Here is a 72,089-nt window from a genome sequence, read left to right on the forward strand (position 1 = left end):
ACAGGTGAGGAAGCTAGTCTAGAGGAAGAAGGAAGTATATATTAGATATAGGAAGCAGGAAGGGGTCATGAGACATATATGGTAGCCAGGAAGGAGCTTAAGAAAGAATTTAGGAGAGCTCAAAGGGGGCATGACAAGGCCTTGGCATGCAGGATTAAGGAGAATCCCAAAGCATTCTATACATACATGAAGAACAGAAGAATGTCGAGAATGAAGGTGGGGTCACTAAAGGATAAAAGAGGCAACACCTGCCTGGAGATGGAAGTAGTTGGGGAGGTCCTAAATGAATACTTTTGCTTCAGTATTCACAAGAGAAAAGGACTTTGATCAGGGTGAGATCAGAACAGGCTGGACAATGTGGAAATTAAGGAAGTGGAAGTATTGGATCTTTTTAAAAACATTAAGATTGAAAAGTCCCCAGGGCTGGATGTGATATATCTCAGGCTGCTGTGGGAAGTGAAGGAAGAGATAGCTGGGACAATAGCTATGATCTTTGAGTCCTCTTTGGCTGCAGCAGAAGAATGGAGAATGTAGTCCCCTTGTTTAATAAAAGTAATAGGGAGAATAGTGGAAGGAAAGTATTCTTCCTGGAGGTCAATGACTAGTAGAGTACCACAAGGATCTATTCTGGGTCCCTTGCTCTTGGTTATTCTTATAAATGACCTGGACACTTCCTCATTGGTGTCTGTGATTCAGCAAATTTATGGAAGGAATTTAGATTGTGCTTAGGCACAGTCATAGATGTCGAGAAAATAGAGCAGTGGGCTAAGCATTCATCCTTGAGGAGTCCCCGAGTTGGTTGTCAGTAAGGAGAAGATGTTGTTACCGATTTCCACTGACTGTGGTCTTCTCGAGGAAGTCCATGATTCAGTGGCAGAGTTGCTGACCAGTACTGAGGGAATGGTGATATTGAAAGCTCAGCTGTAATTGATGAAATGTACCCTGATGTATGTGCTGCTGTCTAGGTGATCCAGAGCTGAGTGGTGAGCCAGTGAGATGGCATCTGCTGTGGAGCAATTGTGGTGGTAGGTGAATTGCAGTGGGTTCTGGTCTTTACTTAGGTATGAGTTAATTCTGGCCATGACCATCCTCTTAAATCATTTCATCACAGTAAATGATCATTCAAGAGAGTTTATTAAACATGATAACATAGAGAAAAAGAAGACTGGGGGACTTTTTCTACAAAATACTTTTTTTTTAAAATTGGAGGTCAAATTCCAAATTGCAAGGTTTAAAGAAGCAAATGTTAACTAGCTTGAAATGGTAAACCAAAATTAAAAGAAAATTTTTTAAAATGGATGGGAATAAGGATGAGGTATGAGAGAGGGAGAGAGTCAAGCTAAAATTATTTACTTTTCTGTTTTAGCAGTTTATTATTGTTAGCACCACTGGCACCACTGGAATCCAGGTTATTGAAATTATCGAAAAGCTTGAAGTAATTAACGAAAAGCACTCAGAAGGTGGACAAAGGTGTTCAATATTAATTTCTGGAATTCCATATTCGACAGTTCGCACATGAACACTCTCAGGATTCTCATGAGATTCAATGCTTTCGTCCCCATCAATCTTGCTGGAGATCAGAGACTATTGGTATGAAGAGATTCGCCAGACTTTCCCTTGGCTAAAGAAAATGCGTGATCATTGCAAAAAGGGACATGAAAAAACTCAGCCCCAAAACTGAGAAGATAAACTGGATTTGTTGAAATTATCATGCCATTTACTTTGACTTAAGGTTATTTATATACACAAACTCTTAATGTGTGTACAAAAAGGAATAACAGTTTCTATATCACCAGAAACATTGAATCTCTGAAAACTAGTTCAAACAATGTTTTCCAAAAAGAAATCAGATTAGAGAATGTGCGATTATTGTGGATACTAAAATTCATAAATTCTCAGAGATATTGCATGCCACAAGAGAAAATGATTCTTTGCATGTTTATTGTACTGTAGTTAACCAAAAAAAATATCTATGCATTGCTCTTCAGCGAACAGATATTTGGTTATTGATTGTGACGTTTGTCATGTTTAAAGCTCAGAATTTTCAGAGTTGCCATGGACACCATGCTCTGCAAGACTTTGCAAGATGTTTGTCATGTCACCAAAATGTAGCCAAACAAACAAACCTTCACACTGAATAAAGTTTACTTCCAACATCTTTAAGTTTAAAACGAAGTTTCAGGAAAAATGTTTGTGAAAGGATAATTCGCACTGATTTTATTTTTGTTGAGTTCGTTAAAAAGCATAAATAGGAATCTATCAATATGACAAATATTACTTTCGTTTTAAAACGCCAATTAATTATAATTCAATTAACTTTGCTTTAATTCTGTCTTCTGCAATTTAGGCGTATTGCAACAATAAACATTGTACAAAAGATAAACAGCATTCAACGAGTTGAAACTATTGATAATACATAATACGCGGCAATGGAAACCATCCCAGTGACAAAGAGCAAGAAACAGGCGCGGATGTGTGTTCTTTTCTCCCGCAGTTTTTCTATCTGTCTTGTCAAGGGAGGCTGTGAAAATACAGGCATTTAATTATTCATGGTAGTGTACATAGGCAGAATATAAATGGCTGAACTGTATAAATAACTTGAAGTGCTTTAAACCGGCGTTATGCTGTAAATCAGATGTAAATTGTGGATTAAATAAGAAACACCGATCGCTTTATAAAAAGAGGCGGGAAATACATACAAAATGTACAATCACTGCGGGTCAAAAATACAAAGATAATAATTTCGAATGATAAACTGTCAAAAGATACACGTGTGCAATAAGGTATTGTTTGATTTGTAAGCAATTCCAAATTTAAAAAAGTGCATAATTGCCGATTAGTCAATTTAAACGTAATAACAAAAATGTACTTCGAAGTAAAGGAAGTGTTGTTGCAATAGCAAACCATTGTAGGTCCCCCTGCCTCTTAGTTCGGAAATTGAACTGTGATTCGAGCACTTGTCATGTGTTGCAGACGAGGAACGGCGCACGTCAAGAGCAGAGTTAGGAGAAACACATCAATCCTTTTCATGCTAAATGCACACATTGCATTTCAATTAAAATTAAAACACAACAGTCTGCTTGAAGTAAGATCTTGCGGACCGCCGCAAAACGGCAAGGCAGAAGTCGACTGAGGGAATATCAGTGCTGATCTGATAGAGACAGCAGCAAATGGATTGAATGCTTTCACCGTTCACACAGGGAGAATAGATGTGGAGGTGGACAGGGTTAGAAAGTTGGGTGTGTATGGTTGTGGAGGTGGAAAGGGAGGGAAGGCTAGCAGTGTGAATATGGAATTGGGCCGAGAGGGAAGGCGAGGTGTGGACAGGTGGGCAAGCTGGGCTGGGCGGAAAGAGACAGAAGGAGTTGGCACCTGGAGCAACAGTCTGCTAGAGGGACTGTGGCGGGGGTGGGGGGCTTAGCAGTATCAACGGGAGGTAAAGAATGATCGATGTCTTAGGCCGGGACCCTTCATCAAGACTTATAGTGCAGAGGCCAGATGTGAACAGATAACGAGGGGTCAATGGGGAAGGGTGAAGATGATCGGAGAGAGGTAGGAAGACTGGGTGTATCAAGGTGTGGAGGAGAGTAGAGTGCGTGCATGTGTGGAGCTGAGCAGAGTCGAAAAAGTTGGTTTGGGGTCCATCTGTGATTGGACTTGATGGCAGCCCATTTCTCTTTCGGGACAAGAGAACAGTTTATTTTTGTAAAGAGGCAGGTTCCTGATGTAAATAGATCTGACAATTGGATGAACAGGGAGCCATTTCCTGTTGCGATGGTTATTTTGAATTGCAAAGAGCTGAAAGGGGGCATTCCTTTTTGTTCCAGTGGACCCGAATTGAGGATGTTTTCCAAGAAGAGTGTTGAAGATTACGGACCTACCTTTTGCAGTGCGTTCACTTTTGGGGCATTGAGGTTGCAAAAGGACGGGTGCGTTTTGCATGGAGGGAAAGGGTTTTTGCTCCGGGCCGGGATTATTTGGCCAGGTTAGGTTGGGGAAGAAGGGGTAGTTCATGTTGCAGTGCGCCAAATTGGCTATTTGGTTGGCACCCGGGCGTCACAGCCGATCCAGCAGCAATCTGACGCAGCCTCCAAGTGTCCGGCCGTCACTCGGGTACCCCGGAGGTTGTGTCAGGGAAGAGGCGCGCGGCCGGGCGCGTTCCCGACCACTCGGCGGGCGCGCGGGCCGCGCTCGCGCACCACTATCGCCCAGCTGCAGCAGGCAGCTTCACTCGGAGCAAAGGCAACTTTGGCGTGTCCGGGCTGGCTGCTGGGTTGGCGCGGATTCCGGGTGCCGGCCACTTCAGCGGGGACGACCCCCTCCCCTCTCCCCCCCTCCCTCTTCCCGGCCCCGTTCTCTCTCTCCCCCACCCCCCGGCCTGCGGGCACCCCCCCCCCCTTCCAGGTAAGAGGTCTGAGCGCCCCACCGTGTTCTCACCGAGCCGGCTGTTCGCTCCTCACACGAACGACCCCGAAAGGGGAGCAAACTCTGAGCTTCTCGCCCGTCGCATGATCGCTCTTGCAACCTGGGCTCACGCTGCAACCCCAACTGCAACGGTCCAGCTCATGTGTGTGTGTGTCTCTATCAATCTTTGTTTCTGAATGCACCCTGTCTTACGATTTGTAAATGAATGATATTGCGACCCCACAAATCGTGGAGTGAAGCTCGCAACAAAATACCCTGAAGTCTGAGGGCTGGTGCTACTGGCCTCTTCACTTTGCTATTGCCCCAAACAGCGTGAGCTACTTGTGGGGGAGAAATCCTCTCCACATGTGGCAAATCTGCTTTGCACACACCTGATTTAAAATGCACACTCTCGAATTATTCTGATGGCAGCGAGGGTTGGGGGGGGATTCCCCCCCCCCCTCCCCCCCTCCCAGCACCCCTGTACTTAGTGGCTCATGAATAATGGTTACATTGGATCCGTCCACGTCAATTACCGTTCGGTGCTGAAGTCAGGGAAAGCGATTCTGACACTTGTAGAGGTTTATACAGCCTTAATGTTTGCCTTGTACTTCAGCTGTGTTGTATTTTAACTTTCTTTTTGTAGAGATCCAGTCATGAAGAGAATCCTGACCATGAACAAATTTCTGCCTTCAGCCCTGATGAGTCTGCTGTTAGTGGTCTCTTGGTTGGCAGGGTGAGTACAGGAGTGATGAATATGAAATGGGATTTACCCATGGTTTTCTGTTGACCTTTTTATAAACTTGGGTCAGGACCAGCTCAGTCGGGGTTGAAGCAATTTTTACCACAAGTCTGTGAAGTTATGTGTGCGGTGGTGCTTTCCTCTGTGAAAATCAGAAATAACTCTTTTAATGCATTCTCCTTCACTGTGTGCTTTGATCTGCCTGTTGAAAACGTTGATGTGATTGTAGGCATAAGGCACAAGCTGGATTTCTCCATTGCATATTTTGCATGTCAAATATAGCTGATGTGCGAAAATAATGATTATCAAATTTTTACACCGGCTTCCAGGAGAACATGGCACTGAATGTATTTTAACGTCGAAATGAGAGCAGAGTGTTTATGTTTCAAATGAAAACATTTTGTACTTGAAGGCAGAAAAGCTACACATAGCTGCCATGTTGAAAATGTTCATTTCAGTAAGGCTGTGATTATAAACATCAGAGCTATTTTAAGGATTTTTTTAAAAATAAGGTAAACTTTATCAATTCGTTGATTAAATAGTTCAGTATCAGGTGATACTCTACTTTGCTCACTTTGAGAAAGGTAGAGTTGCAACAGATTTAAAACCTCTAGATGGAGTCAGCAGACAACTTCAGCCAAAAAACAGTTTCAGTTTTCTGAGTGAGCAAGAAGACATTTGCAGTTTAAGGTTATGAAAAATGAATGGTTAAAGATAAATATTGTGGTTGGTCATACATTTCAAAGGAATATTCAAACCAGTTTCAGAAGATACCTTATTATGCTTTAAGAGTTTATTAGAATTGCCTTTTGCCTTTGAGCTGGTTTCTGTTACATAGGCAGAGCAATACTGAACCAATAAGCAGTGTATTTTTGCGTCTCAGAATGTGTGCTAAAATAGCATTCAATGTAACCATGTGTCACAAGGAAAGGATCTTCAGTAATTTTACTGTTTTACAAAATAATGAAATAAGAATACCTGTTAAAATTGTATATACAGTGGAAATATTTCTGGCAATTACAGGGTTCTTTTAGAAATTTAAGGAAAAGATCAATCTTACTGCAAGGTTCAGGCATATTCTTTTGATATTTTCTTGCAAAACACCATTGTTTCTTTACTTTTAGTAATAAATGGCACAACTGACTTTTTTTGAACAATAGACTATTTCTGGAATATTGCAGCAATGGTTTGTAGGCTTCTAGATAACTGTTAATCATGCCAATATAAATAAATCTGTTTTACTTATGTTGTATAAATGTTACCATTTATTATCCTTAGTTTGTTCTGATATTTAGAAAAAGCTATTTCTGCTGTACTTTAATTGACAGATAACTGTTAAATTAGATAGTATATACTTGAGGCACCTTTAAAGGTTGTCATACTTGAAGGGTGGTAGTGGGGATGAGCTTCCACTGCTACACAAATGCAGGTTTCCTTGGCATGTGACTCAAACAGCCTTTGACGACCACGTACAACTTCTGGCCTTCATGTGTGGCATAGTTCTTATGCCCAGCGGAGGGAAAGGGTGGACCACTGACACCTTGAAACCAGTTGCTATAGATTGATGGGGCACATTAACCATGGATGGTAACTCATCTAGGAGATTTCAAACCTCCGCTGCCTTGGAGTTATACTTGCTCATGGGAAAGGCTTTGGAAGTAAATGCTGAGGATAAATCTGGAGTCGGAATCCAGAAGGTGGCTGACTGTACCCAGCACCGGTACGTCAATTCCTGAGATGCTGCCGGCATCTAACTGTTTCAACTTTTGTCATTCCATTGGACCTGTCATAAGCATAGAGAGGGGGACCCTACTGCATAGGCAACAAACAGATCTCCATATCAACTTTGCCCTGGATTGCACCCTGGAGAGGTCAGTTAAGCTTCGCTTTAGCATCTGACAAACACCGGAAGCAGCAGTTACTAATTAGCTGGTTGGCATGGAGCACAGCACCAGGGGTTGCTTCCGACAGTGGGAGAAACCATCGCGATTCACTGAACAGCTATCACCCACCTTAAGCTGGGTATCCCCCAGCAAATAAGGTGCTGTCCCACCACAGTCTGCCCTCCTCATTGGGTGCATGAGGATAATGGATCATTCCATGAAGAGCTGTCTGTAATTACTGCACCAGACAAAGAGATGAGGCATTTATAAATTTAGGTAAATATGGATTTTTTTAATAAGCATGTTAACCATCAGACAATTTAAAATGCAACAAATGGATACTATGCCAATTGCAGTGTTGATAACATCCAATATTTAATCAAATAAGCTCTATGCAGCAATGATAATATTTACAGTATAACTTCCAACCCATTGATAATATTTATAGTTATTAGACTGTGAAACTCATTCAGTGGTTATATGCATCAAGAATGAAAGTCATCTCTGATCATGACTGTGTTTTCCCTGTAACTTTGTAGATTTAAACATTGAAAATAGAATTGTGAAATAAAAATTAAAACAATGCAGGTTTGTTGGCCTATAAAATTAAAAGGGTAGTTTAATGGTTTGCTTGGGTTATTTTTCAGAACTGCAGAAGTAGAATCATGTCAGATTTTTCATATGTGACCGGTTTTGATATACTTTCATATCAGAAGCCAAAATTACTAGTGTTATTTAAATGTACAAAAGGATTTCGAAGTTCAGATTTATTGACAGAGTTTATACGTGACATCACTTACAACCCTGAGATTCTTTTTACTGTGAGCCAATTTCTACTTATCGGTAGTACAAAAAACTACTCAAGAAAAGATGTGTTTACAAAAGAGAGAAATGTAAATAAACTGTGCAATACAGAAAAAGAAATATTCAATAATAAATAATGTGTGAAGTCAGAGTCCTTAAAGGAGACTCTGACTGAGTTTGTTTAGGAGTCTGATGGTGGAGGGGTAGCAACAGATCCTGAACCTGGTGGCGTGAGTCTTGTTGCACCTATACCCCTTTCCTGATGGCAGCTGTGAGAACTGAGCATGTGCTGGGTGCTGTGGATCTTTAATGATTGCTGCTGCTCGCCGACGGTAGTGTTCCACGTAGATTTCCTTGATGGTGGGGAGAGTTTTGCCTGCGATGTACTGGCCTATAGTAAACATGAAAGGTTAGTCAAACAGTGTACTTTATTTAACAAATATAAAGATATATAACCAATGTTTCAGGCTTAAGCCCTTCATCAAGCTTGAAATATTTGTATATGCATTGCTGGGCTGCGTCCACTACCGTTTACAGGACTTTACGCTCAGAGGTATTGGTGCTCTGATACCAGGCCATGATGCAACTGGTCAGCACGCTGTGCTATGAGTTTTTTTTTTAAATTTGCATTTACTGCTGAAAGAAAAATTTGCATTTGAACCAAGATGTAAAGCTTGGAATAATTCTGGTCTTAGTTCATGATAAACAGACTCAAATTATTTTTACTATAAATTTTTGCAACATTTTATGCAATACATTCAGCGAATAACCAGTTTAAAAATATTAGGAGTACCAGAATGGTACTTATCAAACAAGTGAGGCTTAAGAATGATGAGAATTTTTAAAATGCATAATACTAGAAACTAAACTTGTTATCATATGGAATGGTGTTGCTCTTTGTCATGCTTGGTAAGGCATCCATGCACCAACTCTGTAGATGAAACTAGCTTGTGTCATGCAAATATTTACGTTTCACCAAGCAGCAAACAATATTCATTATCTCTTTAATCTTTTTAATATGCAGCTTGAAAACAAATATTCAACATTACCAATATGATTATCAATATGACAAGAAATACAAATATCCCAATGAACATTATTGTTATTGTTTTATAGATTCATTAAGCTGTCAATATATTGTTATGGTATGCAATTGTGTGCTTTCATAGCACATGAGAAAGTATGACTAACACATACTGTACAATAAGCATCGTGCAAATATCCATTTAAAATTTGTTTTAAACAATAATTTATCTAAAATTTACAGTTGAACTTTATGTGGTCTTTGTTAATTGTATTTTCTCAAAGTCATAAGCTTATGAATTCAACTGAGCAATGAGAAAAGAGTTTTGCCATTACAGAACACACAGGTGCTGGAGAAACTCAGCAGGTCACGCAGACACATCAAACAGTTGGTGTTTTAAGCATGAGCCCTTCTGTGTGGCCTGCTGAGTTTCTCCAGTACTTTTGTCCACGGCACTAGACCCCGTCATCTGAAGATTTTCTGTTTAGTGTTGCCAGTAAGTTTCTTTGATATCTGGTATTCTCAATCTGGTTTTCTAAGGTGATCATTTTCCTGTGATGTAGTGATAAGTAGTTAACCTCAGATATTGAAAGTCCTTGTTTGTTAAGGTGATTTAAATATGTTTTCTTCAATGAATGCAAATAAATTATGTTGATCTATCCTTTCAAAAGTATCAAGTGCCTGTAATTTTTAGTAATATTTGTGTATCAACAATTCCTTGAATTGTATTATCAAGGGTGTGGTATAAATGTTAACAAAACAGTTGGCATTTGTATAGGATTCAAAAAAAGAGGGCTGGAGTTGGATAATATTCTGTCTATGTTATATTAAATATTTCCAATACCTCTGAAAATATTGCATTAAAATCAAAAGAAAGATATTGTTTTTCTGCCATTGAAAGTTGTTAAAGCTGTTTAATGTTATGGGGTGGTCACTTTTATGAAAACATTGGTTAGAATTTATGATATGGGTATAGGTCCTAAAAAGTTCTGCAATGTAAATTGGACCTTTTCATTCAGTTGGGAGAAGTAGTCAAATTATATAAATGGAGAAAACAAGAGAAGCCACAAATGCCATAAAATTAACCCCAAATTTGATTTATTCAGTCACCTGAGGAGAAGGTGGCCTAGCGGTTAGCACAGCGCTGTTACAGAATCAGCGACCGGGACAGGGTTTCAAATCCTGCACTGTCTGTGAGGAGTTTTGTATTTTCTTCCCACATCTATGTGGGATTTCCATGGAGACTCCGGTTTCCGCTCACCATTCAAAACATTTAAAAAAATATATACCAGTGGGTTGTACGTCAATTGGGTGTAATTGGGCAGCATGGGCTCATGATCCAAAAGGCCTGTTACTATGCTGTATGTCCAAATAAATAAAAAAATTAGGGCACCTAATTTAACTTGAGGTAAACACTTGAAGTTCACACTCTCAAGTCAAATAAAATATTTAATTTTTTTGTTTAGATTGTTTTTGCACAATTTACGAATGGGTACTTGGCATTCCTTGCTAAGTTTCTTCAAATTGATGTATCCTGAAATAATACCAGATTTTGCATTTGAAATTGGAACATCTAAATTGCAACAAAAAAATCTAAATCAAAAAAATGCTTTAATCTTTTAAATATCGGTTCAGCAGTTGTAAGAATAAACAAGGAAACAAGGGACATGTGAATAAATAGGTGATATAAAATATTACTGTTATTTTCTATTCCACATTTCTCTTGTCAACACTTCCTGCATTTAGCTGTGAAATAGTGAATTTTTTTTCTGGGCCAGACAAGTAAACAATCAATTAAAGCCAAAGAATGTGGATGATTGTGTTTTCAAGAAAGTATTGTGGCCAAATACAGTAATTTTAAAGTGATGAAAAATAGGATGTCATTTCCAATTGTTGATGTAGCATAAAGTATTTGGGATCTGTTCGATTTGAGGGAGATGGTGTAACACACCAGCCTGTATTTATTGAGACTCTTTGAGAAATGGTATTGTTTTGAGCACAGTTATATTGCTATGTACTGTGTATTTATCATTTGTGTGTAGGGTGTATTGTGTGTATGCACTATGGTCCAGAGATATGCAGTTTCAGTTGGTATATTTACAACCAGATGACAATAAACTTGATCTTGAGGCCTATATGTCTACATGGGTTGATGCCATGATTCAGAGAATATCTTCATTCAGGAGCTATTATTTGACAGGGATGATTCTTTCTGGGTTGGGGAGGCATTTTATTTTTTCCTCTCTCTTAAATTTAAGATATAACTGCAGGAACATTGACTGACTCTTCCTTGGATGGCGTGAGCATGTGATCTGGAATTGCCTTCAGTTATTGACATTTCATTGCTGATATTGTTTTGTAATAACTCCTTCAGGGTTTGATCAAGTATTTAAATTGTGATTAATTTCATTTACAGCACTTTTGCAAGTTGATAAAGCAACTGCATTTTTTTTCTCAACTGTGCATTTTGATCACATACAATATGCCTGCGACTATCCCTGATTGCGATGTTTGGTCCTTTTTTCACTCTCTGTGTTTCCCTGCAGTCTGTGGATACTTAAACAATAAATTCTGATATATTGCAGGTATTTGCTGGAGTTTAGAAGGATTGAAACAATCAGAATATTGAAAAAAGGAAAAAAGAATATTGGAAAGGGGAGAAAGAGGAAATAGGGTTGAAAGGAAAAAAATGCATTAGCCATGATGTGAATGGTGGAGCAGACTCGATGAGCTGAATTACCTAACTCTGCTCCTTGGTTATGGTCTTAAAGTCTTTCGGGAACATTTGGATGTAATCTGGTTGAGTGGAAAATCTGGTGTTAGTGGAAGCAATCTATTTCTTATTCCTTTGAAATCAATTGATAATAAAAGATGGTGGCTTTGGGGACAAATAATAGATGTTACTGGTGGACAGCAGCTATTAATTGCAGTGAATATAAAACAAAACTTACTAGATGGCTGAGAATTTGTGGGGAGAAATAATGGCAAGGATAATAGCACTGACAACAAAAATGGAAGCTCTTTGAAATCAAGTTTCAGAAGATAAAACAAATGTTGAAATCTGAAAGTTGCTATTATTGATTCTTCAGAGGGTGCTCTGCTGCAGTCTTTTCAAACATTTTTTTTCAGTTATAATGAACTGACTAACTTGCTTAATTACAAGCTAGTCTTGTAGAAATTCTGAGATCATTGCACTTTGTTCTATTGAGTTTGTAATGTGGCATCATGCCATCAATATTTTTTGTTGTGGCATGCAGACTGCAGCATTTATTGAAAGAAGGCATGAGCTTCTTTCCACTAAAGTTACTTCCAAATGTTACTCAGTTGGATGTTCTAAGATTTAGATTGGGAAATAACAAAAGAATGGAGAGATGTAACCGAGCCCTGTGCTTGTGTTACTTGTAAAGGAACCGGAAATAATGCCAGTTCTTGTGTGGTACTGAGAGTCAATTCATGAATTGATTTGGAAGAAGCCTTGATAAATAACAGTTCTGCAAGTTGTAAACGTGTAGCAGGCGTGGTTTGTGGATGTGATAGAAGGAATAAATGTGTACATTGATGGGTGAGATGTCACTGAAGAGGGCGGTTTTATTTTGAACTATATTGGGAGTTTTGGAGCTGTGGCCATCAATTGGAGAGCATTCCTCCACACTTCTGACTAGTCCCTTGTAGATGATGAAAAGGTCAGGAAGAGTTATTTGTTGCATGATAACCCAAATTCTTAGATGCTGCTATAACTACAATATTTGTTCAATTACATTTTTGGCCAATTTCAAGCCTCCTCGGTTATTGATTATGTAGGACTTGATGATGGTATTACCCTTGAATACATAGGAACATAGGAAGTAGGAACAGGAGTAGGCCAAAAATGGCCCATCGAGCCTGCTCCGCCATTCAATACGTTCATGGCTGACGATCATAACAAACTTAAGTGTTGTGATTGACCCAAGATGGTGATTGATAAGCACTAAGGTGGTGCAAATATTAATTGTCAATCCAAGTAAACATGTGGTCCAGATCTTGTTGGAAACAAGCATGAGATACTTTACTTTTTGAGGATTTGTGAATGGAATTGAACTTGGTGTCATTGGCAATAACCATTTCCACCTTTTGATGTCATGAGGAAAAGAAGATTATTGCCAAAAAATTATTGAGCCTCGAACATCACCCTGGGATGGCGATGATTGATTATCATCAACTGCAACTATCTACTTTTAGGCACAGACTGCTGCTTGGCCTTCAATACCATTATTCCCTCAGTGCTGATCAAGAAGCTACAAACTCTAGACCTCTGTACCCCACTCTGCAAATGGATCCTTGACTTTCTCATTGGAAGACCACAGTCAGTGTGAATTGTAAACAACATCTCCTCACTGATTATCCACACAGGCCAATACAAGGATGCATGCTTAGCCCACTGCTCTACTTGTTATACACCGATGACTGTGTAGCCAGGCACAATTCCATTGTCATCTATAAGTTTGCAGATGACACCACAGTTGTTGGCAGAATCACAAACAGCAATGAGGAAGTGTACAGGAGGGAGATAGCAACTCGCTGAATACTGTAATGACAACATCCTTGCTCTCAACATCAGCAAAACCGAGGAGATGATTGTGGACTTCAAGAGGAAGCCAGGGGAACATGACCAGTCCTCATTGAGGTTTCAGTAGTCGAGAGGATCAAGAATTCAAATTCCTGGGTGTGAACATCTCTGAGGATCTTTCATAGAGCCTCCATGTTGATGCAGTCACAAAGTATACTTTGTGAGGTGTCTGAGGAGATTTGGTGACTCTCGTAAACTTTTGTAGGGTATCGTGGAGGCACCAGACCACCCCATTGAGGACATCTAAATGAGGTGGTGTCCTAAAAAAGCAGCCTCTATCCTCAAAGACCCCCACCACCCAGGCCATGCCCTCTTCACTCTTCTACCTTTAGGGGAAAATGGTACAGGAGCCTAAAGGCAAGCACTGAATGGCACAAGGACAGCAAGACACTGCCTTACTTTTTGTGCACTTATAATTTTATTTATTTTTTATAGTGATGTCATAAGATGGTTACAATATGAATGTTTCCACGATGATGCTGCGGCAAAACATTGAATTTCATGAGTTGTTCATGACAATAAAATCCTGATTCTGATTCTGAGTGTGACTCTTTCCAATGGAATGCTATATTCTTTATTACCATTAAGAGGATTTTCCGAAAGTTGCTCAGTGCTGCACTGAGTTCGCTGGTGCTTTGATGGCATGTCAATCACTCTCATTTCACTTCTAGATTCAATTCTCTTCTCCCTTTTTAGATTATGGCTGTAATGAAGCCTGGATCCATATGCTCTTGGTGAGACCCAAACTGAGGATAATAGAGAAGTATTTTTGGTGATTAAATGCAGTTTGATGGGACACTTGGTCACACCTCCAATCAGTGTGCTGATGCTTGGGAGCAGAAAAAAACAGATCTTGTTCGGGGTGGAGTTGTCCTGGTCCTTCATGTGACAAGTCAAACTGAGGCCAACTTTAATTTTGTTAAGTAGGCACCTGTGTTAGAACTATGGGAACACCTGGGCTACATATGTGTCTGAGGTGTTTTCCACATCACATCTGTGGTTTTGTCTGCTTGGTCTTTATGCCATCAGACTCGGGCCAGTACTGCATGTTATTCGAAGTGAAGACTGGTTTTGTGGTGGGGAGTTGGGAAGTCAGGCAAAATGGATTATGCCTTTAAAAAAAAACATTTTTATTCAGCTAGATGTCAACATTTTACTTGGAAAAATAAAAAAAAACAGTTAATGTTTTTTTGATCATTTATCCTCTACTTTAATCTCGTGTCTTCTAATTATTATTTTTGACATTTTCCTGAAGAATTGTGCATTTTATGTTTTTGATTCTCTGATCCCAGCTGTTCACTGTTGCTTGATGTTTTAGCTATCCCACAGCCGTCAACTGATACTGGGAGATGGAAGTGTACTCCACAGGGATCACTGCATCTTTGTGCCTAGCTTTCCTTGGTTGTCATGTAGCAGGTCTGCTTCGTTGCTGACTGCTACACTCAAGCCATTGTTTCCTTTGAAAACGTTTCTTACTCAATTTTTATGTTATTTTTTTCCATAATTTCTTTTCATTTGGTTTGGTGATCCATGTTAATTTATTTAAAAAATTTGTCCAGAAATGTGTGAAATACTGACAGCAGTGCGCATTTCCTTCTGGCAATGGCAACACTTACAAATATATTCAACTTGATTGATTAGTTTAGTAACACATTGCATTTCAAGAATACCATGTTCTTTCAAAATACATTTTTAAGCAATGGCATTTTCCCCTGATCTCCTTTTGGTTGGATTGAAGTTTCTGAATTAACATTGGCAGTATTTGTATCAGAAACAGTAGTTGGCGTAAAGTCATACAAATCTTTTAAAAACAGAAAGATCAGTTCACGCTTTTATTCTTCTGTTCTAATCCCATGACAAAGTATCTAAAATACATTAACTTTCATTGATATTGTAATAACTGGTCAGATCAGATAGCAGAAGTTTGAGTACCAGTGTATATTTACAATAGATAATGCTTTTTAAAATTACAAGGCCTGAAATTTATAATTGTTTTGAACTGCATGGAAGTTTTAACCTTTGTAAAACATTTGGTTAAGTGATTGGTTGATATCTTTGAGATGATTGTACAGCATTACTGCATAATATCAGTGTTGGTTCTTCAGTTATAAAGATTTTTTTCCTGAGTGCTTTTAAAATAAATTATTGCACCAAAATTGTAATGTACATCTATGAATCTGGTGCTGTGCTGATGTCGAAAAATATATTTATATATATATATATATATATATATATATATATATATATTTATTCCGCCTCATTTTCAGTTTATTTTATTGTGTGGGACTGACCGTTTAAGAGAACAGGTTTAACAACCTGCAGGATTTGAAGTGTTTGTGAAACTGAGCTGGCAGGCTAAAGACATCCTGTTTTAAAATGGATACATTTGAAGAGCAGCAACACGATGTCTCTAATACCCAGGTGCAGAGACCATGTGACCAATAGATTAAGACTGAATACACAGGAGTTGCTGGAGGCCATTTTTAAAGGAAGCAGCACAGGAGTCAACAGCTCTTCGATCTCCTTTGTGGGTCTGAGAATCCATTGTGTGGTTATAGACAGAATTGTCAGATTTCCTCCTTTTTTTTTTACAGAGGAATGAGAGACCACTTCTACTGACCCACGAAAGGGGTTTTAAAGTTTGCAGAAGAAAAACTGCACTCTACTTCTAGACCCATGAAAAGGTTTCTAATTGCTGAAGAAGGCACTCGTCTAAAAAGGACATTTCTCTACAGCACCTCAACCAGGGTGTCATGAGTAATCAACCTTCTGCCACCTCTGGTCTCTTTCATCCACTTCTAGAACTTCTAACTTCATCTAAGGGCTGTGCGCTTCAACCATTAAAAGCCTGCGCATCTCACCATTCATCTAACGCTTGCGTGTCTCACTATTAATCTAAGGACTGCGTGTCATCACTGAATTTCTGAACATTGAGCTTGAAACTGCCTTCCCAGAATTGAGCCTTGAGCTGTTGTGACTTGGGGTATTCCAAACACAACAATATATTCACGCATAGTTAAAATTGAAGTTAAATAATTGTATATAAATGTAGTTAAGTTTAAATAAGTTAATTAGATTCGAGTAGGTGTAATAAAATTGTTAATTAATAATTAAAAATATTATTTTAAATATAACACTGTCTGGGCTGATCTTTATCACTGCTGTTGTGTTCGTAACATACAGATATCATGACCAAATAAACTGATATTTCTGCAAATAATATTTTAGAAATTTAACAGTAAGGTTAAAGAAAGCTGGAAAACATAGTAGATTTTATAATGATCTGGAGCTTTGAAGTGGTTGAGTGTGTATAAACTATGGGCCTGTTATTCATAATTGGAAGAGAAGTGTATTGTGTTTTTTTTCATATTTATTGTAGAATACTTATTCCAAGTGGTGTTTTAATATCTAATAAATCAGATTTAAACATGGGATGATTCCAGCATATTTTGCTGAAGTTTATTTGTCTGTTTTGAATGATCTGGAATGAACATTGGCTGCCTGGTGGATCAGACTGCTTGCAAGAGATACTGAATCTTAATACACTGATTAGTATTCTGGCCATTGTAACACTGCTCAGTTATTATGTTCAAATTATATAAACATTACTTTTTAAAATCCATTTTTGTCTTTTCTTTCTCAGTAACTTCTACACCACTTGGAGCCAGATGTTTGTTGTCAAAGGTCTTGTCTGGTTTTTTGATTATGCATGCAATATTGGTGGGAAGTGCATCTTTATTAATAGTGATTTCTTTCGAGGAGTAGCAGTGTTCTGTTGAACTGATGATATATCAAACATTTTGAGTGGATCAGCTTCTGTTCTAATATCCAACTGCTGACTTTCCCTTAAATGACACACATCCAGGAAAGAGGACTGCTTAGAACAACACAAAGAAAGAGAATTAATATATTTAGTTATTATTTCAAAAATAGGTTCATTTTTCAGAGGTGATGGGTTGTACATGATCTTACTGTCTGTGCTCGTTGAATCATCCTGATTCAAAGCATCTCTCGCATAGGAATAAATACAATTCTTTTGTCTGTCTGTCATGTCTCAGTCACGACCAGTAATTGCCTTCTATTTATGTAAAATGGGTCACGACCATGCAGTTAGATCAGATGTATTTATGCGCCATGTAGGGAAGAATGAAATGCAAATGTCATTAGTCACTTGGATGTATATAACCGACTTCTTGAAGTGTCTTCTTCTACAATGTGAAGAATACATGTTCAATCATTTCTTCTTGACTAATGTATATAGGAAATAAACCAACATGGATTATGAATTTTATTTTAACTTTTTAATTTTGCTGTGCATTTGGGAATTGAGGTATTAGTAATTTTGGTTGTGTCTTCAGTGCTTGGAAGATCTAAACTGTTGACGCGATTAGCATGACGCTCAGGGATTCTGAAATAATTTGCAGCAACATAAATGAGGGGCTGGATCTTGTTGGGAAGCTCCTTCAGTTCCCCGCCAATCTGTCAATATTTCATCTTTCATTGGCAGAATCTAGTTGGAGACTCTTGCGTGAATGTGAAGGTAGAGCATGAGTTGAATATGCTTTCACTGGGGAATCTGCATCAAGTTGAATCTGATGCAGGACTGGAGCCTGTGCCCAGTTATATCTTGCACAATACATTTGTTTCATTGAAGAGGAGAAGCGATGAGGGACAAGGATTATATAATTCTCATACTTGTGTTTCTCTTTGAAGGAGCTCATTGTCTGTGCTGGATCTTGGATCAATCTCATCAATCCTATCACTACACTTGTATCCCTCCAATCTATTTCACTCTGGTTGCTTGAGTATCCCATTACCTACCTGCATTTATAATAATTTACAGTAGTCGACTAACGTGCCAGTTCGTAGAACATTGAACATCTAAAACAGGAATAGGCTTCAACCATTACATCTACTCCAAATATTTTGGAGGAAACCTAAAGATCTGGAGAAACCCATATGATCTCTATATATTTCACACTGCTTCAGACAGATGGATTTGTATTTTTTGAATTACTTTAGCCATAGACTTATGGAGTTGTACAGGACAGGAACAGGATCTTTCGAGCACCGTGTGCACAGTGACCATTCCACTTATCTATCTAGTCTCATTTGGTCACATTGGGTCCATAGCCTTCTATACATTGTTATTAAAGTTATCATCTATGTTTCTTAAATGTTGAGAGTATTTGCTTCCAGGTAATGTGTTCTAGATTCCAATCCCTCTTTGATCTCTACCAATTTCTTACCTCGTTCTAGTTTTTGAATTTTTAAAATGTTCTACCATAGTTATCTCCCTCATAATTTTGTATTCTTATATCAGGTCACTCCTCAGCCTTCTCCGCTCCAGGGAAATAATTAAGATGGAGATGCAAGAGACACAGATGCTGAAATTTGTAATAAAAAAAATTGTCATCAATAATATGGGGGTGGTGGGGGTGTGGCGGGAGGACTGAAGAGGAGGAGAGATGGAATTGGGAGATGGGTAAACTGGTGGAGTTGTCTCCCAACTCTTCACCCCTCCCCTCCACCTGGAATCATCTGCCCATCATCCTTTATTGACTTCTGTCCACTATCACCTGCTGGGCCTTTTCCTACCCATCTCTTCACCCTTCTTGACTCAAAACATCAACAATTCCTTACCCACCCCTGTGTGTTTGGAAAGAGAAATACATAGAGGTAACAGAAGCAGTCACTTCTGCACTGGGAAAGTGAGAAAGCAAGTTACTCTTTATTTTGGCGTATAAGTTGACTGACAGATAAGCTGACCCTCCTTTTTTTCAGCCTCATTTTAAGGGTTTTATATATCAGGTATATAGGTCTATCCCCAAAAATCACAATGCCTGAGATGTTGGTCGTGTGTCGGCATATAAGTCGACCCCCAAAAATCGTGATGATTAATCTGTTGGGTGTTGGCTGGAGGTGATTGTTATCATGGAGGCTCCATCTAAACGATGAAAGTCTGAAGTGAGTTTTAAAGTAAAAGTGATAGAAATGGCCAAGAAAACCAACAACTGTGGCGCTGCAAGAAAATCGGATGTATAGGAGATTGAAGGAAGAAAGAAGAGAATTTAAGAAAAATGCATGAAAAGGCAATATTGGATGAGAAGAAGAATCACTTGTTGGCCAGAGTTGGGAATTATGTTGCAGAATAGGTACATGAAATGATGCAAGATTGCTACATAGTCAGGTGAAATTAAATAAGAACATTTGCAGTGAAGTAAGCAAAGTCGCACCCAGACTTCAGTGATGATTTTGAGGCTACAGTAGGCTGGTGCAACTTTCATGAACAGGAAAACTCTGGTATTATGAGAAAAAACAAAATTGCTCAGAAACTACCAAAAGATCCTGATCCTAAATGTGTAAGTTTTCTCCAGTTTATTATACGGAACCAGCAGAAATACTAGTTTCCATTGGCAAATATTGGAAACATGGACAAAACCCCCATGAATTTTCATATAATAGGCAATAAAAGTATTAAAACTGTGCAAACCAGAAAGAAGTTCAGGCAATTAATGGATTACGTTTACCACTGTGTTATTGTGTATGGCCGACTGGATGAAGTTAAGACCCTTGGTAATCTTCAAGCACAAACTTCAACCTAAAATAAAATTCCCAGCAGGTATTTTTGTACATTTTTATGAAAGAGAATGAATGGATGTAGTGTAGAAATATGGATAGACAAAGTGTGGAAGCTGCAGCCATGAACCTGGCCTGGGATATGTTTCATAGGCACTAACTGAGAACACTAAAAATAGATTAGCACAAAAAAAACACATGGCAGTTATCCCCATTTGATGTCTCTATTGCAGCCTCTATTTTAAAAAAAACTTTATTTAATATTTTCAAAACAAAAACTTTTACATAATCCATAGTATAAAAATGAAAACTACAACTATCCTACCCCTCCCCCACCCTTAACAAACCCCACAAGGGAAGCATTGAAAAAATAGAAAAAAAATACACACAACAGTTTAAGCTATTATTAAATTCATTCATTTCAAATAAGGTGACCACATCTTAACAAAAAAAATCATAATTATCATGCAAATTATATGTTATTTTCTCCATATAAATACAGGACCTCAACTCATTATGCCAACGATTTACTTTTATCTCAACTTCATCTTTCCAGGAAATCGCAACACATTTACGTGATACTGCCAATGCTAAATGTAAAAATGTTGTCTGAAACTTCTCTAACCCCAAGTCCATAAATGAAACAATATAACCAAACAAAAAAAAATTAGGATCTAATAAGAATTGAATTTTAAACAAATTTTGAAGAAATTCCCTAATTTTATACCAGAACTTTATCACAAAACCAAATGGAATGTAAAAATGTTCCAACACATGATCCACACATCTCTGAATTACTAAATCCATATTTTCTCAATTTCTCAGGGGTTAAATATAACTGATGCAAAAAATTATAATTAATCATACTATATCTTACATTAAACAATTTATTCACACTATCAAAACACATCATCTCCCAGTCAGCCTGATTAATATCACAAATTAAATAATTTTCCCATTTAATCCTGGATTTATCTAAATTTATTTTATCCATAGTATCTTGTAACAATGCATACATCTCTGAAATAAAACCCTTATCTGAAAAATGAGAAATCATAAACTCAAATTTCGTTAACTTAGGAATTTTCATTTCTCTTCCAAAATTATCTTTCACTAACACTCTAATTTGATAATAAACAAAAAAATTACTGAAATCCCAAATTTCTCTCTAAATTGATTAAATGATAAAAAAAATTACCCTCTCCAAAACAATCCTGTAATAACTTTATTCCTTTAATCTGCTAATTTCCTAAAAATCTATTATTCAATGAAAAAGAATCAATTTATTTTGATATATTGGGGCCTGAACCGATATTTTACCTTTTGAGCCTATTAATCAATTCCTTTTGGTCCAAATCTCTAACAAATGTTTCAAAGTCGGTACATTATATCTCTGTAATAAAACAGAATTCAATTTAAATACAAATTGATGTGGACAGGGTTCCAATATACCAGACAGTTCTACCCTAGCCCAACTAGGGGTGCACAAAATATCTAACATATGATTAATAAATCTTAATTGAGCTGCTTTATAATAATTTTGAAAATGGGGTCATTGCAAACCTCCCAAAGCATATTTCCAAGTCAATTTATGCATCGCTACTCTAGCTAATTTACCTTCCATAGAAATTCTCGAACTACTTTATTTAAGTCTTGAAAAAAGATTTTGAAAGAGAACAAGGAATTGATTGAAAAAGATACTGAATTCAAGGAAAGATATTCATCTTAATACAGTTTACTCGACCTATTAATGACAGAGGTAAATCTTTCTATTTAATCAAAACAGCTTTAATCTTTCTCATTAATGGTACATAATTTAAATTATACAATGATTGAATATTTACGTCAATCATTATCCATAAATACTTAATTTTATCAGTCCAATGGAATTTAGTAATTTGTGTACACAAATAGTTCGTAGTTTCCTTCAGAAATTGGTAATATTTCGCTTTTATCCCAGTTCACTTTATATCCTGATAATTTACCATACTGTTCTAAACATTCTTGGAAGTAAATTAAAGATCATTCCGGATTAGTTAAATATATCAAAACGTCATCAGCAAATTGATTAATCTAATATTCATTATCTACTATCGTTATACCTCTAATATTCTCATTCTGCCTAATAGCTTGAGCTAACAGTTCGATGACCAACGCAAATAGAGCTGGCGACAAAGGACAACCTTGATGAGTTGAACGTGATAATTTAAAGAAAGAAGAGGTTTGACCATTTGTTGCCACCCTAGCAACAGAATTATTATATAATGCCTTCACCCAACCAATAAAAAGGGTCCAAACTTATATTTCTTCATGACTTTAAATTAAAAAATTCCTTTCGACCCTATCAAAAACTTTTTCAGCATCTAATGCAACTACCATTGGTAGGTTAGGTTGCTGATGTGAAGCATTGATCAGTGAAATCACTCTAAGAATATTATCAGAAGCAAATTTATTTTTAATAAAACTAGCCTGATCAGCATGTACCAATTGGCCAATAATTTTGCTATTATTTTATAATCCACATTTAATAAAGAAATTGGCCGATATGAAGCTACTTTCAAAGGGTCTCTATATATATTTTTGGTATAACTGTTATTATTGCACTTCAACACGAAGCTGGTAGAGCTTGTTCCTGGGTGACCCCATCATCTCCTGGAGACTTGCCATTAGACATTTGTTGAATGACATCCTTTATTTCTAAATCTGTAGAAGGAGAATCCAGTTTCCATACATCATCTTCCCGTAATATTGGCAAGTTTAATTCTGACAAAAAAGTTTCAATGGAACCATCTTCTCGAACTCCCTCAGAAGCATATAATTTCTGATAAAATAATAAAAATTGTTCATTGATTTCCTGAGGTTTAAAAGTAACTGAGTTATCTTTCCTCACATCATTAATAGTTCTTGATGCTTGTTCTGTTTTCAGTTGCCACGCTAAAACTTTATGGGCTCTGTCCCCATACCTTCAAACCATCCCATACAGTAAAATTACTCTGAACTGTATTCCTATTCAAATCTAAAAAGGAAACAATTTGATCCTTAATGAATTATACAAATTCAGTTTTTTTCAGTAACATTGCATTAAACCTCCACCGAAAGGTAGATTGAATAATTTCCGGCCCAACAGAAGAAATTAATAACAATGAATGATCAGAAATTGTTCTACTCTTATATTCAGCTTGAATAAAACAAGATTGCAAATGTGCTGATGCCAAAAAAAGTCAATCCTTGTCTATTGCAGCCTCTTGATGTCTGCTTGAACAAGACATTCAAAGACCATGTGTATGAGGAATGGAATACATGGATGTCAACTGCAGAAAAGTCATTATAAAAGATGGGGCAATGCCTACTGGATCACATGATATGATGTGTAATTTCATGCTCAAAGCAAGGGACAAAATGAAAGTAGAGACTGTAATAAAATTGTTTAAAAAGTGTGGTATCTCTTGCACAATTGATGACACAGAAGATGATTATTGATGGACACTGATGACAAAGCTGAAGCCACCTCATCAGATACAGACAGGGACCCGTATGATGACTGTTTAAACGGTGAGAGTATGGATGTGCTTGCTGCCATCTTTGCCTCAGATGATGATAGTGAAGGGTTTCTAAATGTGTTTTGATTCAATAACAAATTTTCATTGAGAATTTGTTGTCTTTCTTTTGGTTTTTCAAGGGTTGACCTATACACCGAATTGGTTTTCAAAGGTTGACTTGTATGCCTTATTGGCATCCAGTGGTTTTTTTTTTAGCTGAATACAAGCATGCCTATCTGGTGTATAAATCGACCCCCATTTCTTTAGAAATTTGTTAGGGTTTCAAGGCTACTCGTATACTGAAATATATGGCAATTTAATTGTTGATAAACCAGAGAACTGCAACAATAATTTAGAGACATATGGCAGCCTGCCACAAGAGCGATCAAACTGGTGCTCTGGGCAGTGAGCGCAACCAAAGGCCAGCAGCCTGGGCAGCGGCACTGGCCCCAATAAGTGAACTGGCAGGTGAACGGCAAAGGCAGTTTAAAGGCCAGCGACCCCAAAATGGTGCTGGCCTTGCTGCACAGCCAACAAACAGGGACAGCGCTCGGAGAAGAAGGGCATTGTTATGCATAAAAATACCCGCGTGTGGGAAACCTGCTTTTGTTATGTATGGGGGGGGGGGGAGGCATGGTGGGAACAGTGAAAGTATAAAAGTCAGACTTGAGCCATAATAAAACTCGGATCTTAAACTGACTACATGAGTAGTGCGCGGCTACAAACAATTCTGTCATTTTCACAGTGATATTTAAATTTGATTCATAATTTAGACTTTTTAAAAGAGATAATAGAACATTACAGCATAGTTCAGTGCCTTCAGCCTATGACGTTGTGCTGGCTCATATATACCAACCAAAAAAATCACCCTCTCCACCTCATAACCCTCCATTTTACTTTCATCCATGTCCCTGTCTAAGATGCCATTTAAATGCCCTTATTCTATGAGCCAGGGAATAAAGATCTAATCTATTTAATCTTTCCTGTATCTCAGTTCCTGAAATCTAGGCAACATCCTAGTAAATCTTCTCAGCATTCTTTCTATCTTATTGATATATTTCCTGTAGTTAGAGGGGACCAAAACTGCACACAATACTCCACAATTTGCCTCTCCTATGTCTTATCCAACTTTACCATGACATCTCAGCTCCTATACTCAATACTTTGATTTATGAAGGCCAATATGCCGAAAGCTTACTTTACAATGCTATCCATCTGTGATGCCACATACAGACATTATGTATCTGTATTCCCAGATCCCTCTGTTCTACCCCACTTCTCAGTGTCCCACCATTTACATTCCAAACTGCAATACCTCACACTTGCCTGCATTAAATTCCATCTGCCATTTTCAATCTATTTTTCCAGATCCCTCTGCAAGCTTTGAAAACCATCTTTGCTGTTCACAATGCCTCCAATCATGGTGTCATCTGCAAACATGTGATCCAATTTACCACATAATCCAGATAATTGATGTAGCTGACAAAAAAAACAATGGTCCTAACACTGATCCCTGAGGCACACCACTAGTCACAAGCCTCTCATCTGAGAAGCAATCATCCACCACTGCTCTCTGGCTACTCCCATCCAGCCATTGTTAAATCCAGTTCACTACTTCACCATGAATACCTAGTGTCTGAACCTTCCTGACTAATCTCCCATGTGAGACTTTGTCAAAGGCCTTACTAAAGTCCATGTAGACAACATCCATGGCCTTTCCTTCATCAACTTTCCTGGTAACGTCTTTGAAAATCTCTTAAGATTGGTTAACATGACCTACCATGCAAAATGCCATGCTGAATATCCCTAATCAGTTCCTGGCTATCCAAAGGATTGTATATCTGATCTCTCAGAACACCTTCCAATAATTTACCTACTACTGATATCCTGCTCACTGGTCTATAATTTCCAGGGTTACTTTTGGATCCATTTTTTAAACAATGGAACAATGTGAGCTACCCTCCAATTTTCCGGCACCACACCTGTGGCTAAGAACATTTTAAATATTTCTGCCACAGCCCCTACAATTTCTCCACTAGCTTCCCTCAAGGTCCAAGGGAATATCGTGTCAGGCCCAGGCGAATTATCCACCCTTATTTGCTTTAAGACAGCAAGCACATCCTCCTCTTTAATCTGTATGGGTTCAATGACCTCACTGCTTGTTTTAATACTCTCCTAAACTTTTCTCCCTTCACTTTGTATAGATGTCCTTTGGTGTTTGTTGTAATGATGGTGATCATGGTTGCAAAGCAACTAGCAATGCCTTACTGTTTGATTATACTTGGCTGCCACCAGGGGCTGACACAGAACAGGACACACAGTTTGCAGATCTGTAATGGAGGTTTGCAGCCTCATGGCATGCCTCATATGCTGTTTTCAACAACTTTAAAGTAAAGAACCGTTTCCTTCATCCATGTGTTGTCTAAGAACTCACACATACGAATACAAGATGAAACATGGTGTCAGAAGTGGGAAGAAGGAAATTAGAAGGAAATACTTTAAAATGTAAAATCTAAATTCAGCAACTGATCAGTGAAGAGAAGCTAACACAGTGAAAAATGGAAGAATTACATCCACCAGCAAAACGTCAACTGACAGGTAATGTGGCTGAAAATTGGAACAGATTTAAACAGCATTTTGGATTGTATTTAGTGGCAGTTGGAGCTGACGAGAAAAGTGATTAAGTGAAAGCATCAGTTTTCTTACATGTCGTGGGTGATGAAGCCCTGGAGGTATATAATAACTTCCCATTTGCTGCTGGAGGAGACAAAATGAAACTGGAAAAAAATAATGGAACAGTTTTAGGCATACTGCATACCTAAATATAATGTGACATTTGAGAGGCACAGATTTTTGACATGTACAGAAAATTGAAGAATGTATTGATCAGTATGTGTCTGAATTGAGAAACAGAAGCAAATGTGTGAATTTGGGGAACTGACTGACTCACTGATAAATTATAGACTTGTGTATTGTATTCCAGAAAACAGTCTATGGAAAAGACTGCTAAGAGAGCAAAGTCTAGACCTGGAAAAAGCCATAGCACTCTATAGAGCTACAGAAACTGTAAAAACGCAGGCAAAGGTGAAACTAGCTGCAACATGGAGGCAGTTGGCAAGAACAGACATAGACTCTTTAACAAAAAGCGCACCAAAGTAGAAAGACAGGCATGGCCAGTGAACAAATATGAAAGGGACAATCAAAAGCCATGTTGTTGATGCGTACACAACACCTATCAAAAAAGTGTCCAGCATATGGTATAACATGCAATATGCGCAACAAAAGGAACCATTATGCCTTTTGCTGTAGGAACCATGTGTAACAAAGCAAGGTTCATGCAGTAGATGAAAGAGAGATGGAGGAATTCTATGCAGATGTTGTGACTGAAAACAAGAAAGAAAACAGAGACTGGATGTTGAGATTAAAAGTGAATGACATTTACATTTCAGTTAAATTGGATACTGGAGACTGATTTTAAGAAGTTTAGACCGAGACTAAAGATGTATGGAACAAAAGTGAAGATGAAAGGATATTCAGGTACCGATATACCAGTGCAAGGAGAATGCATGGTCAAAGTGAAGTACAAGGACAAAGAGCACATTCATCATGGTACCAAAGGATGTGCAGGCCATGCTACAGCTTGTGAGAAACTGAATCAAGTAAAAAGAGTCCTCGTTGTGGAAAGTGAAGGAGAGACAGTCTACGATGAATTCATGAAAGTGTACAATGACCTATTTCAGGGTCTAGGATGCCTTCTAGGAGAACACATGATCAGAGTGGATGAACGTTTGCTACCGATAATACATTCATGCAAAAAAGTTCCATTTGCACTTCAAAAGCAACTAAAGGCAGAGTTGGGCCGGATGGAAAGCCTGAACATGATTCTGAAGATAGATGAGTCAATGGAGTGGGTGAGTCCACTCATTGTTGTGGACAAAAAGAATGGAAAGTTTAGAATTTGCCTGGATCCAATAGATCTAAACAAAGCAATAAATAGATAACACTTTAAGCTTCTGACACATAAACAAAATCATAAACAAATGTAAAGTTTTTCAGCAAGTTAGATGCATCATCAGGATTTTGGCAGTTAGAATTGGATGAAGCAACTTCAAGACTGCACATTCAATAGTCCATTGGCAGATACAAATTCCTAAGGTTACCATTTGGAATTGCCTCAGCTCCTGAAGGGTATCACAAAACTATCCATTTGGTCTATGAGCACCTGGACGGAGTTGATACCTCAGTGGATGAACCACGAGAATATAGCATGATGAGAGACTAAGGAAAGCGCTGGAAGCAACAAGGAGAGCAAACCTGAAGCTGAATAGAAAGAAATGCCAGTTCGGGGTGACAGAACGAACATTTGTAGGAGATTTGTAGGATTTGTAGCAAATCCCAGAAAAGAGTCTGCCATTGGGAATATGCCAAGGCCACAATGCAAAAAAGATGAATAGAGGTTTAATGGAATGGTCAACTATATGGGTAAATTCATATCTAATCTCTCAGAAAAGATGGCTCCATTGAGAAGACTAACAGAAAAGAACATTGAAAGGGAATGGAATCATGAGCATAAAAAGTCATGGAGGGAACTAAAGAAACTGTTCACAGAGGAACCAATTCTGAGGTTTTATGACCCAGTGAGACCCATCAAGATATCATCAGATGCATGACATAGTGGGCTTGATGCAGTGCCTCTGCAAAAATATGATGACTGGCAACCCATTGATATGCATCACGCTCAATGACAGACGTGGAGATGCGATGCCCTCAAATTGAAAAGGAGCTGCTCAGCATCACATACGCCTATGAAAGATTTCATCAGTTTGTGTCAGGACAAGCAATCAGTGTAGAGACTGACCATAAGCTCTTGACTGCATTGTTCCAAAACTCATTAAATAAATGTCCACTGAGAATACAAAGAATGATGATTAGGCTGCAACGGTATACACCGAATGTGGCGTACACTCTGGCTAAGCTAATGTCCACAGTAGACATGTTGTCTAGTGCTGTTGACACGAGAGAGCCCGCAAACACCAAAATATATGAAGACGAGAATGCCTTCGTGGACATGATCACAAGTGCATTGCCCATATCAGATGCAAAAATGGAGCTCATAAAGTCAGAGACAAACAAAGATGAAACACTGAGTCAACTGAGAAAAAAACATCTTGGATGGATGGCCCAACATGAAGCAGGACTGCTCACCTGACGTTTCAGAGAACTGGAACTGCAGGGCTTAACTGTCAGTGGTTGAGAACATTATCTACAAAGGAAGTAAAATCCTTATCCCAAAGAGTCTGAGAAAAGAAATGCTAAAAAGGATCCATGGAGGAAATCACAAAATCAAAAAGTGTAAGAGAAGAATCAACATGAGTGTTAAACTGTACGATATGCCGGAAATATCAAGCAAGCAGTCCTGCAGAACCACTAAAGCCACACCCAGCACCATACAGATTTTAACAGAAGGTAGGCACTGACCTATTCAAATGTCAAGGGAAGGACTATCTTGTAGTCACAGACTATTACTCCCTGTATCCAGAGGTGTGAAACCTCTTTGATACTATTATGCTATCTCTCCAAAACCTTTAACTCTTGCTTTTGAGTATGGAGCCCACAATTAGAAATAATTGTCTTAAGTCTTAAGTCTTAAGCTTCAAGGGGGTGTACTCAGCTGGTATTATGCAATGTTAGTGTGGTGCGCTGTTAGCCAGAATCAGATACACACACAAGGTAAAGACTGCACCACAGGCTTTAATTCACAAAGACTTCCACAGAGCCAGGCTGGCTGCAGCTGCAGCAACTCTGAGTGAGGCCTCGGGAGGCCAGCGCAGGCTTATATCCCAGAGGGTGATTAACACCTGACCGGGTGGGGCTTGATCCATTCAGGCTGACTGATTGACAGCTGGCCAGGTGTTGTCCTGTCCCCTTGCACTCCTGCAGGTACAGAGGTTGTCCCCTGCAGTAGGCCAGTTGTGTCCCACCACATTCACCTATTTCTTTAAAATTGTCCCGGGGAGGTGGGTGGGGGGGCAGTAATAAGGAATCATACCCACTATACAAAATACAATATTTATAGATTGAGACGATCTGGCAGCCGCCGGGGTCTCTGTGTCCGTCCTAGGACTGGCTCCTGGTCACTGGTTGGAGGGGAAGTGGGGGGACTGGCGGCAGAGGTCTGTGTGACTGGTGTGGTGTCGCACGGAGGGGTGGCCAAATAGGCCAGGGTCGACGTGTGAGAGTCGTATTGGATGGGTGAGGGCGGCAGGTTCGTCCCCCAGGGCTGAAGAGGGCCCCTGGTGGTCAGGGAGGTCCTGCGTCCCATAGCTCCCTTGGGATGGGGATGTATGTCCGGTCAGTGTCATCCTGGGCTGAAGGATGCCGTGGAGTGGTGGGTGCTCCTGCTGGTGCCAGGTCTCTGGTTAAGACGGTGTCCTCCCTGCCACTGCTGAACCTAACATAGGTGTAGTTGTGGTTCGCGTGTAGGAGGAAGACCTGCTCGACCAGGGGTTTGGCCTTGTGTGTCCATACGTGCTTACGCAGGAGCACCGGTCCCGGGGACGTGAGCCATGCTGGGAGGGACATTCCAGTCGCCGACTTCCTGGGGAATGTGAACAGATGTTCATGAAGGGTCTCATTGGTAGCTGTATATAGCAGCGACCGAATGGCATGGAGTGCCTCGGGCAGGGCATTGTGCCAGTATTCAATGGCCCACCCTTTTGACTTGAGAGCCAGGAGGATTGTCTTCCAGACCACCCAGTTTTCACATTCCACTTGCCCATTGCATCTCTGGTATATCTTGTCGTGTGGCTTGTCACGATGCCCTCACCATCAGGTACTGGCACAACTCGTTACTCATGAAACTAGGCCCCTGGTCGCTGAGGATGAAAGCGGGGTAGCTAAACATGTTGAAGATCTGCTCCAAGGCCCTGATGACGGTGGCCGTGGAGGTGTCCGGGCAAGTGATAGCGAAAGGGAAGCGTGACTACTCGTCCACTATCGTGAAGAAGTAGACATTTCGGTTCGTGGAAGGCAGGGGCCCTTTGAAGTCCATGCCGAGATGCTCGAAGGGCCAAGTGGCCTTTATGACATGGGCCTGAGGTGGGCAGAAGAAACGGGGTTTACCCTCCGCGCAGACCCGGCAGGCCTCAGTCATGTCCTTGATGTCCCTGATGGTGGACGGCAGGTTCTGGGACTTAATGAAATGGTACAACCTGGTGACGCCCGGATGGCAGAGGGACTCATGCAATGCCTGCAACCTGTCATCGTGCATAGCTGCGCAGGTCCGAGAGAGGGCATCGGGGGAGTCGTTAAACTTCTACGTGTGGTACTGGATGTCGTAGCTGTTTTGGGAACAGTACTGGTTCCTAGCCGGGCAGTTTCAGCGTGATCATCGGTCTGACCCACACCAGGACCCATAGTACTTACAGGGGCGCCGGGTGCGTGCCGCAGCGACATTCTCCTTCCCAGCTTGGTCTGGGGCTGCAGCTGCAGTGTGAGAAGGCCATAAGGGAGCCTGGGAGAACTTTGAATCGAAGGCTTCGATGTGCAGGGCTGCAGCTTCCAGGGTTCGGACCATTTCCACTGTCTTAGTCAGGGTGTAGATACTATCTTCCAGCAGCTTCCTCTGGATGGCCTTTGAGCGTAGCACTCAGACGAAGGCGTCCCGGATCAGCCTCTCAACCTCCTCTGTGCTTACCCCAGATTCAGCCAGACACGGTCGGGCCAACTCTCGCACATGTCCCAGGTAAGACTCAGCTGTCTCCCCGGGTTACTGGGCTCAGGTGTTGTGGAGGTACCTTGCACAGACCGCATTCATGGGGGTCTTGTACAAGTTCTCGAGAGTGTCCATTGTGCTCTTGTACGTGGAGCAGCCTTTGATTGACTGGAAGGCGTGGGGACTTAGCTTTGTCCGGAGTAGGACCAGCCTCTTCCGATCTGAGTCCAGGATGCTGCCTGCGTGCGCTTCGATGATTGCCTCGACCGTGTGCTGCCAGATCTCAAAGCGTGTGTAGAGCTCGTCGAAAGAACCAAAGACTTGTTGATCCAAACCAAGGCTTTTATTAGCAAAAGACCGGAGCTCTTCACAGGTGGCCGACCAGTCCGGAATGATCCGACCTGGCTAGGGACACAACCCTTTAAGGCCCAAACAATAGGTGTGGCTTAGCTCTCAGCCAATCGCTGTAAGCACAGTCTAGATACAGTAACTATATACACTATGTACATTGGTGATAGATCTGTACTATCACATTCACCCCTTCTTGGAGAATTGACCCGGGAAAAAAAAAAAAAAACGAGGGAGAGAATGAAAAGGAAGGGGTAGGTCAAGGACTGTAGCGGTCAGGGGGTCTGACCATCCGGCGTGACCGCCGTGGTGCCGGGATTGGGGTCGCTGGAGTGGTGTCACCAGCGGGCTCATCGGGTGCGACTGCTCCGTCGCTCAATTCCCCAGTCGTTTTGTCGGCAGGGTGGCCCGAGTCATTGGGGTGCTGTTGGTCCTTCTGTTGCGGCACGGGGCCTGGAGCATAAGGAGTTGGGGGGTTTGCTGGGTCTACCGCGTCCTGAGCTAGGTCCCGCACCGAAACAGTGTCCTCCCGCCCGTCTGGGAACTCCACGTATGCGTAATGTGGGTTCGCGTGGAGTAGAGTCACTCGGTCGACCAAGGGGTCATTCTTTGAGTGCCGGACGTGGCGTCGCAAAAGGACGGGGCCAGGGACGGTGAGCCATGCCGGTACAGTGGTTCCCGATTCGGATTTCCTCGGGAAAAGGAACATCCTTTCGTGGGGGGTGGCATTTGTTGCAGTACATAGGAGGGAGCGGATGGAGTGTAAGGCACTAGTGAGAACCTCCTGCCAGTGAGAGGTGGGGAGACCTTTAGACCAGAGAGCCAGTGTAACCGCTCTCCATATGGTGGCATTCTCCCTCTCGACCTGGCCATTACCGCGTGGGTTATAGCTCGTGGTCCTGCTTGAAGCAATGCCACACTCCAGAAGGTACTGTTGCAGCTCTGCACTCATGAATGAGGACCCCCTATCACTGTGGATGGAATTGGGGTACCCGAAGATGGTGAAAATACTGTGAAGGGCCTGTATCACTGAGGTGGCAGTGGTGTCTGGGCAGGCCACAGCGAATGGGAAGCGGGAGTATTCGTCGATGGCCGTAAGGATGTAGGTATTACGGTTGGTCGACGGTAGGGGTCCCTTAAAGTCTACGCTAAGACGCTCGAAGGGGCGGGTGGCTTTGATGACGTGGGAGTTATCCGGACGGAAGAAGTGGGGCTTGCATTCGGCGCACACCGAACAGGCTCGGGTCATGGAGCGGATCTCCTCAACTGTGTAGGGTAAGTTGCGCGCCTTGACAAAGTGAGCAAACCTAGTGACCCCTGGATGACAGAGCGCCTCATGGAGTTTCCGTAGTCTGTCCATCTGTATGCTGGCGCACGTCCCCCTGGAGAGCGCGTCAGGCGGGTCGTTGAGCTTACCAGGCCGGTACAGGATGTCATAGTTAAAGGTGGAGAGTTCGATTCTCCATCTGGCGATTTTGTCGTTTTTTATCTTACCACGCTGGGTGTTGCTGAACATGAAGGAGACCGCGCGTTGATCAGTCAACAGTGTAAAGCGCCTCCCAGCGAGGTAATGTCTCCAACGACGTACCGCTTCAACTATGGCCTGGGCCTCCTTCTCGATCGAGGAGTGTCTACTCTCCGGACCCTGGAGGGTTCTGGAGAAGAAGGCTACAGGCCGACCGGCCTGGTTCAAGGTGGCTGCCAGGGCGAAGTCGGATGCATCGCTCTCGACTTGAAACGGGACAGACTCATCGATCGCGTGCAGCGTCGCAGCAGCGATGTCAGATTTGATTCGATCGAAAGCCGCTGTGGCTTCGGTCGAGAGGGGAAAAGAGGTGGTCTTGATAAGAGGACGTGCCTTGTCGGCGTAGTTTGGAACCCATTGTGCGTAATAAGAGAAAAGGCCCAGGCAGCGTTTGAGAGCTTTCTGGGTATGTGGGGGGGGTAAGTCCATTAAGGGACGCATGCGGTCAGGATCTGGCATGACTATCCCGTTTTCCACCACACAACCTAGAATAGCGAGTCGTGTGGTCCGGAAAACACACTTGTCCAAATTGTAAGTCAGGTTTAGCTGACGGGCAGTTTGAAGAAATTTGTCTAGGTTGGCGTCATGGTCCTGCATGTCGTGGCCGCAGATGGTGATATTGTCCAGATACGGGAAGGTAGCGGTTAGCCCGTTCTGGTCCACCATCCTGTCCATTTCCCGCTGGAAGACCGCGACACCATTTGTGACCCCGAATGGTACCCTGAGAAATTGATATAGCCGCCCATTCGCTTCAAAGGCCGTGAATGGTCGGTCCTCGCAGCGGATCGGGAGCTGGTGGTAGGCCGAACGTAGGTCAATAGTGGAGAAAATGCGGTACTGGGCGATCTGGTTCACCACATCCGTGATGCGTGGCAGGGGGTACGCATCCAGGAGTGTGAAGCGGTTAATGGTCTGGCTGTAGTCGACCACCATCTGTAGTTTTTCCCCATTCTTGACAACCACCACCTGGGCTCTCCAGGGGCTTGAACTGGGTTCGATGATGCCCTCATCCAGCAATCTACGCACCTCACTCCTAATGAATTGCCTGTTTTCGTAACTATATTGCCGACTTTTGGTGGCCACAGGCTTCCAGCCAGGGGTGAGGTTTGCGAAGAGTGCTGGCGGGGCAATCCGGAGTGTGGAAAGGCCGCAGGATTGGCCCCGGGGCACGGGGGCGGGTTGCTCGGGTGCTTCGGGAGTGGGGCAATGGCAGACCGAGAGGGGGGCGTGGGGTCCCCCAAAGTGTAGGGACACCGTTTGGAACTGACACTGGAAGTCTAATCCCAGCAACACTGGGGCGCACAATTGGGGAAGGACGAATAATTTAAAGTGGGTGACCGTCACGCCCTGTACTTCCAGCGTGGCGATGCAATACCCCTTTATCCCAGTCGAGTGCGACCTCGTCGCTAATGAGATCCTCTGGGTAGTGGGGATAATGTCAAGTCCCCAACGGAGGGCCAGATCTGGCTGGATAAAACTGTCAGTTGACCCAGAGTCAAATAAGCAATTGGTGTAGTGTCCATGCACTTTAATCAGTTCCATTGCTCTGGTGAGGGGATGAGAGCATTGCTGGTTTAATGTTATTGAAGCAGTTGACAGGCGAGTTTTGCGCGATGACGTCACGCAACGGGATGACGTCACGCAACGGGATGACGTAGTCAACGCTCGAGGAGCAGGTTGGAGAACCTCCCGGAAGTGCTGTTGTGGCGGGTGAATGGTAAGTAGTGGGGTTTGTAGTTGCTCGTGATCGGTGGTCGGGCCCTGGCGGTCGTCAGCGATGGACGCTAGGGTGAGCACCTGGTTGGTCGCGGGGGTGGCTGCGGCGGCGGTAGCGTCGGCCCCGGGGGTGTCTGTGGCGGCAGCAGCAGCGGCGGTAGCGTCGGCCCCGGGGGTGTCCGTGGCGGCGGCAGCAGCGGCTGTAGCGTCGGCCCCGGGGGTGTCCGTGGCGGCGGCAGCAGCGGCGGTAGCGTCGGCCCCGGGGGTGGCTGTGGCGGCGGCAGCAGCGGCGGTAGTGTCAAGTGTTCCGCACGGGGGCGAGAGGCAGGCCATCACCATGGTTGCGACGGTGGGTTGCCCCTTCCGGGTTCGGCGTCTCCGTGACGTCAGGCGTTGCCGTGCGGGGGAGCCCTCGCTCTCATTGGACGAGAGCTCTGGGGAAGAAGAGTTTGAATGGGATAGTGGCGGTTGAGCTTCACACGAGGCACTGTGTTTGCTGGCGGCCATTTTAGACCTACAGACTGCAGCAAAGTGGCCCTTTTTAAGGCACTTCTGGCACCTGGCTTTTCTTGCTGGGCACTGGGATCTGCTGTGCTTGTCCCTCCCGCAGAAATAACATTTCGGGTTCGCACGGGGCAGGGTAGCAGCAGCCGACAGGCCGTCAGGGGTAGGGTAGAAGGGCACTTTACTCACATCAGAACGAGGGGTCCAGTCCCTAGAGAGCTCGGTGGACTTTAAGGCTGCATCCTCCATTGTGATTGCAATCCGGGCCACGTCCTCTAGTTTTTCTACCCCTTGTTCGAGCAAACGCAGCCTCACTTCGTTCGATCGGAGCCCGGCCACATAGGCATCCCGGACGAGGTCGCTAGTGATCTCGGCAGCAGTTTTGTCCACACAGTTACAGTCCTTGCCCAATGCCTTTAGTACTTGTAAATATGCCCTGCTGGACTCGCCGGGCTGTTGTTTCCTCGACGCAAGCATGAGCCGGGCATGAACTCTGTTCACCGGTTGATCATACAGTTCCTTCAGTACCTTTATGGCTGCGGTGTAAGTGGTCTCATCCTGGATGTTCTCGTAGACTCTCAAGGACACCATAGACAGCAATGCTGTTAGACGCTGGTTATCCTCCTCTACCTGAATGAATCTCAGGAAGTTTTCAAAGTTCAGCAGCCAGAACTTAAAGGCTTTGAAGGCTGTAGCTGACTGTGGGTCGATATCAAGTTTTTCTGGCCGAGTTAAACGCTCCATCCCTTTCAAAAAAAATTCTTTTTGCTAATAAAATTGTAGAGCTCGTCGAAAGAACCAAAGACTTGTTGATCCAAACCAAGGCTTTTATTAGCAAAAGACCGGAGCTCTTCACAGGTGGCCGACCAGTCCGGAATGATCCGACCTGGCTAGGGACACAACCCTTTAAGGCCCAAACAATAGGTGTGGCTTAGCTCTCAGCCAATCGCTGTAAGCACAGTCTAGATACAGTAACTATATACACTATGTACATTGGTGATAGATCTGTACTATCACAGCGTGTCTGGGCTTCTGGGTGGCAAGGGTCAACTTCGAGGTTCCCTGCACTCAGGAGTTTTTCCTTAGCAGCCGTGGGCAAATTTTGTGGATTAAATTGTGGTGTGCTTTCAGCCAGAATCAGACACACACAAGGTAAGATCTGTACAACAGGCTTTAAATCCACAAAGACTTCCACTGAGCCAGGCTGGCTGTAGCTGCAGCAACACTGAGTGAGGCCTCGGGAGGCCAGCGCAGGCTTATATCCCAGAGGGAGTGATCCATTCAGGCCGACTGACTGACAGCGGGACAAGTGTTGTCCTGTACCCTTACACTCCTGCAGGTACAGAGGTTGCCCGCTGCAGTAGGCCGGTGGTGTACCACCACAGTTAATATTCAAAGGAACCCAAATCTTTTACACACATTACCGAAGGCCTGTCTGTAGGTGTAGCAAATATTTTGGAAGGAAAATGATATCCAAAAAGTTTAGTTTATTGTTACATACTGAGATGCAGTGAAAATCTTAGATTCGCCTGCTATCCAGGCACTGCAAAAACGTTACCAATGTCTGGCACCAACTTGAATTTAAAAATAAGCAGAAACATTTAAAAACAAAGTTGTCAAAAAATGTTCAAACTGGTTTTCTAGCATATTCAAACTCGATCGGCCTTTATTATTAGAGGATATGAATATAGCATAATGATGTCTTATTGCATTTAGAATGGGCCTTCGTGAGACTGTGGTTAATGTAGTTTTGGCTTCCTTACCTACAGTGTGATAAACTTGTCACTGAGGATTCATTAGTCTGATTCCAGAGATGGTTTCCTGCATGTGAAGAAATTAAATAGATAATGCCCATATTTTAGAGTTTTGAAAACTGAGAGGAGATGTATTTCAAACTTGCAAAATCTTTACAGGGCTTAACAGGCTAGATGCAGGAAAGATGCCATCCTTTGGGGAGAAGTGTAGAATCAAGGATTATAGTCAGGAAAAAAAAAATGAAGGCCATTTAGGGCCAAAATGAGGAGAAATTTCTTTATGCAGTGGGATGCATCCTTGGACTTCTCTGCCCTTGAGAGCTGTGGCTGTTGAATCATTGAGCTTTCTCAGAAGGGAGATTGATAGATTTTGATATAGGAAGGGGAATGATGCAGGAATATGGTGTTAAGTCATTGCTCTGTTTTATTATAGTCTTATATTAACCAGTAATTTATAAAGTTTTACCATATGTTTTGCTTTTGCACTATAAGCATGTGGTGCATACCTGTAGATGCACTAATGTCCTACCGCATATACTTTCTTGGTCCCATAATTATTCAGTTACTGCAAGCAAGTCCGCAGCAATTTAGAAAAAGCAATTGCTAGCTATAGGAAATTGTGTACTGTATACCCACACTGATCCAACTGCCCCGCTCTCTCCCCACAGCCCAACATCAGTCCCTACTAATTCTATTGCCCTATGCTCTCCCCATTGTTCCCATTGCCCCGCTCTATCTGCACAGCCCCATGAGGGATCTCACACTGATTCCACTGCCCTGCTGTCTCCCCACAGCCCTTGTCAGTCCCCACACTGATCCCACTGCCCTGCTTTCTCCCCACAGCCCTGTCAGTCCCCACACTGATCCCACTGCCCTGCTTTCTCCCCACAGACCTGTCAGTCCCCACATTGATCTCGCTCCCCCGCTCTCTCCCCACAGGGTGTTGGTCCCCATACTGATCCCTACTTACAAATAAAATGTCTACAGGTGCACTACAGTATCCCATGTAGCTTTGCTAAGTATATAATATGGTGTTCGCACAAGATCCATATTGCCTAATGTATCGTAGGCATTAAGTGGCGCATATCTGTATTTATAAGCTTTACTCACAGACTCAGCGTAGTTCTGAATCACTCAAAATATTTTATATATGAACTCTATGACTAGTACTGCTTAAAACTGTATAATTTAATTTTGGACAAACATCAAGAGTAGAACATGTATCCCTTTGATCCTGTTCTTTTACTCTGTTACATTCTTTTGCCATATATCCCTGACTGGTAAACTTAAAAATCATAAATAATCCTGCATTAGTTATTTGCTGTGGAAGAGAGTTTCAAACTTTTACTTTTCTTTGCAGTGAAATATTTTCTAACTTTTCCTCTGAAAGACTCTCCGTGGCTGCCTAGATAACAGGTGTAGTTTCTCTCCATCAGCATTATGGGGTACCCTTTAATATCCTAATCTTGTGTTAACTTTCTAAATTGTCCCTCGTTTTAATGTAATGGCTTCGAAATCTACGTATCCAACTCTTAAACCCATTCCATATGCTCTTTGACCCAATATATCCTTATTGATATATGGTGCCCAGATTAGAATATTCCAAATTGGGAATATCTGTACATCTGCAAAGTAGCTTCATGACCTTCAGAGACAAAACCCAATATTTTATGAGGAATTTAAAAAAAATTCTCTCTGTATCAGTTTATGGCATTTTGATAGTCTAAATATCAAAATCCCTCAAGTCCCTCAAGAACTACTTTAGTTATATTTTCAACGTAGTCAGATTTATCAAACATTACTGATTTTTTTATGGAAGCAAGTCCTTTTATTCCACTTAAAAAAATTTTCTGCAATCTTGCACCTTGGATACTTTAATTTTGTAAAAACTAAATTAAAAAAACTTCTGTATATACTGCAACTTTTACTTACAGCACTCCCAAATCTGAAATCTCAAAGTGTAGACATGAAACAAAAAACACCACTGACCTTTTATAAATCCATGCTAGCTGTCCTTAATCAACTGAATCTGTTCAAGGTGTTCATTTGCTTGATTATAAGATTCCAGTAATATCCCAAGAATAGTTGACAAGCTATCTGTTTTGTAATTCTCTGGGTTTTCTTGCTATTTTTTTTCAATTTCAGAAAGATTATTGTATTTTCCAATTTAAAGAAATGTTTTTCAAATGAAGATAACTATAATTTGCTGAAGTTGGAGATTCTGCAATTTTTCATTAGCTTACTTGGAAATCCTGGAATGGAAATTATACATTCTGGGAGTTGACATCCTTAATGCCTTTTTAATTTCCTTCATTGTTGTTGTTTGGCTTAAGAATTTTTGAGAATCCCAATTTTTGAGTCATTATTTGTTTCCTGAAATCCGATGCAAAACAATTGTTTCATGTATTTGCTGGTTTATTTCCTCTGACAATATCATCATTTGTAAGACCCATATTGCTCCTTAAGAGCCCACTTTTATCACCATAATGTTTTGTGTCCGAACTCTTCCCTTTTATTAAAGTGGGTCTTCTTACGATCTAGGTAATATTTTCATTTACAGATATGTTCTTTCAATTTTAAAATTATCCTTCAGTTTTGCAAGATGATGTGATCTTTACTGGTAAGTCACTGAAGGAATTTAAGAGGGAGGAGTTCTACTCTATGCACTTCATTCAACTTGTCATTAAGAAAGGTTTTAATTTGCATACTTCCACTGTCCAAAATCAAGATGTCAGGCGTGTATCATTTCTCTCATGACTTTTATGAAATCTAGTTCATTGTTATCAGGATTTCATATAATAGGGTTGCTTTTGGAATCATATGCATTTAATTAAGTACAGAAATAGTCATAAATGGTGCATACTTGAGTTATCAACTGCAAAAAAAATCAGAAAGCTCAGTTTAGATACATGTGGGCTTGTCAAAAGGGTAAAAGAATGAAGTAAGTGTTACCCTTGATATTATGCTTAACCATTTGACTCAGCTATTCAGTAAAGGTTAATACCAGATGTCCCAGCTGCTGGCATGACAAAATGCCGAGGACCATTTTCAGGATGACACTTAACAATTATTTCATTCGTAGAGACAGGAAGCAAGACATGTCAGCTTGTTGTCTGAAACTAAAAACACGTGAGAGTTGTTTTGCAACAAATAAGTCACCCTGAAAAAAACCCCAGAAAATGCTGGTGAATCTCAGCGACTTCAAACTGAAACATTTAACTGTGTTTCTCTTTCCACAGATGCTACATGCATAACCTGTTGGGTTTTTCCAACATCTTTGGTTTTGTTTCATAAAGTCAACCTAATAAGGCATGGAAGAAAATGCATAAAATCAAAGTTACATGGGGTCCACTGGCAATAATTATTCTTATTTGAACTTACTGGATTATTTTCAAGAACTTATGAAGGTGAGGATTTTCAGAAAGTCTGTAGCAAGACTGCATCTCATAGAATCTTGCCGAATTAGTAGAAATTTGATGCAATGGATTAAGTATAGGCAACTTCTTAATGACCACATTTGCTTAGAGTCCAGTCACCAGATAAGGTGAAAATTAGGTATAGTTTGTTTGGGGAAAAAAAGGTTTGCACATCTAGATGTGATACAAAATTTGTGGATGATTTTCAGATTGGAGGAGATCTGTATTCCCTTAGGGAATAGGGCAAACTGTTATTTTAGGTAAATGTAGTTTTATGTATTTGGATTTGAGCAACATAATGTTTTTCCACAGATTGTACAGGTCAAAGTTAAAATTGATTATGAAGGAAAAGGACCTTTAGAGCTTCAAAAACTAGAAGTTCATAAAAAAACCATGAAGCCAAATCTATAATTTTTTTTAAAGGATTTGTGTTAATTGGATCATTCACGATAGAATGAAGTACATTATATTGTCTTAAACAAAACCTGGGTGATCACATTATAGCCAGTTTTGGTGTTTCACACAGAAGTTTTGAAAAATGTTCATAGAAAAAGCTGTAAGAACGAATAGCTTAAAATCTTTATTGTGAAATGTAAAAAAGTTTGTAGATGCAAAGATTAAGCGAGGTCTGATTTTTTTTTTAAAAGATACATGGTTAAACAATTTAATTATTCAATTGATGAATTACTTCAATTAGATAGATTGAAATAAAAGACTGTACATATAAGTCACACGAGGGAGAACTGCAGATGCTAGCTGGTACTTTTCCAAGATCAGAGGAAACCTTTGGAATAGCATGCCAGCTCGTACTGATAGCTGACTCTTCAAATTTTCTACTGAGAGTTGGGCTTGAGCAAAGATGACATGTGATGAAATACCTGACAATATGGACATTGGCAATGTGCTAGGCTTAACTAGTTTTTGCATGCTTGAGTGGGTAGAAAGAGAATTTTCCTGCATTCATCCCTCTAATTAGTCTGTTTTGAACTATTTTATAACCTCATTCCAGAGATTTCATGACTGTGGTCTAATTGTTTTATCATTGAATGTATCATTGAAACTGCACCATGACTTTGAGGGATTGAATGTTTTTTTTCTTCCCTTTAATTTCTATATGTCTGAATGAACCCCATGAAGACATTAGAAAAATGAATTTCTAGCTGATATTTCATCCTTTCCCAAATGGTATAAATGAACTTGTGAAGGATTAGATTATAATTGACTCTTTTATAAAGATAAGTGGACAAATAAAACATAAATGCATTGCTGGGTATTAAATTAGCCCATGGTATGATTTAGGACTGTTCATGCTTAAAGCAAAGCTGACTGAATAGAAAGCCAATTGAACAAAAAGATGGCAAATCTTACTTTGAAAGGTCTTTGCTAGCACATGAGCAGGACAGATAAAGATTATATGGAGATTCTTCAGAAAGTTTAAGATGAATGCAGACTACCTGGTATGTAAGCATTAATCATATATTCTGTGTCGTATTCCATTTGTCACATCAGTGTAGGTACATGAATTGTGCCCTGGTGCTTCATATTTCACATCATGAAAATATTCTTGAGTGATCAGTCTTTTTAGTACTAATAATAACTCATCTGCTCTTTTCACAGAGCATGGACAAATCATCGGCAAGCAGGAAGAATTTTCATAAGCTATCAGCACCAGTACACATCAATTAACAGCCATAACACAGAAGTTTCATAAAACTGTGATCTATAGAGGGCAAAGGAGAAATGGACTTGTAAATATGGGCAGTGGAGGTTAAGACAGGTGCTGGCTAATAATCGCACAGCAGGTTCAGACAGCTGAGCAAATGTATGGAATGCTGCTCGTAAATGGCTGAGATGCTTTTCAATGAAGGAAGAGTCAATTCATGGATACTTTTCGGCAGAGAGTTTCTTAATGCTTGCCTCAGTGCAAATGGTGGAGAAATGGATGTTCAAGCTGCATTTTCTAGATAGTTCTTTCAGAGTTTTTGAAGCTCCATCATTTCGAAAATCAAGTGAAATCTGTTTCAGTTTGCTTGGACAATGCTTGTGGGTAAATATAAGGAGGATTCCTATGGAAACCTTTTCCCATTTGTTGTAATAGCCTTTGCCATATTGGTCAATTCGGAATGTGCAGAGACAACCTTGGGAAAGATAAGTGCTGACAATTTTACTCTCAGTTTTAGAAGTCTGCATAACACAACATACAGTGCCCGCCATAATGTTGGAGACAAAGACATTTTCTCCTTCATTTGCTCCTGTGCTCCACAGTTTTAAATTTGTAATCAAACAATTAATGTGATTAAGATGCATATTCCAGATTTTATTTTCTTCTTTTCTTTGGCTTGGCTTCGCGGATGAAGATTTATGGAGAGGTAATGTCCATGTCAGCTGCAGGCTCGTTGGTGGCTGACAAGTCCGATGCGGGACAGGCAGACACGGTTGCAGCGGTTGCAAGGGAAAATTGGTTGGTTGGGGTTGGATGTTGGGTTTTTCCTCCTTTGTCTTTTGACAGTGAGGTGGGCTCTGCGGTCTTCTTCAAAGGAAGTTGCTGCCCGCCGAACTGTGAGGCGCCAAGATGCACGGTTTGAGGCGATATCAGCCCACTGGCGGTGGTCAATGTGGCAGGCACCAAGAGATTTCTTTAGGCAGTTCTTGTACCTCTTCTTTGGTGCACCTCTGACATGATGGCCAGTGGAAAGCTCGTCATATAACACGATCTTGGGAAGGCGATGGTCCTCCATTCTGGAGACGAGACCTACCCAGCGCAGTTTGATCTTCAGCAGCGTGGATTCGATGCTGTCAACCTCTGCCAGCTCGAGTACTTCGATGTTGGAGATGAAGTCGCTCCAATGAATGTTGAGGATGGAGTGGAGACAACGCTGGTGGAAGTGTTCTAGGAGCCGTAGGTGATGCCGGTAGAGGACCCATGATTCGGAGCTGAACAGGAGTGTGGGTATGACAACGGCTCTGTATCCAGTACCGCATGGATGGCAGTCTCTTCAATCTGAGGCGCCTGTAAGCACACACCAAGACACAAGAGCAACTTGTCCGTTAACTACTCTTTGCAGACGATGCCGCTTTAGTTGCCCATTCAGAGCCAACTCTTCAGCGCTTGGCGTCCTGTTTTGCAGAATCTGCCAAAATGTTTGGCCTGGAAGTCAGCCTGAAGAAAACTGAGGTCCTCCATCAGCCAGCTCCCCACCATGACTACTAGCCCCCACACATCTCCATCGGGCACACAAAACTCAAAACGGTCAACCAGTTTACCTATCTCGGCTGCACCATTTCATCGGATGCAAGGATCGACAACGAGATAGACAACAGACTCGCCAAGGCAAATAGCGCCTTTGGAAGACTACACAAAAGAATCTGGAAAAACAACCAACTGAAAAGCCTCACAAAGATTAGTGTATACAGAGCCAGATTTTATTAAAGGTTATTTAAATACATTTTGGCTTTCTAAGAAACCAAAGACTTGTTGATCCAAACCAAGGCTTTTATTAACTAAAACACTGAAGCATATCACAAGTAGGTTGACCAGTCCAGAATGACCTGGTCTGGCTAGGAGCAATTCTTTAAGACCTGCCAGTAGGTGTGGCTACACTCTCAGACATTCAGTCATCCTACACTACCATCTGTACATATGTACATATACACATTGGTGAAATAATCTGTACCATCACAGGCTTGAATATGTCGACATTACAGCACTTTTTAAAACACAGTTACCCCATTTCAGGGCACCATAATATTTTTGAAATGTGTACTGTGTTTTGTTAAATTTTGTATTGTAAATAGATATGTTTTAAAGGAGATAGGTTTTGGGCAGGTTTCAGTGTAAGTCACATACAAACACTTCAAAACAGATCTCATTTAAAATACTGGAGCTCTTCTCAAGCTAGACAGGCCAGCTCCGAGTACCTTTGCAAAAACTTTGGGGAGAGCCTATAGAGATTTCACAAATGGATTGCTGTCTTGGAAAGCAACACATGAAAGAACTCGGAGGATTAGGTTCGGATCTTTAGTCTGTCTGAGTGAAGGTTGCTGTTCTAAGAGGGACATGTGGTTTTACAAGCAAGGAGAGTCAAACAGGCTGTTTCTCAGAGAGAGAGAATTCAGTTTTACATTTTTACAGTTCAGCAGCAACAGCTGGGTCTGGAACAGGACAAGCTGGAAAGCTTGTGGAAAAAGCCCATTTTGAAAATGTGTTGTGAGTTATTAGTTCACCCTGGTCAAAGCCCTTGTGGTCCATAAAAGAGGAGAGGACTGGCTGACTAATATTTGACTTGAAATAAGAGAAACAAAAAGGAACTCTGTGGTGACCTGAAAGAAAGAGGTTATCATCTGGAGAACCTTGATGGGGCAAGTTTCTTCGGCAAAATACTGATGCGGCTGATTAGAAGGAATTAGTTTTTGTCCAGCGACCAACAAATCTCTCTCTGAAAACTGACAAGACCTTCCTGAGCGGTAACTATTTAACTTTCAAGCACCAACGCCTAGTTAACTTCATAAATGTTAAATTCTGTGCACAGTATAAGAACTGCCTGCAACCACGGAACTTGGAGGAGTGAGAAGTGAGATTGGACTGCAATTTAAAGAACTTTTATAAACTTGCTCTCGCATTACATACATGTGTGGTTAGAATTAGAAGGGGGTTGTGAGGTTAAGTAAGTTAATAGTAATAAATTGGAGTTTGATCCTGTTTCCATGTTTAAAGATAATTAAAAGCAACTTTTGTTTGAGTAACCATTTGTTTTGGTGAATTTCTGTTGCTGCTGGATTTGGGGGTTCTCTTGGCTTGTAACAGTACTCAGGTATGTTTAATTGCTTCATTGGTGCAGGAAAGAGAGCTAGACACTTCTAAGCTTTTGATCATCTTTGGAGTCTAGTTGCCTTTTCTCAACATGAGGACCAGAGTGGTGCCTTTGAAGATCAAATAAGCCATTTTGAGGCTGATAAACAAGAATGAAACAGTGAGACTTCACTCAAACCTTAAGATTACCAAAATCAATTCTTTGTAACATCATTAAAAAGAGAATACTGGTGAGCTCATTAATCACAAAGAGACTGGTAGGCCCAGCAAGACCTCCACTGCTGATGTCAGAAGAATTCTCAACATAATGAAGAAAAATCCCCAAACACCTGTCCAACAGATCAGAAACTCTTCAGGAGGCACGTGTGGGTGTGTCAATGTCTACTGTTCGCAGAAGACTTCAGGATCAGAAATACAGAGGTTACACTGCAAGATGCAAACCAATAGTTAGCTACAGATTAGTTTTCCAAGAAATATTTAAAAGAGCCTGAGAATTCTCGACAAACATCTTGTGGACAGATGAGAGGAAGGTTAACCTGTATCTGAGTGATGGCATGATCAAAGTGTGGCTGCGTAAATGAACTGCCCAAAGATCCAAAGCATAGCACCTCATCTGTGATACATGGTAGTGGGCTTCTTATGGCCTCTGCTAGTAAAACTGCCACAGGCATTGGAATTCCTATTTTCATTGATGATATAACTGCTGATGACAATAACAAAATTAATTCTGAGGTGTATAGATACATCTGCTCAAGTTTGAGCAAATACCTTCATTTCATTGGATGGTGCTTCATCGTACAATCCTACAGCAAGACAATGATCCAAACATACAGCTGAAGTAAAAAAAAAAGGAGTTTTTCAAAGCTAAAAACTGGAAAATTCTTGAATGGCCAAGTCAGTCACCTGATCTAAATCCAATTGAGCAGGCCTTCCATATGCTGAAGAAAAAATTTAAGGAGACAATCAAGCAGGAGCTGAAGATGGCTGCAGAAGAGGCCTGGCAGAGCATCACCAGAGAAGATACTCAGCACCTGGTGATATCTATGAATCACAGACTTCAAACAGTCATTGCATGCAAGGGATATGTAACAAAGTATGACTACTTTACTATACACATCATTGCTTTGTCCCAAATATTATGGTGCCCTGAAATGAGGGCTATAAAAAGTGCTATAATTTCTACATTGTCAAATCAAAATATTCACAAATACCCTTTAATAAAAGCTGGAATTTGCAATTTAATTACAAGTGCATTGTTTGATTACATATTTAAAACTGTAGAGCAGAGGGGCAAATAAATGAAAAATGTGTCTTTGTCCCAAACATGGAAAACTCTGTAATTGATATAATTGAAAGTCTGCAGACTTTCGTGTTTTACTGCAATATAATTGATTGTAGTCAAGTGAATTCTGTTGCCGACACTGCAGGGACATTTTTGAGTAGTGATAAGTTGATCTGGTTTCAGGTGGGTGGTCTTCTGAACCCCAGTTAACTTGTTTGTTTGGTCAGTATCCCTCGGGAATGTCGCAAGTGGTGAAGCCGAATTTAGAAATTCATGAGTCTTGAATTTGAAGATGTATATGAGACATGGAAGACTTATGCAGTTAAATAAAACTTTTATTTTTGAATATCTTAAAATGCGCTAGTCCTTTCATTGTGGGGGGAAAAATAGTACTGTTCTTCCACAGTCTTATCATGCAAAGGTTGATACGACTTAATCTGTACTGGGTTAATGAGATTAGTGTGTTGCATGATCATCTGTTCATCAGACATGCAAAATTAGACATCTTCAAATACCTTGATTTCCTGTTGTTCTGTGAGGTGAGAGGTAATGACTTGCACCCACACAGAAAATAAGAAAATTCTGCAGAAAGCTTCTGTTCTAAATTTCCAAAAGGATGTCCTGAGATCTGTGTAATGATTGTGTGAGTAGATTCTGCACTAGTGTCAGGGCGCCCAGTGAAATTTAGATGAGGGGCACAGGTGGAAGTTGGTTTTGGTGACTGACTGGAGTTAAGCCAGCCTTGAACAAGCTGTTGTGATATGTAGCTGATTGTGGGATCTGACAACTGCACAGAATTCCCTAGATGCTAGAAAACTAAAGCAGATATACAAAATGCTGTCAATATTGAACAGTTTTTTTTAAACTTTATTTATTCGTTCAAAAAACAAATAATATGACATATGCAGCAATGAAACATAAACATGAATAGTTTTTTATATATAGAAAAAAAGAAAAAAAAAGAAAAGAACCCCCCCTTCAGCCAACTCTCCTAAGGAGAGCCTTGAAGAAAGAAAAAAGAAAGAATATTAAAGAAAAAGTTAAATATACATATTAAAATCTAATCAATATAAATTGAAATGTAAATATTCTGAGTATAACAACCACTTATTAATAAAAAATTATAATTATCACACGAAACATACATAATTTTTTCCATTATTAAACAATATTTCATCTCTTTATGCCATCTATTAATATCAATCATATTTGTATCTTTCCACGTACTAGCAATTTATTTTTTTGCTACAGATAAAGCTAAATATACAAAAGCAAGCTGAAACTTATCTAATCTCAAACCTTTCAGAGGTTGCAAACTACCCAATAAAAATACTGTTGAATCTAAAATTATTTTAATCTTATACAGGTATTCTAAAAATGATAGAATTTTCTTCCAAAAAGATTGCATATGTATACATAACCAAACAGCATGAAAAAAAGTTCCAACCGTATCACCACATCTAAAACACAAATCTGATTCATGAAAACCATATTTTAAAATTTTTTTCAGGTGTCAAATATAATTGATATAAAAAATTGTAATTAATCATTGCATAATGTGCATTTATCAATCTAGTTACACTATCATAACAGATATCTAACCAATCATATTCAGAAAAAATAAAACCAATATCCGCTTCCCATTTAATTTTAGATCTATCCCAACCCTTTTTATCCATACCATCCTGTAATATTTGATACATAGATGAAATATAACCCTTCTCTGGTACCTTCATAAGAAAAGTCTCAAATTTAGTCATTTTAGGTAAAATCATATCTCTACCAAACATACATTTTACCAAAGATCAAATTTGATAATAAAGAAATAGAGTTCTTATCAATACCAAAACCTTCCCTCATCTGATTAAAAGATAAAAACTTACCCTCTTTAAAACAATCTCACAAATTTTTCACACCTTTAAATCTCCAATACAATAAACTTTGATTATGTATTGATTATTGATTATTGTACAAGAGTCAAAGCCGATAATTTACCCCTAGAGCCTGTCATTTTATTTATCCATAACTTCATTAAATGTTTTAGTATAGGCACATTATATTGTTGTAACATATTTATATTCCATGTAAACAAAAATTGATGTATTTCAAATTCAGAAATATTTGCCATCTCAATTTTAGCCCAACTAAGAGGCCATACCAAATCCATCAATGAACTAATAAATTTAAGTTGGGCTGCTTCATAATAATTTTGAAAATGTGGTAAACGTAATCCCCCTAACTCATATTTCCAAGTTAATGTATTCAAAGCTACTCTCGAAAATTTACCCCTCCATAAAAACTCCCTAACCATTTTATTCAAATCTCGAAAAAAAATTTTATCAAGTAAATATGGAATAGATTTAAACAAATATTGTATATGCGGAAAGATATTCATCTTAATTGTATTTATCCTACCCATTAAATTAATAGGTAAATCTTTGCATTTAATCAAATCAGTTTTAATTTTTTTCATTAACGGAGCATAATTTAAATAAAGATTGATAATTAACATTCAAAATCATACCTAGATATTTAATTCGATCATTCCACTTCAAATTAATAAGATACTTATAAACTGAATAATCTCCTTCTCTTACCAGTAAAATTTCACTTTTTTCCCAATTAACTTTATATCCAGAAAGACATCCATATTGTATTAAACATTCCTTCAAGTGTAAAAGTGACTGAGCTGGGTTTATTAAATACACCAAAACATCATCAGCAAATAAATTAATTTTATACTCCTCACCTAAAACTTTCATATCTTGTATCTGTGTATTTTGTCTTATCAGCTATGCTAAAGGTTCAATCACCTGAACAGTTTTCTAAATCAATATAGAGGTACCAATGAGAGAGGATGCGAAACTTGTTCCCTGATTAGTAAATCAGACAGTTCAGGTGACAGAAGTATGTGCAGGCAACCATTTTGGATCCAATGACCATAATGTCATTAGTTTCAAGTTAATTTTGGATAAAGATAGTTCTGGTCCTCCAGTTGAGATTCCAAATTGGAGTAAGGCCAATTTTGTGGAAATATGGAAGGATCTAGGAAGAGTGGATTGGGAAATTTCTGGCAAGGATGTGTTCAGTAAGTAGAAGGCTTTTGAAGGTGAAATTCTGAAAGTGCAGAATTTTCATGTTCTCGTCAGGATTAAAGGCAAAGTTAACAGGCATAGGGAACCTTTGTTTTCAAGGAATATTGGCGATCTAGTTAAGAAGAAGAGAGAGGTGTACAGCAGGTAAGGGCAACAAGGAACAAATGAGGTACTAGAAGAGTATGGAAATTGTGATAAAATACTTAAGAAGGCAAAAAGAAGACACGAGGTTTCTTTGGCAGGTAATGTGAAGGTAAACCCAAAGGGTATCTACAAGTATATTAAGAGTAAAAGAATAGTAAGGGACAAAATAGTCCCCTAGAAGACCAGAGTGGTCATCTAAGTGTGGAGCCTAACAAAATGGGGGAGATCTTAAAGAGTTTTTTTTTGCATCAGTGTTTACTCAGGAAACTGGCATAGAAGGAAGGGAAACAAGCAGTAGTGGCATGGAAATTAAAGAGGAGGAGGTGCTTGCTGTCTTACAGCAAATAGAGGTAATGGCTCTATAAGGGCATGACACGATATTCCCTTGGACCTTGAGGGAGACTAGTGTAGAAATTGCAGGGGCACTGGCAGAAATATTTAAAATGTCCTTGAGGTGAGGCGCCAAAGGATTAGAGGGTAGCTTATGTTGTTTCATTGTTTTTTTTTTAAATGGTTCAAAAGTACACAAGGAAATTACAGGCCAGTGAGCCTGACATTAATAGGTAAACCATTGGCGGGTGTTCTGAGAGATCAGGTATACAAGTATTTGGGCACCCAAGGGCTGATTAAGGATAGTCAGCATGACTTTGTGCATGGTAGATAATGTTTAACCAACCTTATAGAGTTTTTCCTTTTAAAATTATTTTTATTAAGTTTTATCATACAACCATACATTTTGTCCATATAAATTAAAGATAATATACATTGGGATTGGTATCATATCATAGAAATAAATATATAGACTCGTATTCCAATCTAAACAAATAATGAATAGGAAAAAGGAAAAAAGAAAAAAAATGTTGATTATAAAGATCAAACCCGATCCACCAACCAAGGTTGAAATTTGTGTTCAAGCACACTTGAAATCGAGCAACAGCCTCCAGAGATCTGATGAAATATGTCTATTTACTGCATCCCCGCCCCTTGATCATTCCAATTATGAAAGTAAGCTATAAATGAACCCTAAGTCTTATTGAAAGGGATCTCAATCTTCCTAGCATTATGTCTGATTTTTTTTTCAAACTTAGAAAGGACATAATATCTAGTAACCATTGTCTGTGATTGGGTGGAAAGTCCTCTTTTCATTTTAGCAGTATTCCTCTTCTAGCCAGTAATGTTGAAAATGCTAAACCCTGTTTTGCTTAGATGTGAAATATATGTTTACATCACTGGAGAAGCAAAACATTGCAATCAAAGGACATGGTTCTAGATCAACCCACAAAATGGCCAAAAAGTTCTGATAAAAGCTGTCCAATATTCTGCTAAATTCTCACACAATGAGTTGATATCTTGATAGATTTGAGCAAACTTTAGAAAAATGTACTCTATGAACCACTTTAAATTGAATCAAACTGTGCTTAGCACACAGAGGTGTTTCATGGATAAGGGCCAAATTTGAAATCTAATCTTCTTCTGCAATAGACATATTAAGATCATTTTCCCATTCAGTTTTGATCCTAATTAATTTTTAAATTCAATATTTTATAATACAAGGTAGATATTATTGTTACAAGATCAAACCAGCAACCACAAAGAAGGCATATCACACAGGGGTAAAGATGAACAATTACTTTATTAACAAAAAAATTCACCTTCAAACTTTAATTCAAAATCCCCCCTTTTATAACAATGCCCACTGGTTACTATGCAAATTTCTATAACAGTGTAAAACTAATAAATTCCCCAGCGAGAGAGGCTCTCAAAACTTGCAGAGAGACCTGAAAGAAATGGAAAAATGGGACAGAAAATGGCAGATGGAATTTGATGAGGTATTTGCATTTTGGAAGAACGAAGCAAGGTAGGACATATACACTAAATGGTAGGGCACTGAGGAGTGGGGAGGAACAAAGGGATCTGGGAATACAGATACATCATTCCCTGAAAGTGGCATCACAGGTAGACAGGGTTGTAAAGAGAGCTTTTGGAATCTTGGCCTTTATAAATCAAATTATTGAGTACAAAATTTGGTGAGACCAAATTTAGAATGTTGTGTGTGGTTCTGGTCACCAAACTACAGGGAGGATATCAGTAAGAACTTCTAAAAGGTCAACATTAAAAAAAAAAATCTTCAATCTACAAATTATTTTGCAAATATTAAACTCTAAAATAATACATTGCAATATATGCAAATATAATACTTATCTTTTCAATAATACTGCCAATCTAACATCATGAAAAGCAATGAGCAATGACATTGTTTTAAAGTGTCTTTATAAAGTCTTATAACCAAGTCATATTATTCTTGCAAAATTAAACTCCATTTCAATAATCTCCTCTTTATATTTTTAATTTTATTTAAACGTTATGGTCAGTGCAAACACTGATTAATCCTTTAGTTCTTCTTTCTTTTTTTTCTTTGGCTTGGCTTCGCAGACGAAGATTTATGGGGGGGTATGTCCACGTCTGCTGCAGGCTCGTTGGTGACTGACAAGTCCGATGCGGGACAGGCAGGCACGGTTGCAGCGGTTGCAAGGGAGAATTGGTGGGTTGGGGTTGGGTGTTGGGTTTTTCCTCCTTTGCCTTTTGTCAGTGAGGTGGGCCCTGCAGTCTTCTTCAAAGGAGGTTGCTGCCCGCCGAGCTGTGAGGCACCAAGATGCACGGTTGGAGGCGAGATCAGCCCACTGGTGGTGGTGGCAGGCACCAAGAGATTTCTTTAAGCAGTCCTTGTACCTCTTCTTTTGTGCACCTCTGTCTTGGTGGCCAGTGGAGAGCTCACCATAGAACACGATCTTGGGAAGGCGATGGTCCTCCATTTTGGAGACGTGACCCACCCTGCGCAGTTGGGTCTTCAGCAGCATGGATTCGATGCTTGCGGTCTCTGCCAGCTCGAGTACTTCGATGTTGGTGATGAAGTCATTCCACATGGTTCCTCAACAATCCTTTAGTACTGCAAACATAAACCTCAAAATGTTACAGAGCTAATACTAGGGGTAATATATTTTTTTCCAAGGGTATAATAATTATTTTGGTGTTGATTGAATTTCTTAAATACATAAGCCACTGGATGTTCAATATCAGCACAGTCATCCTATTTTTTTTTTTCAAACTCATGTGATTTAAGTACAGGTTTGTCGAATTCTTCCTGACATATGGCTGTCCAAATAAACCTTTCACTCCTCTTCAAAAGATTAATCAGGTAAAGAGCAACGTCAACAAAGTTTTTACATAATTTCCTACAATATCCAACCATTTCAAAAATTCCCAACACCTTTCTTATCCGTGGGCATAGAAAATTCAGAAATTTTCTGAACTTTAACCTGAAAATTCTCCAGTTTTCCCTGGCCAACAATATAACCAAGCAGTTGAGCATAATAAATTCATTCTTAGCTAAATTAACATTAAGATTGGGGTTCAAAAGCCTATCAAACAATTTCCATTTAAAATGACTCTCACAAGGGTCAGTTTGGATGGTCTCATGATCCTCAACCACCTTAGTTTTGTTCACAATCAAGACCCCTTTTGAAGGTTGTTTCTGGCTATCAAAACTCACAATAAAGCTTTACCTGTTGACACAGCAATTTTGTAGTTTACATCTCGTCTCAGGAGTTTTAATTATATAGTTAGCTTCATTTACCTTAGCTTTTTATCTCATAAGACCCTGAAAATCTTGCTCCAAGAGGATTAGCCATTGTTTGGAACAGAATTTACACTTTACCCCCAGTTTAATACTTTATTCCAGACTTCCATTTTATCTTGAGCCACTTTTAAATTCTCCTTAACTATCTTAAATTTTTCCCAATGAATTTGAAACATAATCTAACAAATTCAAATGCACATCATCATTAATCCACTGGCCTTTTAACAACATTAAAAGTCCTCTAACTTCATGTCCATATTCCTCTTTGCAAACAAAAGTAAATGAACACTTTCATCTCCATCGTTTTCATTCTCTAGACATTAAGTCCTCATCTTAGATTTTAAAATTGAATGGAACCTCTCCAAAGCTCACTGAGATTCTGGGTGATATGCAGGTGATGTAAATTGTTCAGTTCCCAATTTATAAATTAACTGGTTGAAATACACCTGACATAAAATTACTTTCCTGATCTGATTGCATTCCTCTAGGCAAATCAAAGAAAGTGAAATATTTCACGAAATCCCCAGACACAATTTTTGATTGGAATTGCTTTAGGAAATGGCATTAATAATAGTCATCAGATATTAATTTCCAGTTTTTGTTTTGGGCAATGGAACAATACAGTCCAGAATAACTTTAGAAAAAGGTTCTCCAAAAACAGAATAGGTTTCAAAGGTGCCTCTCTATGACCTTGTTTAGGTTCCCCACAACTTGACAAGGGTGACAGGTCTTACAAAATCTAACATCTTTTCTTAAGTTTGGCCAATAAAATTGTTTCATAATTTTCTAGGTAGTTTTCTTTACCCCAAGGTGCCCAACTAAAGACGTGCTATGAGCCTTGTTCAAAATCTCACCTCTGTAGGCTCTAGGAACTACAAGATGAACCACTGCCCATTCTTGTGACCTTCATTTTCTCATCAATAAACCCTCATAAAAATAATATCCAACTTGAACTAAATTTCCTCATCAGAGAGTGCTTTCTCTCTAACTTCAGCAAGATCAGTATCTTCATTTTGTTTATCTGTTAATTTTTCTCTGAATATTGACACATCCCTTTTCAGTTTTGTACACAGTCACAGATTCTAACTCTTTTACATCATTTTGTGCATTACTGTTTTCACTGGCAAACATTTCCTCCATCACCCTAGTAACTGCACATGCTGAGAATATATCTAAATCTGTTTCATCAATTACTGACTTTATTAATTTCACTGCAGGACCAACTTTATCCACTGCCAAGTCATTTTCTAATAACTATTAACTTCCATCCATGGGTAAGCTTGATCCATTCCCTATTTTAACAAGTTCCTTATTTCCAAGTTTAGAATCAGAATTCTGACCTAACAAAGAAACATTTAAATTGGCTGATGAGTCACTTTTTAATCTCACAACCTATTTCTAGTTTTTGAATCTGACAGCCTGTTTGTTTCTGTATCTGCTGCTGTATCCCACAAGCTTTTGTTCTTTCTAAATTACTCTGTCCAGCATTTTTCCACTGGCAAGGTTTTTAAACTTTAAATCAGTTTGCCCAACATTCTCACTAGCAACAGTTTCTTATTTATCCTCAAACTTAATTGGATACTTTACTGCAGAGACAACCTTATCTCCTGACACAAAAATTTGAATTCCTTTCTAATTTTATCAACAATTCCAGACCTTTACTTACTTCCACCTCTTTTAATACAGGCTTCTTTAAACTTGCAACTCTTTCGATGATTTGACTTTCAGAGAGATTTTCTTCACATGACTGTTTTCTTCTCTTGAATGAAGACTTTGGAATCTGTGTTCCAAATGATGAAACTGCCCTCTTTATCTTAAAGGGACAGTCAGAAGTGAGCTTTCTTATTTCAAAGCAACTTATTCTGTGTTCTTCTTTTCCTTGGCTGGAAATATTGCTGTTTGTCAGTTCTGCATCTTATTTAAATAAGATCTCAATTGAAGATAGCAGAAAGAAGATTTATTTAACAAGCCATATGTATTTTTTTAATTGATCAACACTGACCCTGCTCAGAACAGTCCTTGATGCATCTGATCCCTTTCTGAGACCAGGTGTCCAGGATCTGGTTATCCAAAATTGATGGTATTAATCTATTTTGAGTCAAGGTGTTTTTAGTGATAACTCCCATCTTAATTCCAATCTGCTGATTTATTTTATTATACCAAATATTAATTATATGTTTTAATAGGGGGACTTCTCTTATTTCTGAAACCAATTTAGCATCCCATTTATAAATCCTGCCATCCGCTTGCCCATCTTATGCAGCTCAATTTGTGCCAGGATGGTCTATTTCCCCTCTCAAAGAGAGAAGTGATAAACTTTGACTGCCCAATAATATATTAAAATCTGGGAGCCATAATCCTCCCAGGGCATAATCCCATATTAATTTCTCAATGGAGACTCTTGTCACTTTTATGTTCCAAAGGAATTTTCTAATATCTCTGGAGCAGTGTTTGAAAGAGGTAATGAAGTCTCAGAAACACATTCATTTAATACAGTTGACTCTACCAACTAATGTAATCAGCAGAGCCATCCATCTGTTTAAATCCTTTTTGATTTTCCTCAACAGGGGAACATAATTTATATAAATATTGCAATTATTATTTATTTTAATCACTAAATATTTTATCCCAGTGAGCAACCATTTAAATTGACTGTTTCTTTGATAATAACTATAATGCCCTCTCGTAAGTGACATTATTTCATGCTTGACCCAATTTATCATGTATCCTGATACCTTCCCATAATCTTCCAATTTAGAGTGCAGTTTTTCCAATGATCTTGCTGCGTTGTCAAATATATCTGTACATTATCTGCAAAAAGATTGATCTTATGTTCATCCTGGTTTACCCTGTATCCCTTAATGTATGGATCATAGCGAATAGCTTCTACTAATAGTGCAATACCCAAATTTTTTTTAAAAAGCCAGAGATAATGGACAATCCTGTCTACTAGATCTAGTTAGCGGGAATATGGGAGAGATTTGCCCATTAGTCACAACTTCTGCTTTGGGTACATGATATAATAACCAAATAACAATTAGAATATGGAAACAGGCCATCTCAGCCCCTCTAGTCCATACTGATTTAAGTGATATCCTTTAGTCCCCTTGCCTGCACCCTGCTCTTAACCCTCCAATCCCCTCACATCCATGCACCTATCCAATTTATAAAATTGTGTCCTAATCCAAATCTTTCCACCACTTTAAGCAAGAAATCCATTCCAATCTATCAGAAGGTTGTTTTTTCCTGCATTGAAGGCCACAGCCACACTTGGATCCCCTCTTGATTGAACCAGATGGATTATACTAAGTCTACCTACATTATCTGCAGACTGTCTTTTTTTGCACAAAGCCCATTTGATCCTTATTTGTTAATCTTTACAAAAACTTTGACAATCTAATTCCCAAGGCTTTGGCAATTATCTTATTGTCCATTTTCAATAATTATATTGGTCTATAAGATGACAGCTTCAAAGGATCCTAATCCATTTTAGGGATCACTATAATTATTGGTGTCAAAAAATATTCTGGGAGGGGATGAGTTTAATCTGCTAATTCATCACCTCCATAAAAAGAGGTGCCATGATGTCCTTGAATTCCTTATAAAATTCAGATAGAAATCTGTCCTCCCCAGGAAATTTGTTAATCTGAAATGAACTTAGTGCTTCCTTTATTTCCATTTCAGTAAAGAGAGCATTCAGTCCTTCTCATTCTTCAACTCTAAAATTGGAAGCTCTAATTCTGACAGGAAATCTCCTTCAGATTCTGATTTATACAAGTTTGCATAAAATTATTTGAAAGTCTCATTTATATCTTGAGGTTTATATGAAATTCTGCCTATTTCCATTTTGATAGCATTAATTGTTTTTGAGATCTGTTCTGCTTTCAACTGCCAGGAGAGAACCTTGTGGGACCTTACAGTACTTTTTCTTGGTTCTCATTATTACCTTTTCTATTTTATAAGTTTGCAAAGTATTGTACTGGATCTGTGTTAATCTTTAGTTTAATGTTAAACTATATTTCTCATATATAAAAATGTCTTAGTAAATTATAGAGTTAAAATATTGTAATCTGTATTCTTAGTAGTTAGTTGAGAGATGGTACAGGCTTATACATGGGTCACAGCACATTTATAGAAAACCATTGTTTTCTGCGAAGATAGTTCATTTTCGGAGTTGACACATCTTGGAAAGACAGGGCTAATGGATTTAAAGTGGTTCCTTAATTATTCAAGAATAATGGAGTGTTTGCTTTATTAAAAATTGAAATATCTAAGTACACAATAAGTGCCAAGGAATCCATCTGTTTTTAAACAAAGCCACTTAAACCTTTTGAGGATAGGTAATCTTTCAGAGTCTTGTCATCTACAAGACAGAGGTATGAACATCACATGGTTTAGAAGAAACTGGGATTTACAACTATTTAAGATTTCAATAACTGATCACATAATTTTAATGAATTGGAACTGACCTCATTGATGATGTAAATAGTTAGGTAATTTGGAGAAATATATATTGGAATGAGAGACAAAGAGGAGTTCAGTTTGGAGTTGACAGGTGTCAAACCCTGTGACATTCAGGAGTTGAAACCTTGTGAAAGACCTCGTTGAATTACTGTAACCAGAATTAGTGCTATTGTATGTGTTACTCTGGGGAAAGGGGAACATAGAATCAGTGACTTTTGAAAGCCACCATTTAGCTGTCTCTTTGGAAAAGAGGACATAATTCTACTGGGTCTACTTTTGTATGGCCACTTCAGTTAACCCTTGTCTGGTTTGTGACTTCATTGTGGAAAAAGATAACCATATTTGTTTAACTCTTGTCTGGGTTTACAAACTCATTGTGGAAGAAAATAGCCACATTTGTTGTCTTTTTGAGATGAGGGCAAATTCTTCATGTGGAAAGTAGAGTTGTGAGTAAAGAGGCTTGAAGATATAATGTTTAAAAGCACTTAATAATTATTTTTCAATGGAGAATTTAAGACATTAAAACAAATCAAAAATAATGCTGAACTTTTAAAGAGTGACTTTAAGCACACGCGCGCGCGTGCACACACACACACGCACACACACACACACACACACACACACACACACACGCACACACACGCACACACACACACACACACACACACACACAGAGTTATACATAGTGGGGTTAAATTTAGAGTTAAATAAGTTTAGAGGTAAGTAAGAAATTTTATGTTGTTAATCGTTTAATTAAAAACTATTATTTTGAATTTACCATTGTCTGGTGAATTTTTCATTGCTGTTCCTGTGTTAGTGCTAACAAAGTCACTTCAGTCCCAAATGAAATTTAAACGGATTGTTAGTTCGTGACATATGAGCTTATTTCTAGTAAGCACCCTGTATTTTTCCTCAGAGCCTGATTTTTGAAAGTCTTTTTCCAATTGGGTTATTTTCCTGTTCCAATCCCTCTTCCTCCCTCATATGTTCTTTCTTAATCCTTGATGTTTAGGCAATTACTTGTTCTCTTAAATAAGACTTTAAAGAGTCCCCTATGATAAATATGTTGGTAGTAGAATTGCATTTAGTCTCATAGAACTTTGAAATTTCCATTCTAATACAAAACTGGTTTCTTCAACAGCAATGAATTAAGGTGCCATCTGTACGCTGTCTTTTGTTTATCTAGATAATATCCAGGGTGAGTAATCTGACAAAAGTCATGCCATGTATTTGGCCCCCATGATCCTATCCGCCATTGGGCTGATGCCAAGAAAATATCTATTCTAGAATAAGAATCATGTTGCCTTGGATGCAGTTGCCACCAAGTGTCCATCAAAATCAAAGTGTCCTTAGCAACCTTTGTTTTTGTTACTCTTCTTACTGACTTAACCAAAACTGAGTCCAGACAAAAATTAAAATCTCCACCTATTAAAATATATTCCTGCCCATCTTCCAGTTTCAAAAATATATTATGAATAAATTTTCCATCATCCAAATTTGGTGCATAGACATTCATTAAGGTCCAAGGTTCTGAATAAATCTGATAGTGTATCATTATGTACCAAGCAGTCATATCTAATACTACATCCTGCACTCTAAGTGGAATATATTTCCCTCTTAAAATAGCTTCTCCTCTTGCTTTGGAATCAAATGAAGACATTATGATCTGGAAATAATGTTACGGATATTAACCCTAACCCCACTCATCCGTGTTTCTTATCCTCTTCATCAGATCAATGAGTTTCCTGAAGGAAAACCAGATCTACCCCCATCCTTTTAATGTGCACCAAGACTCATTTTCTCTTCACTGCCCCATTTAAATCATTCACAATAAAACTAACAAATTTTATTGTATTACTCGTGGCCCCAGAAAATAAAACAATCCCATTTTCACTCCCCCACCTCTGACCCAATGTCCACCCCCTCACACCCCCCACCCCCACAAGATCCATGGATCATAGCCCTTGGGGACAAGCAATTCAGCGTGCACCTAACAAACCAAAAGAAGATATATAGCATTCAAGAAATGCAAAGTTTAAAAAAAAACCCTTCCCCTCCTGAAACTAATTCTCCCAAAGAAGAAAAAGGCAGTCCCCCACTCCATATAATGGGTTGTGTTCACAACACCCATCCATCTCAGTAACATAATACAATACCTTCATTCCAGACCCTCCTCTTAAAAAAACCTAGTAAACCATTAATATTTACATTATTTACATCTTACATATAGCAATGTTATCAAACAATTATTTACAATAAATCAAAGATTGCTAACTATCCAAATAAATTATTCTTTGATCTCTAATAGTCTGTTGACATAATCTGTCAATTGTTTAATATCAGATGATTTTTTTTCCCACTTGGTAATATTATTTTCAATATTGCTGGGTCTTTGGCTTGGCTTCGCGGATGAAGATTTATGGAGGGGTAAATGTCCACGTCAGCTGCAGGCTTGTTTGTGGCTGACAAGTCCGATGCGGAACAGGCAGACACAGTTGCAGCAGTTGCAGGGGAAAATTGGTTGGTTGGGGTTGGGTGTTGGGTTTTTCCTCCTGTCTTTTGTCAGTGAGGTGGGCTCTGTGGTCTTCTTCAAAGGAGGTTGCTGCCCGCCGAACTGTGAGGCGCCAAGATGCACGGTTTGAGGCGATATCAGCCCACTGGCGGTGGTCAATGTGGCAGGCACCAAGAGATTTCTTTAGGCAGTCCTTGTACCTCTTCTTTGGTGCACCTCTGACACGATGGCCAGTGGAAAGCTCGCCATAAAACACGATCTTGGGGAGGCGATGGTCCTCCATTCTGGAGACGTGACCTACCCAGCGCAGTTGGATCTTCAACAGCGTGGATTCGATGCTGTCGGCCTATGCCATCTCGAGTACTTAGATGTTAGGGATGAAGTCGCTCCAATGAATGTTGAGGATGGAGCGGAGACAACGCTGGTGGAAGCGTTCTAGGAGCCGTAGGTGATGCCGGTAGAGGACCCATGATTCGGAGCCGAACAGGAGTGTGGGTATGACAACGGCTCTGTATATGCTTATCTTTGTGCGGTTTTTCAGTTGGTTGTTTTTCCAGACTCTTTTGTGTAGTCTTCCAAAAGCGCTATATGCCTTGGCGAGTCTGTTGTCTATCTCGTTGTCGATCCTTGCATCCGATGAAATGGTGCAGCCGAGATAGGTAAACTGGTCGACCGTTTTGAGTTTTGTGTGCCCGATGGATAACGCAGGACTAAACTGTATCCCTTGTGCCCGAGGGTCCTTTTTAGTGGATCAAGTTCCTTCCTACATTTGAGCAGAGCAGCACTTATATCAGGGTAAAATAAAGCTTTACCCCTTTCCACTTCAAGTGGGCCTCCCCTGTCTCTGGCACCCAATGCTGAAGTTCTTAGAATTATTTCCCTGTCCTGGTAGCATGGGAGCTTTATCAAGACAGAGTGAGGCCTCTGGTCAAGAGAAGGGTGTGGCACAAAAGATTCATGAGCTCTCTCAATTTCTATATCTTGTCCAATTTTGTCTTGACCCAAGACCCTCAGGATCTCCTTCTGAAAGAAGAGTATAGGGTAATATCCCTCAACACCTTCCTTCAAACTCACAATTTTTAGAAAATTCTCCAGAGAATCCAATTGGTCCCATATTTTTCTTCTTTATTTAGTCCAGACATCCAAAACATTCTCTATTTTGTCCACTCTGTCCACAATGTCTTCTACTTCAGAAATCCTTCCTGACAATTGTCTAAGGACTGTTTGTATTTTTCCCATTCCTGCCATCATGGTGTTGAATTGTTAATTTATCTGCCTACCATTCTCCTCCACTGCTCTCATAATGTCTTTCTTGGTAGACTTTGCAAGTCTTTGACCCTTGCCTTCTTTCTTCCATCTTCTCCCTTGTTTTAACAAAACTCCTTCTTGGTCTGTATACTCTAGGCTTCTTCAGGTGTATTCTCCACTAAGAATGCACCTGAAGTAGAGAAAGTGGCCCTTTGATTTGCCGTTCAGCTGGCAGTGCTAAAAGCGCAGCGCTGGCCATCTGAAGGGACAGCTGCACCAGGATGTGCATCTAAGCGCACTCTGGCTCCTGTCCCTTGAGCTGTCAAGTTAGGATGGCTGGCTGTCAGTTGGGACAGCCAGCCCGGGCTATCATCACGGGGACATCCCCTGTGGAATGTCCCCACACTGACCGCTCTGCCCCCTGGCAGGGGAGAAGGGGGCTGGATCGGCCTGCAGGGGGAGAGGGGGACTGGGGTGGCCGACGGGGTAAAAAGGGGCTGGGGCGGCTGGTGGGGGAGTACAGCGCTCGAGTTGGGTACCGGCATTGTTTCGGCCAGCCCCCGTTCTCTCCCGCTGGCCGTTCCAGCCCCCTTCTCCCCCATCGGCTGCCCCAGTCCCCTTCTCCCCTGCCAGCCGCTCCAGCCCCCATTCTCTCCCAACGGCCGCTCCAGCTTCCGTTCTCCCCCACCAGCCGCTCTAGCCCTGCAGTCCTCACGCTGACAGCTCAGCCCCCTTCTCCCCCGCCGGCAGCTATATCCCCACAGTCCCCGCGCTGACAGACCTGCCAGCTGCCCCTGCTCCACGTCCTGCACCAGGGGAAAGGGCAGCTGGGAGAGGATCTGTCAGGCGCTTGCCAGCTGACTGCATTCAGATGGCTGGGGAGGTCACTGTGCTGCGGCAATTATCCCTCTCGGAGGAGGGTTACAAAATTCGCCTTGCAAGTGCCTCCTGCACATTCATGTGGCCTCCCAAAAGCTGCATATTGCGAAAATATGTGGCTTTACAAGCGGGGCATTGGCCACCTGAAAGTGCCTTCTGTGTTGCTGGTATCTTCCTCTACAATCACTTCAGAGCTTTTAGTTTCAGCTCGTAGTGCAGCCAACCATCATTTCCTTCCAGTAAAGCCACCCCTCTCAATTTTGTTAGGGGCAAAATAGACTTTGTTAGCATTAACAAAGAAACAACCATGGTAAAAATTCACCAGACAATGGTAAATTTGAAATAATAATTTTTATTGAACTATAATTACATGACATTTCTTACTTATCTTTAACTTAAATTCTAAATTTAAACCCCAACTATGCACAAATGTAAATGTGTATATGTTAAAGTCCCAAACACTGATAAGTCCACATTGAAACTTCAGGATCATTTTGGTCTTGCTTGAAGGTCTTAAATTTTCAGTTCAGAAATAATTATAAGGCACTTTTAAACATCATATCTTCAGACCTTTTAAACTCAAATCTTTAGATGGTTTGTCTTTCAGAGAGATTTTCTTCACATGAGTGTTTTTCTTCTCTTAAATGAAGACTTTGGAATCTTAGTTTTTGGAAAAATGTTCTTTTTGGGATCCTTGAACGTCATCTGAAGCAATCCAAATTATGTTATGTTATTATGTATTTTATATTAGACTTTAGTTATTGGGATTGGTTTATGTTGGGGGGGAGGGTTTAGTTGGTTTTAGTAGTTTCCCTTTAGTACACTTTTTTCATTCATTTCTTCTTTTTCTTTTTCTATATGTTATCAACATGTATTTGTAAACATTGTAACAGTGCAATTTGATATTAATTGTTTTAATTATTATATATGTGTTAAATAAAATATTAAAAAAACACTGGAATCTGTGCTCCAAACAATGAAACTCCCCTTTTTATCTTAATGAGACAGTCAGAAATGAGTTTTCTGAATTCAAAGTCACTTATTCTATGTTCTCCCTTTCCAGGAATAGCATAGACAGCACTTGCCCCCTCTGCAGAAAATATTGCGGCTGGTCAGTTCTGCATCTTGACAGTATGACAGGTTTTCTTCAACTGAACTCTTTGTCTCTCATTTCAATAATGTACTTCTGGCAAATCTCTCATGTCACATGGTATGTGACATCATTTCTGTCTTTGAAGTTCATAATGTCTTTTCATGCTGATATGCTAAATGCATCTAAGTCCACTAATGCCTCTGTGATGTCTGCTCACATGAAACCAAAATAGCCATGAATTTATACAGGTGCTTCTTAAATAACATCTCTTGTTTTCACTATCTCAAGAACCATCATAAATCCTTTCATCTCTTGGCTTGAACTGCAATCAGCAGCCATTCCATCTTTCAAACTGTCTTCTGTGGTCAATGGTGTTTAAAATGCTAACTACCAGCTGCCAACTACCAGCTGCAAAGAACCATGTGTGTCTGTTGAAGTTCTTATGACCACACAAAGCTAACATATTAAACCATATCTAGATAAAATATAGTTTTAACATTAAACTTAGAATTAACATTAATACAGATATGTTATAATTATGTTCACAAAATGCAACATTTTCAGGTTCCCTGATGTAACGAAGCTATCAATTTCAGCTCATGTCATGTGTAGATCTCTTAACAAAGCAACTTTAATATTGTAGTTGTGATATATGGAGCCATACCTGAAGGATAAAATGCCTAGAAGAAGCATCTGTTTTCCAGCATGTCTGCTATAATGCCAGGAGAGGGGAAGGAATGGACTTCCAGGGTCTCAAGACTGGTGGACAACATGATTCGTGTTTTCTTTAGGAGCCTGCAGAAAGACATCGTTTGGTGGGAGGAAATGCCTAGTGAGGTGTATGAATGTATTGTTAGGCAGCTTTCTATAATAGCAGTTCCCTTTGCCTAGCTTGGTCAATGGTGTAGGCTAGGGAAAAACAGATGAATCATTCCTAAATACAGATTTTGGGTAAAATTCCACATACACTGAATTATAAACTTAGATCCTAGATACATGTTGCAGATAAGTTTTGGAATGTTTCATGGATTTGTAGGCTGACTGAGCAAATATTGTTTGGAGAATTTGGGGCTTAGGTCAGATATAAAAATTGTTGGCAATTTATCATCATACAATAAAACCTATTTTTACATTTATAAACACAATATATTTCATGAAATATATCAGTTTATACAAGTTTTGTTCTTCAAAATCTGTGGTCAATAAAATGGATGGCAACAAAAGTGGAGGTTGAAGTGCAGGACCTCTGGAGTCATTATTAGGAGCTGCAAAATTATTCAGCTTATATTGTAAATTGGAATATGTTTTCCTAGAGGTTCAATTGCATTGTATGGATCTGCCAATTTGCTTTAGTTTATTAAGCATAAAAGCAAATATATCAGACAAACTAGTTAAAGGTGCAAGGAATACGTCTCCTTCGTGTGTGAGCAGGAAATATGATTTTTAATTGTCATGTCCTAGAGTTGCGTGGCTTGCCTGAATTGTGCTGAGTGGTGTCCTTGATGGTGCATTTTGAGCATTTTCCAATTAGACAAGAGGTACATGTGAGATTGTAGGTGTTGGAATCTGGAGCAAAAAAAAAATCAAACTGCTGGAGGAACTCAGCAAAAGAATGGTCAAAATTTCAGTTTGGAACCCCTCATCGGGACAATGAACTTGATCATTATCCAATCAGACAATGCACACTGCCCATGAAACAGTCCATTGGGGTGAATGGGCCTCGCCTGAAGCTTTTACATTCCATAATTGCATATTCTGTTGGTTTAAATTTCACACTTGTTACATGACTGAATCTAAGGCTCAAAGGTGTGTATAGATAAATGTACACATTTACAGTGAAAGAGTTTGGTTAGTTTGATACTAATGCAAACTATGAATTTTATTCATACATTTTTGTTTGATTTGATATCTGTGATTTTTGTTTTGTACTTTTTGTTTGCATTCTTTAACCTTCAGGTATGTTCATTCCAACAGCCTCAGTTGATATGCTGGACATTCCTCTGGGAACATATGAAAGGAGCAGCATATCAGAGGGCAGCAGCTGCATAGAGTCAACTCTGATCACTCATTGCCCGGCACAAGGATGTGTTTTATGGCGAAATATATTTTGAGCCTTTGAGAAACTCTTTATTTCACCTGCTGTCCACTCTTGTAACTGTTGCTGTGATGGTATAATTCATTGCCTTAATAATGTGCGGGATGCTTTTCCAATGTTATTTATTTACAAATGGTAAATTATATTGCTCCACTGCTCTTTGTGTGTTAAGAGAAAGGAACTGTTTAGTTTTACAGAGGAAATAAACAGCAACTATATTTACTCATCACTCTGGAGATTGCATCTACAAAAGGAGAAGAGATCCTTTTGAGAACACTGCAGCAAAAATGGGTAAATTTGGTAAATGAGCACAATAGATTCAAGAAATTGCCAGCCACACATTTTGTTTTTGGGAAAAATTGCCATGGTTAATGAACTGCCAAGACAATCATTTTCAAATCTTTATTCCTGAGTTCTGTGTAACAGTGAGATGATGTTCTAAGAAAATACTTATTAGAACTTTTGAGAATTTGCATTGGAACTTCACTGCAAACTGCTCATCATTTTCTCTTTGTTATGGCCTCTGAAGAAAATACAGTGAGAATTAGAGAAAATATTTAATTGGAAAAATAGACAAAATGGTGAGAGCATGGATACAAAATTAGTCAAATGATAGGAGGCAGAAAATGATAGCAAAAAAGTGATTTTCTTGCCCAGTTGCATATAATAGGATCCTTAAAAGGTTTGGGTGTTTGGATCAGTTATCTTTGGGGTAAATGACCTGGATTTGTGCGTGATGTTCGATGTCAAACTAAGCAAATCATCCAAAACTACAGGATGGTAGAAAACAGAGAATCTGCAATGGATAGAAGCATCGTAGATTCATCGTAATGCAGCTGAATATACTGTGTACTTTGGAAGAAACAATAGAAATGGACATCATGGTATGAAGAAATGCAGGAATAAGTGGACTGAGATACCAATTCATAAATCAAAGAATGTGACAGGGCCCTTGATGAGATGGTTTTAAGTATGAGCGAGATGAGGTTTTGTACATGGGCCCCTGAATAAGTAAGCATGCTAAACTGCTACAAAGGTAGCTAGATGTTGCAATTTATTTTCTTTGAGATCTGGAGATTATTTATTGCCCATCCCTAATTACCCAAAATATGATGATGGTGACACACTTTGAATTGCTGTACTGCCACAGTAAAGTTGCAGGATTTAGATTCTGATGATAAACGAATGGCAATTCCAGGTGAGAATGGTGTAAGATTTGGAGGGGGATGGTGTTCCCTTATGCCTGAAGACCTTAATTTCTTTGGTACTAAAGCTGAGAGTTTGAAAGAAGTTGGGTGAATTAATGTATACTGCAGTCATGGTTCAAGTAGGTTGTTTTATCCTGTATAGGGCTCAGCTTCTTGAATGTTGTAAGAACTGTACTTGTTTAGATGTATGGAGCATATTCCACCACAGTTCTTGTACCTTGTAGATGGTGGAAGTCTTTGAAGAATCATAGGATGCCCATCTTCTGAGCTGGTCTTAAAGTCAGAGAATCATACAAAATAGAAACAGGCCATTTGGTGCAATTTGCTCACCCCAGCCAAAATGTCCCACCCACACTAGACTCACCTGGCAGTGTTTGGCCCATATCCTTTTTAACCTATTGATGTATCTGACCAATTGTTTCCGTAAACATTGTAAAAGTACCTGCTTCAACCACCTCCTCTGGCAGCCTGTTCCAGATACTTACCACCCTCTGTATGGGTAAAATGTTACCCCTCTGGTTCCTGTTAAATCTCTCTTCCCCCACCCCCTCACCTTCAATATGTCCTTTTGTTATCAATTCTCTACTCTGGGCAAAAGACTCTTTGCATTTACCCAATCTATTCCTCTCCTGATGTTGTATAGCTCTATTAGAGCACCCTTTTTTTTTAAATTTTTTTTATTTTTCACACCATAAATCACATTAACCATGGTACACACTTTTTCCTTTTCACACATATACAGTGCCATTTTCTCCTCACCCCCCCCTCCCTCCTCCCAACCCACCCTCCCCACCACCCCCCCCCGTCCATTTAAGGTATACAATCTAGGATACATTAAACCAGTCAGACAATGTTGTCACTCAACAAAAATACACCAGAAATTCTACTAAGTCCATTCTTTTCATTTCCTTCTCCTTCCATCAACTTAGGTAATGATTGTCCCCGGTAGGTTTTCGCTATTGTATTTAATGTAAGGCTCCCATATTTGTTCGAATATTTCAATATTATTTCTTAAACTATATGTTATTTTTTCTAATGGAATACATTTATTCATTTCTATATACCATTGTTGTATTTTCAAATTATTTTCCGATTTCCAGGTTGACATAATACATTTTTTTGCTACGGCTAGAGCTATCTTAACAAATCTTTTTTGTGCACCATCCAAATCAATTCCAAATTCTTTGTTTTTTATGTTACTTAGGAGGAAGATCTCTGGATTTTTTGGTATATTGTTTTCTGTAATTTTATTTAATATCTGGTTTAGATCTTCCCAAAATTTTTCTACTTTCTCACATGTCCATATTGCATGAATTGTTGTTCCCATTTCTTTTTTACATCGAAAACATCTATCAGATACTGTTGGGTCCCATTTATTTAACTTTTGAGGTGTAATGTATAGCCTGTGTATCCAGTTATATTGTATCATACGTAACCTCGTATTTATTGAATTTCTCATCGTTCCAGAACATAACTTCTCCCATGTTTCCTTTTTTATCTTTATATTTAAATCTTGTTCCCATTTTTGTTTAGTTTTACCATTTGTTTCCTCATTCTCCTTTTCTTGCAGTTTAATATACATATTTGTTATAAATCTTTTGATTATCATTGTATCTGTAATCACATATTCAAGGTTACTTGCCTCTGGCAAACTCAAACTGCTTCCTAATTTATCCTTCAAGTAGGATCTCAATTGGTAATATGCCAGCGCTGTATCTTGAGTTATATTGTACTTATCTTTCATTTGTTCAAAGGATAAGAATCTATTTCCTGAAAAACAATTTTCTATTCTTTTAATCCCTTTTTTTTCCCATTCTCTAAAGGAAAGGTTATCTATTGTAAAAGGGAGTAACTTGTTTTGCGTCAATATTAGTTTTGGTAATTGATAATTTGTTTTATTTCTTTCTACATGAATCTTCTTCCAAATATTGAGGAGATGATGTAATACTGGAGAACTTCTATGTTGTACCAATTTTTCATCCCATTTATATAATATGTGTTCAGGTATCTTTTCCCCTATTTTATCTAATTCTAATCTCGACCAATCTGGCTTTTCCCTTGTTTGATAAAAATCTGATAGGTATCTTAATTGTGCGGCTCTATAATAATTTTTAAAGTTTGGCAGTTGTAAGCCTCCTTGTTTATACCATTCTGTTAATTTATCTAGTGCTATCCTCGGTTTCCCCCCTCTCCATAAAAATTTCCTTATTATTTTCTTTAACTCCTTGAAGAATTTCTCTGTCAGTTGTATTGGCAATGCCTGAAATAAGTATAATATCCTTGGAAAAATGTTCATTTTAATACAGTTTATCCTTCCTATTAGTGTTAGTGGTAAATCTTTCCAATGTATTCGAGCACCCTTCATCCTCCTACACTCCAAGGAATAAAATCCTACCCTGTTCAACCTCTCCCTGTAGCTCAGGATCCAGAGTCCTGGCAACATCCTCATGAATCCTCTCTGTATTGACAAAGCCTCCTACTTCACAATCTGCGCTGACTGTTCCTAATCAGTTTTTGTCCATCCCAGTGCATGGATATATTCCTCCTCAGAATATCAGGCTATTGGCCTATAGGAGTGGTTCCCAACCTTTTACTTTCCACTCACATACCACTTTAAGTATTCCCTAGGCCGTAAGTGTTCTGTGATTAGTAAGTGATTTCTTAAGGTGGTATGTGAGTAGGAAGGGAAGGTTGAGAATCACTGCTCTAGACCCAATTATTACTGAAATATTTTGCTTGAGAAAAATTGTCATTGGCCCATTTCCTTTGGAGTTATGAAACTGTGCACATAACGAATCAATTTGGAATGATTAAAACAGTGGGTTTCAAACTTTTTCTTTCCACCCACATACCATCTTAAGCAATCCCTTATTAATCACAGAACACTTATGGCATAGGTAATACTTAAAGTGGTATGTGAGTGGAAAGTAAAAGGTTGGGAACCACTGGCCTATAGTTTCCAGACATTTCCCTGCAGTCCTTCTTGAATAGTAACATAATATCTATCACCCTCCAGTCTCCGGCTCCTCACCTGTGCTTAATGACAACACCAAAATCTCAGCCAGGGCACCTGCACTTTCCTGTCTAGCTTCCATAATGTCCTTGGATACATCCAATCAAGCCCTAGAGATTTGTTCACCTTTGTATGCATCAAAACCTTGAGCACCTCCTCAACTATAATACTGATTGTTCTCCAGAAACTACCATTGACCGTCCCAGGTTCCCCAGTCCTCCACAATAAAAACACAAGTACTCATTATGGACCATTACAATCTCCTGTAACTCTACACAGAGTTGACTACATTGATTCCTAAGGGGTACCATTTTTTTTCTAGTTACTATTTTCCTCTTTGTTCACCTAGAAAATCTCATGGGATTATCCTTAATGTTATCTGCCACAGCTATATCATGTCTCCCTTTTTTTTCTCCTGTTTTCCTTTTTGCTCCATTTTAGCTTGCTCCTCAGTTCCCAAAACTCCACCAATATATACTTCATTCCAGCTGCTTTTACCTAATGCAGGCGTTCTCCTTGTTCTTAACCAGAGCCTGAATTTCAAATGTCATTCAAGCTTCCCTGCGCTTGTATGTCTGACCATTCACTCCAAAAGAAACATGCATCTCGTGGACGCTTGTCAACATACTTTTAAAACATCATATTTTCCTAATGCTCCTTTTCCTTCAAACAACCTGTTTCAATTAACTTATATCAATTCTGAATTTTAACTCATGGTCCCCCCCTATCTCTCTCCATAACTATCTTAAACCTAATAAAACAATGGTCGTTGGTCTCCAATAGCTCATTCATGAACACTTTCATCTTCTTTCCTTCCTATTTTCCCAAGACTAGATCAAGTGTTGTTTGCTCCCTTGTAAAACATTGTACAAATTTCTGGAAGAAACTTTCCTGAACACGAGATAAATTCCATCATTTCTGAACTTTTCACTCTATGACTTCAGTCAATATTTGGAAAATGAAAAATCCCCAATATGACAACCTTATTTGACCTACAAATTCTTATTATATTTGCTCCTTTAATTCCTGTTGACAATTTGGGCACAACAAGGTGATCATGCCTTTCTTGTTTCTCAGCTGCACCCATATAGTCTCATTAGGTAACCAGTCAGTATGGTAAACCACTGTGTATATATATTTATCTGTCTGGGCACACCCATTGGCTGACTGTACCTGTGGCTCCTCCCACAGATGGCTGAATAAAGGTGACTGTTCCTCAGCCCTCTCCTTAGTTCGGGACAGTCGACCAGCATGGATGTGCCTTCATTCTATTGTGAATAAAATTGATGCACCATCAATGACTCCAAAAGACTGAAGTTGAACAAAACTGATAGGCTTTTATTCGCAATACATGATATACTTCAACTTTTGTCTGCCATAAGGGAAACAAAAAGGTGCCCCTAAAAAAAGAGAAATAAAAGAGGGGCCCCTTCAGAGACGCTACTAAGGGTTCGTGGATGAACCTCTAGTGCTCCTGTAGCCTCTGCAGCCGCACAGACTCCTGTTCAAACCATTGGCAACCATAGCTCCAAGTTCAAACCTCTGATCTGATCAGGAAGCCTCAGCAACCAAGGCCCTTTTGGAGCACTTCTTGCCATCAGCACCCTCTTGTGTCCCGGTTCTGATACCTGGTTCCCATGAGCCAGTCTCCAGCAATCCACGGTCTGTGTGAGTCCTTTTAACATAAATCGCTAGTAGCTCACAGCCTGTGTGAGTACTTCAGCTGCTAAGCCCCTCACTTGCCCACTGTTGTGGTCACCTTCCCTGTTGGGTCATTTTCCAGGCTTCTTTTTTGGGGGGTGTTTTTCCATTTGTGGTACCCTACACCAGTCAACTGCTCTCTGTATTCTGCAACTCCAATGGGGTATGCTGCCCAGCCCAGGCACAACCATCTTGCAACTTCTGTGGTTGCAATATTTTTTTTAAATGTTGGCTCCTTGAACAGGCTGTTTGATATCTGTATGGAGCCATTGACATCAGGACCAGGCAATGAGACTCTGCAGAGCAGCGCTGTGTCTCTGCACCAGTGGCAGCGCTGCCATTAAAGCAGC

At 39.7% G+C, this 72,089-nt stretch overlaps 1 long non-coding RNA gene across 1 annotated transcript; it reads left to right on the forward strand.

Annotated features, from left to right (window-relative positions):
* The first annotated feature begins 5,054 nt into the window (after positions 1-5,054).
* LOC138757453 (uncharacterized) lies at positions 5,055-42,508 on the forward strand. The gene is made up of 3 exons (XR_011353608.1): positions 5,055-5,140; positions 40,382-40,549; positions 42,176-42,508. It is a non-coding gene; the product is annotated as an uncharacterized lncRNA (long non-coding RNA).
* The last annotated feature ends 29,581 nt before the right edge of the window (positions 42,509-72,089 follow it).

This window comes from Narcine bancroftii, chromosome 3 (assembly GCF_036971445.1).
Source record: "Narcine bancroftii isolate sNarBan1 chromosome 3, sNarBan1.hap1, whole genome shotgun sequence".
In the NCBI taxonomy this organism is placed as follows: Eukaryota; Metazoa; Chordata; class Chondrichthyes; order Torpediniformes; family Narcinidae; genus Narcine; species Narcine bancroftii.